Source organism: Thalassophryne amazonica, chromosome 8 (assembly GCF_902500255.1).
Source record: "Thalassophryne amazonica chromosome 8, fThaAma1.1, whole genome shotgun sequence".
In the NCBI taxonomy this organism is placed as follows: domain Eukaryota; kingdom Metazoa; phylum Chordata; class Actinopteri; order Batrachoidiformes; family Batrachoididae; genus Thalassophryne; species Thalassophryne amazonica.
Genome location: NC_047110.1, coordinates 37,967,374 through 38,025,745, shown reverse-complemented (window position 1 = coordinate 38,025,745; position 58,372 = coordinate 37,967,374). Strand labels below are relative to the sequence as shown.

The 58,372-nt window shown below is 41.2% G+C and overlaps 1 protein-coding gene across 1 annotated transcript; it reads left to right on the top strand.

The window, feature by feature from the left end:
* Window positions 1-9,025: 9,025 nt before the first annotated feature.
* On the top strand, window positions 9,026-42,788 carry LOC117514882 (forkhead box protein P2-like). Its single transcript, XM_034175458.1, has 15 exons — window positions 9,026-9,172; window positions 15,268-15,357; window positions 20,511-20,594; window positions 21,643-21,736; window positions 30,848-31,022; window positions 31,416-31,526; window positions 31,622-31,709; window positions 36,956-37,093; window positions 38,980-39,154; window positions 40,162-40,232; window positions 40,316-40,417; window positions 40,523-40,644; window positions 42,257-42,326; window positions 42,443-42,567; window positions 42,662-42,788. The coding sequence occupies exons 1-15, from the start codon at window positions 9,026-9,028 to the stop codon at window positions 42,786-42,788; spliced, it is 1,719 nt and encodes a 572-aa protein (XP_034031349.1).
* The last annotated feature ends 15,584 nt before the right edge of the window (window positions 42,789-58,372 follow it).

Genomic DNA, 58,372 nt, shown 5'->3' with positions numbered 1-58,372 from the left:
TTTTGCCTGTCTTATATCTGAGCCTTTCCAGAGGCAGAAAGCAAAGCACCTCCTTCAACCACTGTAGAAATGATGGGGGTTTCTTTGCCTTCCAGTTAAAAAGAATCAGTCTGCGGACAAGTAATGAAACCAATGACAAACTATTTGCCTGTAAGTTTGTGACCTTACAATTCAGGGGAGCTGAGCCAAAAACGGCTGTGTGGAAATCGGGAGCTATGGTCTTTTTACACAATTTGCCCTATTGACGTATCCCATAATCCCTTGCGCGCCAGAGAGCCGCTGCAGTCAAACAATATAGAGAATCCACATGATGACAATTGTAAATCAATATTATACTACAAAAATGTATTTTTTATGCTTTTCATCACGTTAATAAGAGACTGCTGCATGATACCCTGAAAACTTGCTAAAACAATTATAACAAAAATTCCATGTCTGCTACGTTTAATCTGCGTGGAATTTAATAAACGCAAACCGAATTTCAGACATATTATATATATTACTCTGGAACAAAGAGGACAAACAGTATTGTAAAGAACAATAATCAAGACATTAAAGAGCAAACTTCACTTTCTCCCAGAACGACATGATCAGGAAGCGAGCGTAGCTCACAGCAGCTCCCATTGAAAATAACAGAGAGACAGCCTGTGATTCTCGCATGTTTACATAAAACAAATGCAATAACAATGTCTATAAACCCAGAGAATATATTCACAAGAGTTTTAGGCACAATATAAAAACAGTTTACGTTGCGATGTTAATGGTGTTGTCCGTGTGCAGCGGTTAAAGTGCAGCGTGATCACAGCGTCTCAATGCAGTTCTCAATGTTACTGAGATCTCGCAGAGCGGCGACCTCTCTGAGGTTTTGCGGGATTTGAAACGTCAATAGGGTGAATAACTATTTCGAGAGGAGCAAACCCAAAACATGTGTCCCACTGAAGCTGGGCTGCATATCGAGCAGGCAGAGTTTGTTGTGAGAAAAATTCTGTCAAGTTTGTCCTTTGAGTAGTGGAGACGATGAAGTACTTTAAATTGAATGAATCCATGGCGTACACACAATGAAGAGGTGTGTACTAAAGGCTGTCCCTCCACGTCTCCTCTGACAGCACCATCCCCAAATCACTCTCTCATGCAGTTTTAGTTTTCTCTCTGGATATCTGATTTAAACCCCTGATCAAAGTGTATATCACCAAAACCTGTTTCCTCTCAAAGGGGTCGAGCTCTAAAATGTTATCTAATTTGCTTTTAGGTGGTAGGTAAGAAAATGAGGGGAACACTTTCTTAGTAAAACTACGTATTTCAAGATATCTAAAAAAAAAAAAAGAGTGGTGCATAAATTGTGGTCTTTCCTGAGTGTCTCAAATGAGGAGAATGTGTCATTTGTAAACAAGTCACTGTAAAATGTTAGTCCCTTTCCATGCAAATATTGAAATGCATTATCCAACACAGACAGGGGAACGAAGGGATTGTTTGCTACTGTAAAAAAACAACTGTCTGTTTTAATCCAAAATTTCTCCTGAACTGGAGGCAAATTTTTAGTGACTCTTTAACCACTGGATTTGTTATTTCTATCTTATGACTATATGGCAGCCCAAAATGCTTTTTTCCTCCCAGAATGAGACGTCCTGCATTCTTTTTGAATCACATTTATGCTGACGTGCACCGCAGCTGGATGAGCTCAGCTCAGAGGTATGGAGTGACATTTATATCATTAATGTCTGAAAGGAAATGCTTTTGACAAAAACTATAGATTTTGTTTATTTCTATTTATGTCCAGAGTTTAAGGATCCACTGTGTAGGGTTTATTTAAGTCTAGAGTTTAAGGATCCACCGTGTAGAGTTTATTTAAGTCCAGAGTTTAAGGATCCACCCTGTAGAGTTTATTTAAGTCCAGAGTTTAAGGATCCACCCTGTAGAGTTTATTTAAGTCCAGAGTTTAAGGATCCACTCTGTAGAGTTTATTTAAGTCCAGAGTTTAAGGATCCACCGTGTAGAGTTTATTTAAGTCCAGAGTTTAAGGATCCAGTGACCAATTTCATATTTATTTACTTTAAAACTCAATAAAATGTTGTTGACATAGAAAACCTGTAAAGCCTACTTTTAGTACACAGAAAATTCACAAGTGGTATTGATAAGGCAATTGATACGGAATCGGATCGATAAGCAAAAACGATAATGACATCGATAAAATCTTATCAATACCCATCCCTAGGCAAGATGTGAGGTGCATCCTGGACAAGCTGCCAATATATAGACAGACAAACACATTCAATTTAAATTGTCCAGTTCATCTAACTTGCAGGTCTTTGGAAATAGGATAAAGCCGGAGCACCAAGAGAGAACCCATGCAAACACAGGGTGAATGTACAAACTACAGAAACAGGACCAGGAGGAAACGGATCCTATGACCTTCTTTTTGTGGGGCAACAGTTCTAACCATTGAGTCACCATGCTGCTAGGGGGCAGATCTGTTGCTTAAATTGCTCAGGGACCATGTTTCAGCTATGCTCTTTTGAGATCCCTCCAAGAAATTTATATTTAGATAAAAACAAACAAACAAACAAACAAACAAAAAAGAAAAACAAAACTACTGAGAGATATCACATGACCTCTGTCTGCTTTCTGAGTTCACATCTGTCCTATGTCGTGTCATTGTTTAGGCTTGATAGAAGTAGTTCTGATACTGCATGGACTTCATTTATAGAGGACTCTTTTCTAATGCACTTTACAGTGATGCATCACATTCACCCTTTCACACATTCACTCAAACACACTCACATACAGACCTATGTGCCCATGCTGCCATGCAAGGCACTCAACTGCACACTGGCAGCAACATAGGTCCTTGCCCAAGGGACCTTCATGATTTTCCAGTTGAACAGGAAACTGAACCCTCTTGACTTTCGCCCGCCGCTTTGAATTAAACCATTATCTCCCTACTCACATGTTAGTAGATCACATTCTTATCATAGTATAATTAAAGCATAATGAAGCTGAGTTATACTATAATGGAGTTGATTTAACACTGATTTTGTAATAAAGCTGATTTTGAATGAGACCATTTGCACTCACTGCAGAGTCAATTTAACACTGCAGGAATGATGGGAAGATTATGTAAGAATAGATAAGATAAGAATAGTCTTTGGAATGGATGGAACCACTATGCCCTCTGCAGGAACCAAGGCGGTATCAGAAGAGTTCTGTGGATTGGTTCGAAACACACTATCAGCAGCCTTGAAATATTAATGCGGTTTGGACAGAGCTGTTCACCTGGTTGAAACAATTTTATTTGCCTGAGAGGGTGTCGGTAACATCTGGCAAACGGCTCGGCATGCAGGTCCTGATCACCACATTGTGACGATTCCAGAAGAAATCAGAACTTGGTACTTTTTTGTTGTAGTAGCTTGTACCTGTTAGTGTTTCTCCAGTCATCAAAGAGCCAGTAAAACCTTTGCCTTGGAATTGAAGCTCATAATTTCAACTCTAAATTGTACTGAAGAATTAAAAAAATAAAAGCTTTGCTTTTTCTTGTATATTATACCGTTACAGAACAAATTTATAACAGTTTTCTCACAAGGAAAAAGTGAAGATAGGTAAAATAATATCCAATAGGTGGCAGAAATTTACCTTGGAAACAATATCTACAATGCAATGATTTCCTCCTTTCAGGTTTGCTGTTGTGTGGGCCGCTGAAGAGGAGGTACTGCTGGCCCACCACCACAAGATGGCGCCCTGCTTGAAGTGCGGGCTTCAAGCACGAGAGGGCGTCGGAAGCGACCAGGAGTGACAGCTGTCACTCATCATCCGTACCAGCTGTCACTCATCCACTACTCATCACCACCACCATAAAGGCCGGACTGCAACTCCACCTCCCCGCCGAGAAATCAACTACCAATCAGGTAACTTTCTCTGCTGACTCAAAACATTGAGTAATAATCTATACTTCTTTGCAGCCGTTTTCCTGTGGTTTCCTTATCTGTGGGATTGGCATTTGGTGTGATCAGCGACGGCTTCGCTTCACACCCCACTCAGATAAGTGGTTAACTCAGGAGCTGCACGAGTGTGTGATTGGAGGTGGAGGTTCTCCCTCCTTTACTGAATACAGACTGTGGGATTACTGAGTGTGCGACCTCACACTCATCAGGACTGTCTCTGTTCTCTGCCAGCAGTACCGGGTCTGACTGCTGAAGACAGCGGCCACCTGGGGCGCAGGGCTTGGCGGCTCCGGTGTTCTTCAGCTCCGTTGGCGGTGGAAGCTGTGTGGATCCGGCTTTTCTCTCGCCAGGCGTCTTCTATCGTCGAGCCTGCCCACACGTCACCTGGTGTATGATTGACAGTCACTGTATTGTTATTGTCTGTACATCGTTGTGTGATTCACAACATTAAATTGTTACTTTTTGGCTTATCCATTGTCCATTCATTAACGCCCCCTGTTGTGGGTCCGTGACACGACACTTTCACTTTCACAACATTTGCCTTGTTAAAGTTTTCATTTATTTATTTTATTTTTGAGTGTATATTTATTGATGAGAGCAATGACAGAACCTAAAAGAATGTGTTTGCTCTTCTGCTGCTTTAAAGATAAAAAATAAATAAATTCATACATTTTCAAATGATCCTACAGTTCTTTTGGACCTTTAGAACAAATATTGTTGTTGTTGATTCCTGGGTGTTCATTTGTGTCTTCTTAAAGATGCTTAGTCTGTATGTTCCCAAGCTTGTTATATTTTTTATATAATGGAGTGTATGCTTGGTATCATGAAACATTTTGAGATAGCTAAGGAGGAACTGGACTTATGGAGATCCAAAATTTGGCTCCAGAAGCCTTGGCTTAATTCTTTACATGTAATTATTATTAATATTTTTTTTCTCTGCTGTTAAACACAAAAAGGCACTGGTTCTTCAGGTAAAAAATGTCCCAAATTAACCACACCTTATACCAGTTCCATCAATTTCTGGAATCTTTTGGAATCTTTCATGTTGTTGAAAAAGGCATTTATCTTGCTGTCTCAATGAAATTCTGACACAGTGAAGAAAAACTAAAGTAAATCTATCATGTAACAATTTTTAAAATAGTAATACAGTAGGCACTCTCACTAACAACACAGTGGAATATCTGTAGTAAGGCAAAATTAAGTCTGAAACTTTTTAAAGCAAGATTTATGGTAGCATCTTTCCACAACTGTAAATAGAGAAATAATACAGTTGTATGAATTGTTTTCTAACATCTTAGCTTAAGATGCTTTAAGCAAGCGGGAAGCTTTGATGGTCTCAGATGAAGCCCTACCGGAAGAAGAAAAAGTTGCAGTTCCTTGACTGACCACTTGAGGCTGGCTCCAAAAAGGAGCACATTCCCATAGAAGACCATGTTAAAATGTCCAACTTTAGAACAGACATAAACGTTTACAGCCTGATACAAAAATGGTTTTGGTATCTATACTACACTGGGGGAAATAATTTTTTTTTCTAACTTCTTAGTTTAACACGTTTTAAGTCCTACAGTTCTGAATAATTTTAGGAGTGGTCACTTCAAGTGACAGTGGCTGAGCCTGGTATCTCCGCCTCTCACTCTGTGATGGTAACTCAGTGTTTAATCAATACAGCTGCTAGCTGTTGTGGAGGACTGTCAGTTTTGTTTGGAGTATTTTGTTACAAACACCTGGAATAAAATGGCTTGTGCGGTGAAATGTCCTAACGGATCACTTAAGAGGCCTCTGCTGCAATATTAGCACTGAGTGAAACTGTGATAGGATTTAATGTTGTACACTAGCAGCATTAGCACTTTTAGCAGCTATTGGTAGTTTAATCTGTTAAACCCTGTTACTGCAAGATTAATTGAGAAATTAAGCAGTTCATAATTTTTTTATGTCCACACCGAAGCAAATCGTTAGGATAACCATCGTGCAGTCCACAAAGATATGATTTTATGCATTAATGAGTACAATGTCACGTAGTAGTGGTGTTATGGTTAAAAATAGTGGTTAAAGATTGATTGGACTGACTTGGTCATGAAATGTGTTACATTTCCCTGATGGTATCATGGAAAAAACAAAACAAAAACTAAACAAACAACAACATCAAAAACCGCTATCACTCGCACTCAAGACAAGCATTTATGCAGAACTCCAGCTTGCAAAAGAATGATTTTGCAAACAATAACGGACAAACACAAAGTTAAAAGTTGAAGTGCATTTAATGACCCTGGAACACAGGTGAACTGCAGCCTGGTGCACAGATGCGCACACAGGCTGGACTGTGCAGGAGTGTCTTTTTTTGGACTGCGTTTAAAAAATTTGACATCATCTTGAATATATGCTGTGAATTGAAAACCCACACTTTAAAGGGAGACATTCGCGAGGGCTGGAGGTTTGGACCAAACCCATACCTGAACTTGCATCAACATCGCGTTACATGAGCTACATGGATCATATGTGGCTTGCCATGGATCATATGCGGTGACATGAGCCATTTCAGGCTGGATGGGGCTCAAATGACAGATCAGTCATGGCTGATTAGATTCTCAGATTCAGATTCAGACAACTTTATTGATCCATAAAAGGGCAATTATGTTTACACTCCAATTACATCAGACAAGATCATGGGCGCAATTTGGTGGGGGATAGGGGGGACATGTCCCCCCCACATTTTCAACCAAGGGGGACAGAATATGGTATGTCCCCCCCCCCACCTTCTGACATATATGTGTGTACTTGAAACATGCTATGCCAGTCTTATGTGCAAACCATGTCAGTCTTATGTGCAAAACCATGTCAGAATAGTATTTTTGTTTCTGCAAGTTTGTATTTTTAGCAGCATTGACTTGTTTACAATACCTGTTTCTTGTTTGTCACATTTGGAATTTTCTGGGACTGCATTTGCATTTGAAACCAAAAATAGTTGCCTCTAGGGACTAGTGTCTACACATAAGTATCAACGGACCATATGCTAATTTACTAAATTCTGAAAGTTAGAAAAGGAAATCAGAAAAGTTATCTGGGACCTCAGAAAGCCCATCTGCAATTATTGCTTGATCTCCAAAATCAGTCTATGCAAGCAAAATTATGTTCAGTATGAGTGTTGTCATTAGTGGCACTTCGAAAATTAAATTCATGATAAGTCATTTATCCTAAACTTATGATCTGTTGTTTTTTCAAACTTTTGCAAAAACAAATCTTGAGAAAAAAAATACAGTATGCGATAGTTAATAATTATTAAGAGCCTGTTCTTTCATATTTATGAATACATTTTACCACATTGCAGTTGTTTTTTTTTAAATGAGAACACAACCTATCATTCTTTTTGAGTTCTACACATGTGGTGATACCTTATTTACACCAGGATGTTAATAAAATCAATGCTGGCTATTCTCAGAATAATGTACTTATATCCACAGTTTCAAATTGTATAAGTCAAATGGTGTCCACTTTATGGTCTTCTCAATACATTAAAATTACTGTTCTGGATGCTCAGAATGCATCTGAGCTTATCTAGAAACCGTTGGCTTCTGGTTGCCTAAAGCGGCCCCAGACCCCTGGACTATGGGCTTCAGCCCTGCGGGCCTTGTACTTTGTCCCCCCCCCCCAATTTCTAGTTCTAAATTGCGCCCTTGGACAAGATACAGCAATGAATCCACAATTATTACTTGTTTACCGTAATAATTATTTGGTGGGACCAAGGCTTTATTCTCCAATAATGACTACAGAATCTTTGATCAGAAAAACTGTTATTTGATGTTCATAAAGTATTATATTAATACATATGACTATATATTAGTATAGTTCATATAACACTTAAATGGCTGCTGTTTTGTGTGGTTGCACATGATTAAAGCTCAGCCGGAAATCACAGCAGACCACCTCAGAACATCCTGACTACACCCGTGGCCACAATCAGTTTCAGTTCGTGCTGTAAACAGAAACTATTACAAATTTGAGCTGATAAGGTAACTTTTTTCAGGTTATGAGATTCCTGTCATTATGAACTGGTATTTTTACTCTTTAATTTACTGACACTGGCTCCTCCCTCCTCAGGTAGACACATACTGTAACTCCATCATTTCTCTTCCATCCTCACTACAAACCGTGACTTGGAGACGTCAACACTGCCACCCTGTTCTCAGCCTCAGATCCACTTTAAGGTATGTGGGTTATATTCACTGCATTTTTCTTTCTTTCTTTCTTTCTTTCTTTCTTTCTTTCTTTCTTTCTTTCTTTCTTTCTTTCTTTCTTTCTTTCTTTTTCAAAATTAATACTTTGATTCAAACTAATTATGAATAATGCTCAATATTATTGGTTGTTCTCTTGCATTTGTGCATTTTTCTTTCTTCATAGCAAGTACTTAATGCCATTGTGATAATACTTCCGATGTGATTAATTATTTATGAAACTTGTCTTTCCAAAATCGTCTATACTCCATCTCCATGTCCTAAATATAAAGCTCGTGAGATGACTGTATTCTATGTCAAATCTATTTTAAACTGTGGAAATTTTAAAGTTGTGTCAGTAAATCAGCTATGACATGTCAAAAGAATTTAATGTAATATGAACAGCTTTTGTTGTAGTTTGTATTTATGCAGAGATTTGATTGATGTTCATATTCCTGTATTTTTGTGTACATATGTTTATTTATATATATATATATATATATATATACACTTATATATAATTTTGTCAAAAGCAATGGTTTGGCAACTTTACAGAGTGCGGTTCTCTAAAGTATGGTTTACACCATTTCTAGATTTGACGTGCATTCTACATTTTTATTTGCCAAAATGACAGAATATGTTTGTATTCATCACTAGTCATCCACTCAAATTACACGCTCCCTGTCCTTGAAATGTTCTGTCACTTTGTGCCAGTTATGTTTCCTGCAAAAACATATTAATTAACACTGATACAAAAATGCATACTGTTATTTTGGGTGTCTTATTATTAATATTATTATTGCTACTATTATTATCATCGTCATCATCAACATCATCATTATTATTTTGCTTTGGCTCACGTCTTGCAGATCTTGAGCTAGAATGCCTGAGTCTCGTCTGAGTCCCACGGCAGCCCGTCAAACCGCAGCCAGCAGCCTCCTCAGTCACACAGGCGACAGTGCAGGAGCTAATGGGGACTCCTGCAGTGGAGTGAGAGCTGAAAACTTACAAAGTTTGCACCATAAGCAGGTATCTTCATCCTACTCTTCCTCGTCCTCCCCCTCATCCTCATCGCCATCCTTCGTTTCTTCGTCCTCTTCATAAGTGGGAAATAGAACTGTCTTAGACAAACAGATGTCAAGAGAAATACTGAATGTCTGCTCCATATTGGACATCCCCTGACAGGACACCAAACCCAGAGCCTGCAGCTCTGTTGACAAGGGCAGCAATTTCATGAGATCTGATCTGGGTTGGGAGTCGACACACAGAACTCTGTTTGTCCTTCATTATTAGCTTGTGAGTCAGAGCCAGGGGGGTGTAATTGGCAACAGGCCTAGTCCAAACAGTTGCACATCAAAGGCAAATAAGCATGACCCAAGATAATTTTATGGTTGTCTGTTACTATTCCATTCCTGGGAATCTTCATTGTGGGGATCAAAGAACTAACCACGGTTTTATTTCCTTAATTCACTTTCATGGTGCAGTGTAAAATTTGATGTTAGTTTAATTCAAAAATTTTGAGGAAACTGATTATCTAAAACCGCTTACGTAAAGTTAAATTTTAAATATACAAGGAATAATAATTACATTATTTAAGTAAAATAAAATAGGTGGAAAGTTCTGAATGGGATTCAGTTTTTTAAGCACTTGCACTCATTCTGGTCTGTCAGCTACACTCAACAAAAATATAAACGCAACACTTTTGGTTTTGCTCCCATTTTGTACGAGATGAACTCAAAGATCTAAAATTTTTTTCACATACACAATATCACCATTTCCCTCAAATATTGTTCACAAACCAGTCTAAATCTGTGATAGTGAGCACTTCTCCTTTGCTGAGATAATCCATCCCACCTCACAGGTGTGCCATATCAAGATGCTGATTAGACACCATGATTAGTGCACAGGTCTGCCTTAGACTGCCCACAATAAAAGGCCACTCTGAAAGGTGCAGTTTTGTTTTATTGGGGGGGGGATACCAGTCAGTATCTGGTGTGACCACCAATTGCCTCATGCAGTGCAACACATCTCCTTCACATAGAGTTGATCAGGTTGTCAACTGTGGCCTGTGGAATGTTGGTTCACTCCTCTTCAATGGCTGTGCGAAGTTGCTGGATATTGGCAGGAACTGGTACACGCTGTCGTATACGCCGGTCCAGAGCATCTCAAACATGCTCAATGGGTGACATGTCCGGTGAGTATGCCGGCCATGCAAGAACTGGGACATTTTCAGCTTCCAAGAATTGTGTACAGATCCTTGCAAGATGGGGCCGTGCATTATCCTGCTGCAACATGAGGTGATGTTCTTGGATGTATGGCACAACAATGGGCCTCAGGATCTTGTCACGGTATCAATAAAATGCACCTGTGTTCTTCGTCCATAACAGACGCCTGCCCATACCATAACCCCACCGCCACCATGGGCCACTCGATCCACAACATTGACATCAGAAAACCGCTCACCCACACGACGCCACACACGCTGTCTGCCATCTGCCCTGGACAGTGTGAACCGGGATTCATCCGTGAAGAGAACACCTCTCCAACGTGCCAAACGCCAGCGAATGTGAGCATTTGCCCACTCAAGTCGGTTACGACGACGAACTGGAGTCAGGTCGAGACCCCGATGAGGACAACGAGCATGCAGATGAGCTTCCCTGAGACGGTTTCTGACAGTTTGTGCAGAAATTCTTTGGTTATGCAAACCGATTGTTTCAGCAGCTGTCCGAGTGGCTGGTCTCAGACAATCTTGGAGGTGAACATGCTGGATGTGGAGGTCCTGGGCTGGTGTGGTTACACGTGGTCTGCGGTTGTGAGGCTGGTTGGATGTACTGCCAAATTGTCTGAAACGCCTTTGGAGACGGCTTATGGTAGAGAAATGAACATTCAATACACGAGCAACAGCTCTAGTTGACATTCCTGCTGTCAGCATGCCAATTGCACGCTCCCTCAAATCTTGCGACATCTGTGGCATTGTGCTGTGTGATAAAACTGCACCTTTCAGAGTGGCCTTTTATTGTGGGCAGTCTAAGGCACACCTGTGCACTAATCATGGTGTCTAATCAGCATCTTGATATGGCACACCTGTGAAGTGGGATGGATTATCTCAGCAAAGGAGAAGTGCTCACTATCACAGATTTAGACTGGTTTGTGAACAATATTTGAGGGAAATGGTGATATTGTGTATGTGGAAAAAGTTTTAGATCTTTGAGTTCATCTCATACAAAATGAGAGCAAAACCAAAAGTGTTGCGTTTATATTTTTGTTGAGTGATTAACTCCGCCAAGTTGGAGGAGGATATGTTATTGCCCCGTTTGTTTGCTTGTTTGTCTGTTTGTGTGAACAGCCTGGAGCCCACAATTTTTCATATATCATTATGATTTTTTTTTTTTTAACTAAAAATTCATATCCTGATAGGCAAGAACTGATTTAATTTTCAAGGACAAAGTCAGGAAAAATCTTGGAATATTGGAAAAATCCCAGTCGTTAACATTGAATACATTTTCAAAAATTCATAAATGTATCAAAAAAGATCAGATTTCTTTCATATTTGACAGCTTTATGTATGATGATATCTTTTATTGACTGACAAAATTTGATCCTGATCTGATCCAGATTACAGATTTTGTGGCCATTTAAACTTAACATTAAATGTATATTTTAAATTATATCTTAATCAAACGTGCCCCAGTCACGCTTATGTTTGAAAATCAGGTGCAGACTGGCACTCACTGTCGCCTGACAAAGTTTGATCCGGATCGGATCCGGATTGTGGATTTTGTGGACATTTGAATTTAATACTGAAAAGCCCATTTGGTGTACATTTTGCATTATATCTCAATCATAAGTGCCTCAATCGCTCTCATTTGTAACAATGAGGTGCAAACTGTCACGCTCAATGAATACATTTGATTCACGTTTGATCTGTATTGCAGATTTAGCTTTGATTCTTTTTTTCATTGAAAAGCCCTTTTGATCTATATTTTGTATTATATTTTAGCTTATGAAAAGTAAGTAAGCTTTATTTATATAGCACTTTTCACAGACCAAGGTCACAAAGTGCTTCACACAATATAAATAGACAATAAAAACAACACATATAAATATAGAACAATAAAATAAATTGACACTAAAATGCCAGTTTAAAAAAACGTGTCTTTAGTTGCTGTCTAAAAACATCCACAGAATCTAGTGAGCGAAGAGAACAGGGAAGCTCATTCCAGAGGCGAGGTGCCACAGCTTTAAAAGATCTGTCCCCTCGAGTTTTAAAAGCCTCTTCTAACAGGACTTTGATCTTGAAACATTTTTACAAGGTAAAAATTTGTGGACTTGTCAACTACTGCTGGCGGAGGTTTGCACTCTGAGTGTGGTGCTCTAGTTTAAAATATAAATGTAAACCAGATTTGGACACGGTCTTTACACATGCTGTTCCTCAGCAGGATTGGGACTTGGATCACTTCAGGCATTTAGTGTCTTTATACGCACGCTGACATAAAGGAGTCTTCAAGGACTGATTCGCCAATGTTTTAGTTTTTGAGCGACATGCTCTACAATCTGCTCTATTACTCCAAAGCAGTATATGTTCTTTATAGAAATGTATGTGTCCCATGTTGTTTTATTTTCATTGTTTAATTATGTCCCACCTGAGTCTGCATTGAAACCACAAAAAGGAAGAAAAGAACATTAAATCACTTTCCTAAACAAGTGTAACTAGGGCAGTGCAGCCCATTTCCTTCTGTGTCATGTTGTAAAATGCTTAGACATTATCATTATCATGAAAGTTTAGACATTATCATGTTAATTTCAGTTGATTTAATACAGATTGACTACATTTCTTTTACTTAAAGAAAATAACATTTTGATGGTTCGGTAATTACCTAAATGTAAACAATCTGAGGTAAACTGTTTGCTCAAAATGTTTGAATAGAACTCAATTTTCAATTTTCATAGAATGTATGTGTCTATTTAGTTTAATATCCTGTTAGTTTTTTGTGTCATTTAGCTTTATATTCATTTCGCTTTCACTTTTATTCAGTTAATTTGATGTCCACTTAACTTTGTATTCAGTTAGGTTTTATATTCAGTTAGGTTTATATTCACTTAGCTTTAGCTTTTATTCAGTTCCTTTGATGTTCACTTAGCTTTATACTCACTTTGCTTTCTAGTCTTTAGCTTTGTATACAGTTAATTTCATGCTCGCTCTGTTTCATATTTAGTTAGCTTTATATTCAGTTAGCTTTCCAGTCTTTAGCTTTTATTCAGTTCCTTTGACATTCATTTAGCTTTATATTCACTTAGCTTACTAGCCTTTAGCTTTGTATACAATTACGTTCATGCTAGCTCTGCTTCATATTTAGTTAGCTTTATATTCAGTTAGCTTTCCAGTCTTTCACTTTTATTCAGTTCCTTTGATGTTCACTCAGCTTTATATTCAGCTTTCTAGCTTTAGCTTTGTATACAGTTAATTTCATGCTCGCGCTGCTTCATGTTTAGCTAGCTTTATATTCAGTTAGCTTTTATTAGCATCAGCACATACGTAGAAAACACGTGTAATTGTACCTTTTCATACTTTGCCTTTATTTGGCAATGACCAGCAATGCTTGTCAATCATTTATTACAATCATTTATAAGCAGTTATATAATAGTACTAAAGACAAATTTTGCCTGCTATTTTATCTAACCGGACCCGACTTCTTCAATTTTGCATTTTTGATGCAAATTGGGGCCAAAAATTGGCAATGGGTGACCACCATAGCACAAAATCAGCACTGTCTGTATTGAAGTGTGTGCTAGTGCTGTAATAATTTCAGTGCTTATATTTAAAAATAAATACATTTCAGATGAAATGACACATTTCTCAAATATGAAAGTATTTTTTTCCTTTCTTTTTTAATATTACCCAGAATTGAACATGTTTCATTTTGATCAGTTGTTTGAACAAAACAATCTTAAGGTGACATTTTGGGCTCCGAGAAATTTTGATGAAATTTTTAAAAAAGTGTTTTGCAAACTAAAATATTTCTTACAAAAATGCTTTTGTTGTAGCTCAGTGCAGTAATTTCTTCTTGTACAAAGATTAATAAGTGACAGTGTCACACTGTCACCACTGCCTCAGTCCAGCTGCCAGATGTGATTTCTGTCTTAAAAACATAAAAATGACTTGTGATATGAAAGGTTTTTAGCCTAAAACCAGAAATATTATTATGAAACACTATTTGCAGTTCAGGTTAAGTACTGATTTAAAAAGTGATGGCTTCCACCTATATTTCATTTACAAAATCCACATTCACATTCAGTCATCTGCACTCGGACAATGATGCCCACTGTATGTCAGCTTCTTCACTACACCCATGAAAAAACAAATTTAAAAATCCAGTGCCAGATACACAAAGTGTAAATCCAAATCATACTTGAGAAGGCAAAGCAAACCATTGCAGCAGCTTCACTAAAGTGGGAATTCTTCTTGCTTCTCCTCTGGAGTGGAAATAATGGAGGTATTATCTCAAAGGATTGATGGTAAAATTGCAAACGTGAACTCCCCGATGTTTTCTCCTTTCATTACATCCTGCAGGCTGCTAAAATATTACTCCAACACATACGTATGGTTTCACTGAAACATCAAGAACATCAGTTGCAGCATTATATCTAATAAAATATAACCTCTGAAAAATTGTGAAGTGGAACTTTAAAAAAGTCAGTAAATTGTTCAATTAGCATCATGTGATACTTTAAAATTTCAGTACTAAATGTTTCAAAATACTGTTGTGGTAAAAGCTGGTGCTTCTGCAGGACAGTCACTGTTGTTTGTCACTCAATCAGACCAGTTATTATTCTGTGAGTGTGTGGCTTCATTAATACCCATAAACTTCTATTAGGAGTCACAACAAGCGTGTAATTGTGCTGCCTAATTAACTGCTCTCCTATCTCATTTAAGGTCAATGACACAATCTAATATGTTGATGTTCACAGAAGGATGACACCACTGTTTTGTAATTGGTTTGGAAGGATTCCCATTCACTGGTTATTACTGTTTAACACTTGACACTTGCATTCTTGATCAATCACCCTCACATTCAGTCTGTGATCCACATTTGTGATTTTCTCGCTGTTCTCCTGTGCTAAAGGTCCTTCTGGCTATGATGGCTCCCCAGCAGCTTCTGTCAGCGAGTCAGCTGCAGGTTCTCATTCAGCACAAGCAGCTTCTGCTCCAGCAGGTATTAATTACCATTATACAGTAACAGTATATGCTGATGCACTGTGCGGTGCTGGAGCACAGTGGACTCTGAGCTTTTCTCATGGGTGCAGGAATGCTTTGAAAAGATGAGGGGACAACTTTGACCTGGTCTATCAATTTCAAATGAAAAATAATAAAGTGAACATTTGTAACTTTGTAAATTTTTGTAAATTTGGAAGGGCATCCGGCATAAAACCTGTGCCAATTCAACATGCAGATTCACCTTGGATTTGCTGTGGCTACCCTGAGTGCAAATTATTATTATTCCTTGCACAAGATGACTCTCAAATCACAAATCAAACCATCCATTCATTAATTTAGTATATCTGCTTATTCCAATTAAGTGTCATGGGACAGTGGCTGGACTCTACCTCAGTAGTTATTGGTGAGCTACACCCTGGACATTTTGACACATATGTGCCCTATTGACGTATCCCATAATCCCTTGCGTGCCAGAGAGTCGCTGCAGTCAAACAACATAGAGAAGGACAATTCTCTGTGTTGATGACAATTGTAAATGAATAATATACTACAAAAATAGTTTTTTTATGCTTTTGCTCACATTAATAAGAGACTGCTGCATGATACCCTGAAAACCTGCTAAAACAATTACAAATAATCTGTGTCTGCTACATTTAATCTGCGTGTAATTTAATAAACGCAAACCGAATTTCAGACATATTATATATATTAGTCTGGAACAAAGAGGACAAACAGTATTGTAAAGAACAATAATCAAGACATTAAAGAGCAAACTTCACTTTCTCCTAGAATGACATGATCAGGAAGTGAACGTAGCTCACAGCAGCTCCCATTGAAAATAACAGAGAGACAGCCTGTGATTCTCGCATGTTTACATAAAATAAACACAATAACAACATCTATAAACCCAGAGAATATATTCACGAGAGTTTTAAGCACAATATAAAAATAGTTTTACGTTGCGATGTTAATGGTGTTGTCCGTGTGCAGCGGTTAAAGTGCAGCCCGATCAGAGCATCTCAGTGCAGTTCTCAATGTTACTGAGATCTCACGGAACGGCGACCTCTTCGAAGTTTTGCGGGATTTGAAACATCAATAGGGCGAATAGACAACCACATTACCACACACTCTCACTAGTCAATTTAAAGTTCCCAATTCATCTAACCTGCATGCCGTTGAAAGTGGGAGGAGTCCCAGAGGGAGGGGCCCATAGACATTATATATGTAGATGCCTCATAACTTGCTGCAACATAATCCAGCATCGCTGCCATATTGGATGAGTCTCTTCACAATAGGCTCGCACCAGAATCAACCGGAGTCAATGGAGAGTGAGCAAATTTGCTGGTATTTTGTGCTGCTTACGGTTGCAATAAAAAGAGAAAGAGAATGGGAGAGACAGAGAGAGTGCCCCAGATAAAAAAAGATTTAAACTGACACAGAGCTGTGCTCCACTCCTGCAGAATTGTAAAAAAAAAAAAAAAAAACAACAACAACAAACAAAAACAAACAAAAAACATTAAAATTACATGCATGAGTCCAGGAGTCCTGATGTCCTGCAACTGTGGACAGGTTGGCAGCAGCAGCGGCTGTTCCTCTCCGATCATCGCTATTGTGGTGTGCTCCTCTGCAGCTCGTGCGTGCAGCCCCACTCCCCCTTGCCTTCCCTTCCACAGTTCTCTCATGAATCTCTCATGTTAGAGTCGTAGCAAGTACATTCAGAGGGTCGCAGGACAGCAGATGGCTTTGGGAGCATACTGGGAGGAGCCTTGTTGTCTTGCCAACTGTGAAAAATTCAAAAACCAGGCGCGATGCTGGTGACGCCCTGCGAGTGAAGCAAGGAAAGAGTGCCACCCACCAAACGTGTGGAATGAAGCAATTTCACTTGTAATTGTGATTTGCAATTCGGAATTGTGCATTTTAAGATTACAGTTTGAAACTTTGAGCATATAATTTTCATATTCCAAAAGTTCATTTGAAATGTGGAGGTACTTTCTGTGTGGCCTCTGGTGACAATGAAAGGTCATCACCATTAGCATGGCTTTTTCCTTAGTTTCCATCTCATCTATTTTTCTCATAATTATACAAATCTTTTCAGGTGTTTGTTTCTGGGTATAAAGGACACCTTATAAAACCCCTGATGATTAGCTGAAATGAATTCTTAATTACATTTTACCATTAGGTAACAATAAGTGTTGTTGTAAGGCTGCCATGGAAAGAGATTATGCTGAACTTGACAAACTTATAACAAGGAATGTGAGTACACTTGAGGCAAAATATCACGGCAACTGTTGGGTGCTCTACAAGAAACCAAGACAAGCTGCTTCAAAAGATCAATGCTGCTCTCGTGAGCAAGAAGATAAATTTTTGCTATTGCAGAAGTCAAAATCTGTTTTGAAAGGTTCCAAGGACTGACCAGGGCCCACTGTTGCACTTAACTTCACCATTAATTTATTATTGGCATCTTGGGAGTGTCAAAGGATTATAGCCTATTCCATATTAGGAAGCATTTGGAAGTTCTGGCACATTTCTTTCTTTTCCTTAGGGCAATAGTCTTGTGGACCTGGAAAAAAGTAATTTCCACAATTTGTGAATTTTAATAAATAATAAATAGAATTCTGGAACTCAGATTAAAACTGTGACCTGTATCTTTCTTGTGAAGCAGCTGCAGTGTTAGGGTTATAGTTTTGAGACTGTGGTTATCTTCATGAAGACAAAATATACTTATATTGTAGATATGATTATAAGGATGACTGGAGGGACACTAATCACCAAACTATTGATATTTAGGTAAATATCTACCCAAGGTCACCTGAGGTCAGATACAAAATGTCTTCACATCTGAAAAGAGTTTTGGTTGTGTTCATGAAAGTTTCATGCTTTTGTCATAAAATGCACACTATCTTTCATATATGAGCTTATCTGCCCCATTAAAGTCTTTTAGAGACTAAACAACTTAATTAAATATCTTGGCATCCACCTTGAAATGTAATTGGGTCCCCCTCAGGCTATGGCTGACCTCCCTAAATTTCAATAGTTTTTGAGTAATTCTGATGCCGTAAAGGTGCAAGAGGAAATATAACCTCCTTGATGGTAGTAGAGTAAAATGTAATAATAAATAAAATGAAGTCACTGACATGTTTATCCATCCACACTTACCAACACTGAAATAAATGGTCTGTTGATATAATATGATATAAATACCTACATCGGTTGCACATGATCAAAATACAGTAGTGTTCAGAATAATAGTAGTGCTATGTGACTAAAAGGTTAATCCAGGTTTTGAGTATATTTCTTATTGTTACATGGGAAACAAGGTACCAGTAGATTCTCACAAATCCAACAAGACCAAGCATTCATGATATGCACACTCTTAAGGCTATGAAATTGGGCTATTAGTAAAAAAAAGTAGAAAAGGGGGTGTTCACAATAATAGTAGCATCTGCTGTTGACGCAACAGACTCAAAACTATTATGTTCAAACTGCTTTTTTAGCAATCCTGTGAATCACTAAACTAGTATTTAATTGTATAACCACAGTTTTTCATGATTTCTGATCTGCGAGGCATGGAGTCAACCAACTTATGGCACCTTTCAGCTGTTATTCCACTCCAAGATTCTTTAACATTCCACAATTCATTCACATTTCTTGGTTTTGCTTCAGAAACAGCTTTTTTGATGTCACCCCTCAAGTTCTCAAATGGATTTACTGTAGGTCCGGGGATTGGGCAGGTTACTAGTGTGCTTGGGGTCATTGTCTTGTTGAAACACTCATTTCAAGGGCATGTCCTCTTCAGCATAAGGCAACATGACCTCTTCAAGTATTTTGACATATCCAAACTGATCCATGATACCTGGTATGCGATATATAGGCCCAACACCATAGTAGGAGAAACATGCCTATATCATGATGCTTGCACCACCATGCTTCACTGTCTTCACTGTGAACTGTGGCTTGAATTCAGAGTTTGGGGGTCGTCTCACAAACTGTCTGCGGCCCTTGGACCCAAAAAGAACAATTTTACTCTCATCAGTCCACAAAATATTCCTCCATTTCTCTTTAGGCCAGTTGATGTGTTCTTTGGCAAATTGTAACCTCTTTTGCACGTCTTTTATTTAACAGAGGGACTTTGCGGGGGATTCTTGCAAATAAATTAGCTTCACACAGGTGTCTTCTAACTGTCACAGCACTTACAGGTAACTCCAGACTGTCTTTGATCATCCTGGAGCTGATCAATGGGTGAGCATTTGCCATTCTGGTTATTCTTCTATCCATTTTGATGGTTGTTTTCCATTTTCTTCCACGCGTCTCTGGTTTTTTTTTGTCCATTTTAAAGCATTGGAGATCATTGTAAATGAACAGCCTATACTTTTTTGCACTTGCGTACAAGTTTTCCCCTCTCCAATCAACTTTTTAATCCAACTATGCTGTTCTTCTGAACAATGTCTTGAATGTCCCATTTTCCTCAGGCTTTCAGAGAAAAGCATGTTCAACAGGTGCTGGCTTCATCCTTAAATAGGAGACACCTGATTCACACCTGTTTGTTCCACAAAATTGACGAACTCACTGACTGAATGCCACACTACTATTATTGTGAACACCCCCTTTTCTACTTTTTTTTACTAATAGCCCAATTTCATAGCCTTAAGAGTGTGCATATCATGAATGCTTGGTCTTGTTGGATTTGTGAGAATCTACTGAATCTACTGGTACCTTGTTTCCCATGTAACAATAAGAAATATACTCAAAACCTGGATTCATCTTTTTAGTCACATAGCACTACTATTATTCTGAACATTACTGTATGACCAAATAACATAATTTTCTTGTTTGTAATTGAGCAACATAAGTGTAGATTTTAATTTAATATACAATGACAGAACCCAATTTAACAGTTTTGCTTATTGAAACAATTGTAGGAACAAATGTGCTTTTATCAGATTTTTGTTGTGATAAAAAAACTACATACAATTGTGGATGGAAACCCTTGAAACAAAGAAAGGGCAACAGGAATTTGTTTAAAATCTGTCTTAGTGCAGCCAGTTTGATGTAAAATTCTACAGTTCAATGTATTTGTTGTTTGATTAATTTTGAGTTGTTTGAGAATCAAGGAATTAACTAAACATAAATAATTTGTTATAAATCATCTAGCAACATCTGAAAGAGTTTTACAAGAAACAAGAGCAGATCCGCCTGCAGCTGCTTCAACAGCAACCCAGCAAGAACGTCAAAGAGGTAAGTTTTTAATTAATTAATGAATTAATTAATTTAATATTGACTGAGAACACTGACAAACTTTAAAACGTTTAGGCGGTCTCTGACCAACACAATAATAAAATGAATATGATGTATTTTACAGTGTTAGCAGAAATATATTTATTATTTTCTTTGTTTCTCATTCTTGTGAATTTCTGGCATTGGCTGCTAAAATATTTGATGGTGATTTTTTTTTCTTCTGAAGGCCAAGTAGTATAAGTCATAAATCACAGCACCTCTATGGCATGAAACAGAGTTACAACTACTTTTTGTTCCAGTATCGTCCAGACAGCTCAGTATTGTTAATGTTCATGATATCACTTATTTATCTGTTCTTGCTGAGTGACATATACAACGGAACAAAATCATCATATCTGGTTCTCTGAGTTTCATTCACATATCAGTATGGTACAATAAAACTTCATTTGGCCCCTTTACTAATTTGACAAATATAACTTTAATTAAATATTACTGACAGCTTCATTAATCCTGCATGATGACTTAGAGATAGTTTTATATTTTAATACATGTAAAGATTCTCTTCTATGATAGCAGGGATCAGAAACAAGAAGAGTTGGATTACATAAATGAACATTATTAAGTCACAATTAAACTGTGTTCAGGCTTTGTATCCTTACTGTCTCCATTTTTTAAATAACACATAATTAAAGCATGGTTCACTTCATATTTGAAATGCGTGTCATTCCACCTCCACTGCAGCATGAGTTGCAGCATCTCAACACATCTTTACTATAAAACCTGAACAAATTGGATCAAATCCAATTTAATCATGATCAAAATGTGACTTTGAGTGGATTGAAATCACTGATGTGGCGATGAGATTATAAAGAGGACTGATTCAAAGCCAAACACCACATATTTGGCTGTGTTATAAACTATGCTGATGCTTAAACATCAGTGTATTGTGGATCAAAGCACCTGGTGGTGGCAGCAAACATGTTAGGTGCTGATATTTTTTCACCTGTCAGAGAAAAGGCAGTAAGATGTCATTTTTCTCCCCCTGCAGGCTGCACAGAAGCTGGTGTTCCAGCAGCTCCAGCAGCAGCACCTCCTCAGCAGGGTGCAGACACCCATCCTGTCCTCACCCGTCCTCTCTCCAGGTCACTCCTCTCTCCATAATTTTATCATAAGGGGTTTATAACTCTTCTTTGTTTGTGGCAACTGTAATTATTTCCATTGCAGTGACTTAGACATCTATCTATAAAGCAAGAAACGTCTGTGCAACAAAAAGTCTAACCGCATATTTGTTCCATCTTCCTAATAAACCAGCTGATTGTAATTAGTTAAACTCTTCAAGCAGGTGGATGAGCTCATTACTGAGATCACCTGTTTTAGGTGCACAGGTAGAAGCAACACATGGGAGGGTTTTTACTTTCTGCGTCCGTGTGTGTATGTGGCTTGCATATCTCTCTGTCTCAGCTTTCAGATATGGTTTGCACATGGCATGATGATGTGCATCCTTTATTCTGAAATTTTTTGGGATTAATTTTCAAAATCTTTGACTATTTTGACATCGAAACATCAGTACTTCCAAGATGGCGCCCTCTGTGGCGTCGCTGTTCTGCAAAACCTCCGTTTGTATACTGTCAGAATTTCCGGCGAAATTTGTTTCCATTGTTCACTTTATTTTGTCATATAAAACATTATTTTGTCATATGTTGGAATATATATATATATATATATATATACTAACAAATGTACCAGCTTCCAAAAGAAAGCTTTCAAAGCATTTTGAAGTAGCAGCTATAACAGACACACTGAGCTCTTATTTAAGGAGGTTAAACATCCCTTTTAAAGTCCTAATAATTATGAAATGACTGAATCTGTAGTGTAATGAAAATGGATGTAACTTTTAATTTTTTCTGATTGTTATGAAGTTGTCAGTAAAAATTATCTATCACAAAACCAGGTGGCAGTAAAAGACATTTGCAGCAGTGACAACGCCACCTAGTGTATACTGAAGTATGATGGGTATGACAGATTATAATAAATTATGAGAATACATGAAACTCAAGGCAAGACTGGAAAGAAATTGTAATAAAACATGCTGACATTTGTTTGCAATAATTAAGAAACTATGCTTTCACAAAACTATGCTGTTTTTATGTATTTTTTTTTGTTGGGCCATGCACGAGCACTATTTTCGGCATCAAAACGGGGCCCGTAATAGCTGGTGCAAATACAATGGCAGATTTAGAATCTGTGGCTGTTTCTGCCCTAGAAAACATCTTCAGATCATTTTCAATGACCTACCTTGATGAAATACGGACGAAAAAAAAGCAGTGCTCAGTGACAACGCATTGAATGTCATACATGGAAGCTGGACGGATTCATACTCGCAAGGCAAAAACGGCATTTGGCGGTATATCACAGATCGGTGGTTCTAATTAACAGCAAAATGTGGGCAATTAAGGGGGTTTGTGAGACATGACGTGCATCCGTAACTACAGAGAATATATTATGGCTTTATTTTGACATGAAACACGCTCCTGTCATTCTGTGACCCTGTGGTAAAATGAAGCGCACCCTTTCTTCTTCTATGGCATTTAATGGCAGTCGGCATCCTTATTGTTGCATTGCTGCCGTTATAGCAGTACTAAATGTTCTCGATGAGTCCAGTGTCTTTCAAATATTTAAAAAGCCAACACTTCTCCCTTTCACTTGACCTTATGGCTAACATACTTCCTACAGAAACTTCTTTTAGGCCTTACAATTGATTTTTTTCAGTTTTTACTATTTAATACATAAACCATTCAAAAATGACGGGATATAGATTTTAAAATAAAATATTTTGGAGGGACAATTAAAGCTAAATACAGTACAGGTATATTCATTGGTTAGGATTTTTATATTTAGATTACAACTGGTGGCATTTCAAAGCGCTGCATTCTGCTGATGGCATTTCACAACACTTTATTAAGAATTCATTTGGTCTGGTGGTGGTATTTTGCATTATTATGCGGTATTGATCTGGTGATGGTCTTTTTTAATGTAGTTTTTTTAGGTACCAGTTTTCTATAGGTATACAAACTTCCTACGGGCATGGCACTAGTGTTGCAAATCTGAGGGAGAATCAGAGAGCAATCTGTCGTTAATGTATTCACGCTACAAGGAGCCCAATACACACACGTCTGCATCAATGTGCAACTGATAAGTCTGTGGCTACATTTCAAGTCTTAGTACTCAATTCCAGTTTTTGTAGGTCCAATGGCATCTTTATATCATCACAGTCTGCATTGTGTGCATGTGACTGGTATGTGACATATAACACAGTTTTCATTGCCCTCCAAATTGTGTAAATTAAAGTACCGAATTGAAAATATGTTTGTGGAAACACGTGTATAGAAAAAAATTCTAAAATATTATTAATATGTTTTTATGCTTGCATATATTGGTTTTTCAGGCGATTGATAAAAACCTTCTTTAGACTGCAATGGAATCACTTTTCCCACTGTCACATGAGGTACAGGAAGAATCACATGACATTCAATATGCATGACACAGACGAGAAAGAGAGCTTGTTAAACATAATAAGCAATGATATTTCAGCAATATTAGATAAAAAAAAAAAAACACAGAAATAGCAGTATTTAGCAGGAGGTACCCTTTTTCTGTCATTATGATTGGAATTACAGTTCTTGCGAGAGCCTCAACAATGACAGTTCCCACAAGATGACAAAATCCAGCTGTCGCATTCCATCAATCAATGGAAACATTGTCATTTCACTATTGTATTTTGTATACGTTCTGAAATTATTTCATGCAGAATAACACATCACCAGATTGCAAAACAAAAATTATGCTGTAATAATGTTCCTCAGTGTGCTGTAAAGGCAAGCCAAACAACAACAACAACAACAAAACTATTAGGATGAGAAGGGTTACCAATATACTGAATTAAGCTTGATTCTTGGTCATGCTACCTGCCTGAGTCCTTTGACAAGATACATTATGTCAGTCCACCCAGCTGTAAATGATTACCAGCCTTGGTTGGGGAAGCAACCTGCATTTCCTGCTATAGTGGGGCGGCATGGCAAAGCAATTGTGCATTTTTGGATAAAAGCATCAAATTTGTCACACATATTCTGAATTAAATAATGTTTATTTTCAGATATGGGGTCATCCTGGAGCTGACCTCTAATGAGCTACAGGGGTCAATAAAGAATAAAACAGGGGTCAAAATTTTAAAATGCTCCAATCATGTTGAAAACTATACCACATTATTTGTCCAATCATAACAATTCTAAAAAGGTATAGTTTGGACTATCTATGACTGAATGTTCTGGAGTTATGGGGTAACTCCTTCCGGTTTCGGTGTCTTTCGTGTTATGTGTGAAGGGGCCAAAAGAGATGTTCATTGTGTTGAATGCTGAATGTAGAATTATCAGCATTTCTGCATGCATTATAGCCAGGCATGCACATAACTGGTGCTCATGGTGCTGGTGAATGATAAAAATACATGATGTGCAGCAGAAAACACAAAGGCAAGTGCTTTTCTTGCAATATGTCATTGTCACTTTCATCCTGAGAAGCACTTCCTTCTGTGTTCTGTTGTGGATTATTTATTTTCCGCACGGATTAGCACCATGAGCACCAGCTATTTGCACACCTGATTATAGTGCTGAACTTTACAGTCAGGGCACAAACAGCATTGTTTCCTCCCTGGTGTGTGCCAATGGGCTTTGCAGTGTTAAAGCTCATGTATCCCAAACTTTTCAAATGTAAATTACTATCATAAATATGAGTTTTATAGATTCTGATACAGAAAAATCAATAATCAACATCAGTCGGCATCATAGACCCCAACTGAAAATATTTTTTGGTGGGTTGAATTCAAATAACCTTTAAAACTAGTTATGACATGGTTGTAAAGTGTAAAAGTAAGACACTCCCTTGTTTTTCTATTCGAGGTCACCGCAGTAGAAGGTGGATCTGCACATTGATTTGGCACAGGTTTTACGCCGGATGCCCTTCCTGACGCAACTCCACATTACCTTCATTACGTTCTGCACTGAAACCAAAAAAAGGAAAGAAAAAACAAGAGTGATATAGAAAAATTAAAAATACAATTGGGGTCCAGACAGACCCCAGCTGTACTGACGATCGCGAATGAACGGGTTCAGAAAAGGATTGATGATTTTTCTTTTTTTTCTTTTTTTTTACATGGAATATCTGTTCAGGAAAAATGTTTCATCAAACACAGACTTGGTCTTTCTGAGTGATCAAAGCACCAATTCAGCTTTCTAATTCTTGTGGTTACTGAGGTACAGTAAGGAGTTATATCACTGTGGTCCAAAGTCAACAATTACATAAAAAACTTCAAAGTGTTCCACTGGAACCTTTAGAAACTGGACATGAAACATCATGGCCACAATAATACACAGAGAGGAATAGGTGTAATATAGTGCATTATACCTATTGATTAAGGGGGTGGGAGTTGATAACCAGGTCTCCAAGTGCTGTCACTCACTTGCAGTGTTGCCACAGTTACTTTGAAAAAGTAATCCAATTACTGATTACTCCTTGAAAAAGTAACTTAGTTACTTTACTGATTACTCAATTGTAAAAGTAACTAAGTTAGATTACTAGTTACTTTTTTAGTTACTTTTCCCAGCTGCCGACAACAACCCTCTGCCACCTCAACATGACAATGATACCTGTTTTGCCAAAACTTACTTTATAGTCACCCTTTCTTGACTTCAATGAAAATAAATACTTGTTTTATAAAAAGTAAAATAAAGACCTCTTTCTTGACCTCATATTTAACTGTTGACAGCACTGTAACAGTAAAACTTGCAATTTCGAACCTACATTGTTTATAAATGTAACTATTAAATTCATTCTAGCATTTTTCTAACATTTAAATTCTCTCTAAATATTTTACTTGTTGAAATTAATATTATTTTAAGTAGTATTAGTAGTTGTAGTAAAAAAAAGGCTTCAAAACTGGACCTTTAATCTAGGGGTGTTGTGAGGGGGGCACATCCCTGCCCCACGCCCCCATTCCATCTGGATTCGCCCCTACTTTGGCGTTTGAGCACAAAGAATGGATAACATTTATTTATGCAGAAAATGTGACCAGATTTACAGGTAAGAAAGTTTTATTGTGTTTTCACATCATGTGGTCCTCAGAAAGAGAGTTTAGGTGCATTTGAGTGGAAAATAGTGTTAGTTGTTGACGCGTCGCGGAGGATCAGCTGTTTTAACGACCAGATACGGAGCGGCTCAGCTCAGCTCTAAATAAAGGAGGAAAAAAAGTATAAAAATGTCTTTGTAAAGCTCAGTGCAGGTGTGCTGATCACCCTGCTTTAAGAGGAGACGACGAGTCGAGCAGCTGCAAAAAAACGTGGATGATAAGCTCACAGCTCGCTTAAAGTGGGCAGTTCAGTCGAACCCCGACCTCCTGCCCACAGACCAAGTTTAATGCTGCTATCAACCCACAATGAAAAATAATAGTAACGCACAGTGACATGGAGAAGTAACTTTAATCTGATTACTGATTTGGAAAGATTAACGCGTTAGATTACTCGTTACTAAAAAAAGTGGTCAGATTAACCGGCATCACTGCTCACTTGACTCAACCTTTAGAGGAGGAAGAAGAAGAAGCAAAACAAAAAACAACAAACTGGTTTGCATTCCAAATGTGACACAGATCTGTCCACTTGAGCAAGTGATGTGAATGACTCCAGTCCCTAAAGAAAAATAAAAGTAAAATCCTCTTACACTGAAGTGACAACATAATAATGAAGTGCCACTGTGTCATTAATGTACAAGGTCTGTCCATAAAGTATCGTACCTTTTTATTTTTTTTAAACTATATGGATTTGATTCATGTGTTTTCACGTCAGACATGCTTGAACCCTCGTGCGCATGCGTGAGTTTTTCCACGCCTGTCAGTGACGTCATTCGCCTGTGAGCACGCCTTGTGGAAGGAGTGGTCCCGCCCCGTCGTCGGATTTTCATTGTCTGGAAATGGCAGAATGACAAAATGCCAAGCGCCATTGTGGGCCGTCCTTAAAGCTGTAGTAACACTCCTTATTCTCTGTGAAGCCCGTAAAATTTTCACCAAAAGCCAGATATATTTTTCGAATGGTTTCCAGGTGCCAGTCTCTAACAGTTTCTGAAAAAATTCTGATGGAAAAAACCCCCAAATCATTCCGCCATTTCCAGACAATGAAAATCCGACGACGGGGCGGGACCACTCCTTCCACAAGGCGTGCTCACAGGCGAATGACGTCACCGACAGGCATGGAAAACTCACGCATGCGCACGAGGGTTCAAGCTTGTCTGACGTGAAAACATATGAATCAAATCCATATAGTTAAAAAAAATAAAGGAAAAGGTACGATACTTTATGGACAGACCTCGTATAATTAGCTCCTACCAAGAAAGTAATCTTTTCATTGGCATTTGTCTGCTTGTTTGTTTCACTTACAGAAGGATAACTCAAAAAGTAATAATACATTTTTTCAAAAAGAATAAATTTCAATGAAATTTGGTGAACAGACAGATAATGTAGTAGGAAATAAGTGATTCAGTTCTGGCGACAATCTGGAATATATTCTGGAACTGAGATCCAGAACAATATTTGCCACATAGCAACATTTAACTCTAAGGGCCCCTTCACAGATAGTACAAATGTGGTCAAACTGTGCATGAAGTGCACATGAAGCAGGAATCGTATGCAATACATGTAAAATTGTAGCTGCCTCTAATGCTTCATACACCTGTTGCTACAACAACAGTTTTCACACACCAGCAGCTGAAAGACAGCGTGTGCACTGTGAGAGCCCATCAAACCCTTTCGTGGCAGGTGTCGGCCAAATTCCAGTTGACACACACGAACATCTAACACCGCTCGCATGGCACTTAGAAAATGTGTGGTCATTCGCACTATTAGCATCACAACAGTTAGTGGATGATCACTGTTGAGCTGGATGTGAAATTTGTCTAAGTGACCCATGCAGTGCTTAATTTGTAAATCATTAGGTACTGGAATGCAAAGTACATATGACAGCACGGCAATGACAAGATGGACACAGGTCCCGGAACGCACAGAAAACAACATGTGAATGGCCACTTCTAGAGCTGTGGCACTTAAAAGCCTCAATTTCAGGCAACATCCCTTTTATAAACAATTAACCAATATTTAGGTTATACTCTGCAGGGCACATGCAACTGTCCGCACCAGGAGGGACTTAACAGGTTTACGTGTAAAACATTTAAAAAAATCAGAGCTTACAAAAGGTTACACAAATCTTCCATTTTTATTTAAGGATTGGCACGGCGGCCTACGAATGCAAAGTATGCTCACCATTTAGTTGTTCAAAATACTCCACATCACCAGAACTGATCTGCTGTCCAAACAGTTGTGCATCCCATCCCTGACCTCTCGCTGCACGTCCCACACTCCTCTTCTCCACGCTCTCCTCTCCCCCTGAACCTTCCAAGCTAGCTGTCCCTGTTCCCACCTCTTGGTCCAGCTTGCTTGTTCCTTGCTCCAGGCTAGATGCTAAGGCACTAGCCTGTTGGTGAGTGATGCTGCTGCTCCCATCGCCAGTTGCTTTAAGTCGTTTTGAGGCATCTCCCTCATCCTTTTTCTTAAAAAAGGACATCAAACTCATCTGTCGTTTAGACATGTTGTTGTTTTTTTTTTGGAAATGAAACACGCTCCTCACGTGCGAATTTTCTAGGTTTCCGTTTTGTTCCTGTTGGGGCGTGGTTTGTGTGCCAAGCAACAAATCTCCGACTCTCAAATAACACTGAGTTTTAATAAACGACATGAACTTATGAAGATTTGTTATTTAAATAAAATGTATCAATCAATTATTATGTTCTGGCAGGATCCGGCTCAAATTAACCCCTGGACCCATGAGTGTGGCTTTGCAAACAGACACAGTGACACATTGGTGTGTGTGCTGAACTGACAGGGGGTGTGTCTGCTCACAGGAGTGGCTGTGGAGATCTGTGGCTCTGGATGTCACAGCTGGGGAACATATAACGTGTTTGGATGGACATGAACTAACAACTGTCCACTATGATGTGCGTGTGTCGCCTTGCTGTCCTCATGTGGACATACATAAACACATATATCACTGTTGCAATGGGCTGCAGTGAGCGCACGCCTGCCAAGCACATTGACAGGCTACCCCAGGTGAAAAGGACCGTCAGATCATAACACGCAGCGGTGCCATGTGAATGTCACGTCACCCATGTGAGCTCTGTTCCACATGATGTGTGTCTGTCCTGCAGTGTGCCGTCTACAAGACATATGTGTTGGGCCAGACACGCGTGCAGGGCCGGTTGGACACGCCGCCAGCAGATGTGGATATGATAAGAGTCCCCTGCTTCTCATTCATGTCATTTCATGACTGTATGTCTGTGACCATGGGTCATCTACTGAGGAACAGACGGATCATACTTGTATTCCCTGCTTGATAACAGGGATTCAATAAAATGCGGTGTTTATATATGGTGTGGGCTTTTATTTTTTCTTAAATATGTGCATGTCCTTCTTGATATCAGCCATTTTTCTGCACCTTTTACAGGACAACGATAGCTCAGTGGTAAAGTTTCTGACTGGCAATCAGAGCTTTTGGAAATTGCAGGTTCGAATCCCGGGGGTGGTATGTATTTTTATTTTTTCACAGCAACTGTAACCACATCACGCAGCTGCTCGCACTGTGTTCCCATGTACACAAAACCGTCACAGCAGCGCTGTTCACGCCTGCCCGTCGGCTCAATGTTTTTGTGGTTTGCTCATACGAGCTGTTCCACCGAAGTGAAGGGGCCCTAAAATTTGTCAGCGGATGTTGCTGAAATTTAGTAAGTACAGGAATAATGTCCAAGAAAAAAAAAGGAATTTTATTTTGAATTTGATCCCAAACATAATTTCAGGATCAAGGCCACATAAATGTATGTGACCTTGGTGGAGGTCTGTGCTGTGACAGCCTTATAGCTTTGCACCACAGACAGGGCACGGAAAACTTGACTAAACTTTGGAGGTGATCCAGATCTGTATCCGAACTCTTTGTCAAGATTTCACAGGCTTTTAAGGATTACGTCAAAACTACTTCACAGATTCTCATCAAATTTGCATCACAGATAGATATTAGGGCATGGAAGACTCCACTGAATTTTGGAGGTGATCTGGATGCGGATTGGCAGACATCAGAAATATATGATTGCTCTTGTTTTGTTGTGTGTTTCAGCTGGTTTTACTTCTGCAGAGCTTCAGCAGCTGTGGAAACAGCTGGCAAATGGACTAACTGGCGATAAAAGTCAGGCGAGGGGACACCGGGTCTCTGCGGTAAACGGTATAAAGGCGACGAATGTGGCAGAGAAACAATCGGGTGGCCAGCAGTCTCCTCCCTGCAGGACAGAATGGTATGATCTGTTTGTGCTGTAAACACTTTGTTAGAGTTCAGACGTTACTGCCTTTTTGTAGACATCAAACACTTGTCATCTGTTTACTTTTTTCTGTCAAAGTGTGGGTGTTTGCTTCTGCTGCAAGACTTCACTTTTAATTCCCTACGGGATGATACATCTTGTTTTGTTTGTTTACTTTGTGTTCCACCAACTCAAGCGGCTTTGGTAAAGACATGTCTACATGTCCCTAATCAAAAGTAAATAAGTTTCCGTTTATTTTCCACCACTCCCCGCCACCTTTAGCTGTCATTTTCTCCTACATGACAAACAAACAAAACAGCCTGATATCTGCTCGACTGCTCAGTAACGTTTCATCATGGCAGTGCTTCCTCTCTCCTCCTACTCATGCAGCTCTGCCAAAGCTGATCACACTGCCACGCCCACTCACGCACTCTACAGTCATGGTGTGTGTAATTGGCCTGGATGTGAGTCAGACTGCAAAAACTTCAGCCAGTTTATCCAGTAGGTTCTCAACACTTTTCTTTTTTTTTTTTTTGCCACATCCTGTGACAGCGTGGAGTTGTACGTTTGCGGTTTAATGGCCGTGTGTGTTTCAGGCACATAGGAAGTGAGCACTCTCTGGATGACAGAAGTGCAGCCCAGTGCAGAGTCCAGGTGCAGGTGGTTCAGCAACTCCAGCTTCAGGTAGATTTTTTTTTTTTCTATCTGAAAACCCACATAGCAAATGTAACGGGGCAGGTGGACCTCCAGAACAACAGATCCATGTTGTAGTGGCCCTACCAATCAACGAATTTCAATCTCAGAATTTGTAGTTTCAGAAAAAATTTGAATGGTTTGTCTGTGACATTGTGTTGGTGAATTTTAAATGACACAATAACAATATTTGGGAATGTGGTATGGTGCATCCAGAAAGTATTGACAATGCTTCATTTTTTCCACATTTTGTTATGTTACAGCCTTATTTCACAATGGAGTAAATTCATTGTTCCCCTCAAAATTCCACTCACAACCCCATAATGACAACATGCAAAAAGTTTTTTTTTCTAGAAATTTTTGCAAATTTATTACAAATAAAAATCTAAGAAATCACTTGTAAGGTGTAAGGTGTAAGGATTCACACCCTTTGCTCAATAGTAAGTAAGTAAAGTTTATTTGTAATGCATAGTCTCCTTTTGTCTTCAGTCTTGCCCTCGGTACAACCAACAGGTTCTGGTCCGACGACCTCAGAGACGTCCTTGTCACATACTGGCATCAACAAAGGTGCACCAACAAAGTATTGTTGATGCATCTTTGGCAGCAATTACAGCCTCAAGTCTTCTTAAATATGATGCCACGCACCTATCTTTTTGTGCAGTTTTACCCATTCCTCTTTGCAGCACCTCTCAAGCTCCATCAGGTTGGATGAGGAGCGTCGCGCACAGCCATTTTCAGATCTCTCCAGAGATGTTCAATTGGATTCAGGTCTGGACTATGGCTGGGCCACTCAAGGACATTCACAGAGTTGTCCTGAAGTCACACCTTTGATATCTTGGCTGTGTGCTTAGGGTCAGTGTCCTGCTGAGAGATGAACCGTCACCCCAGTCTCTGGTCAAGAGCACTCTGGAGCAGGGTTTCATCCAGGGCATCTTTGTACATTTCTGCATTCATCTTTCCCTTAATCCTGACTAGTCTCCCAGTTCCTGCTGCTGAAAAACATTCCCACAGCATGATGCTGCCACCACCATGCTTCACTGTAGGGATGGTGCCTGGTTTCCTCCAAACATGACACCTGGCATTCACGCCAATGAGTTCAATCTTTGTCTCATCAGACCAGAGAAGTTTGTTTCTGATGGTCTGAGAGGCCTTCGGGTGCCTTTTTGGCAAAGTCCAGGCAGGCTGCCATGTGCCTTTTACTAAGGAGTGGCATCTGTCTGGCCACTCTACCATACTGGCCTGATTGGTGGATTGCTGCAGGTTGTCCTTCCAGAAGGACAACTGGAAGGTTCTCCTCTCTCCACAGAGGAATGCTGGAGCTCTGACAGAGTGACCATTGGGTTCTTGGTCACCCCCTTGATGAAGGTCCTTCCTTCCCAATTGCTCAGTTTAGATGGGCAGCCAGCTCTAGGAAGAGTCCTGGTGGATCCGAACTTCTTCTATTTACGGATGATGGAGGCCACTGTGCTCATTGGGACCTTCAAAGCAGCAGAGATATTTCTGTACCCCTCCTCAGATTTGTGCCTTGAGACAATCCTATCTCGGAGGTCTACAGACAATTTCTTATATGTAGACAGGTGTGTGCCTTTCCAAACAACTGAATTTACACCAGGTGAACTCCAATTAAGCTGTAGAAACATCTCAAGAATGATCAGTGGAAATAGGATGCACCTGAGTGCAATTTTGAGCTTCATGGCAAAGATTGGGAATACTTATGTTCATGTGATTTCTTAGATTTTTTTTATTTTTAACACATTTGCAACCACCCCCCCCCCCCCCAAAAAAAAAAAGATTTTTCACAGTGTCATTTCAATTTTCAATTTCAATTTACGAGGGCTGTCAATAAAGTATAGGTCCTTTTAATTTTTTTCAAAAACTATATGGATTTCATTCATATGTTTTTACGTCAGACATGCTTGAACCCTCGTGCGCATGCGTGAGTTTTTCCACGCCTGTCGGTGACGTCATCCGCCTGTGAGCACTCCTTGTGGGAGGAGTCGTCCAGCCCGTCATCGGAATTCCTTTGTCTGAGAAGTTGCTGAGAGACTGGCGCTTTGTTTGATCAAAATTTTTTCTAAACCTGTGAGACACATTGAAGTGGACACGGTTCGAAAAATTAAGCTGGTTTTCAGTGAAAATTTTAACGGCTGATGAGAGATTTTGAGGTGATACTGTCGCTTTAAGGACTTCCCACGGTGCGAGATGTTGTGCAGCGCTCTCAGGCGCCGTCGTCAGCCTGTTTCAAGCTGAAAACCTCCACATTTCAGGCTCTATTGATCCAGGACGTCGTGAGAGAACAGAGAAGTTTCAGAAGAAGTCGGTTTCAGCATTTTATCCGGATATTCCACTGTTAAAGGAGATTTTTTTTTTATGAAAGACGTGCGGACGGGTCCGTGCGTCGGGACGCAGCCGGCGCGGTGCGGCGGCACAGGAAAAACACCTCCGTGTTGATAACCATTTGTAAAATCCAGGCAGCTTTTGATGGCTTTCAGTGGAGTGAGTATATGAGAAATTGTTTAACAGCTGGACATGTTCCAACTTGTCCTTAAGGCTTCCAACGGAGGTGTTTTTCCTGTGGCGGAGCGTCGCGGCGGCTGCAAGCCGACGTTGCAATCCGTCTGCACGACTTTCATTAAAAAAACTCCTTTAACAGTGGAATATCCGGATAAAATGCTGAAACCGACTTCTTCTGAAACTTCTCTGTTCTCTCACGACGTCCTGGATCAACAGAGCCTGAAATGTGGAGGTTTTCAGCTTGAAACAGGCTGACGACGGCGCCTGAGAGCGCTGCGCGACGTCTTGCACTGTGGGAAGTCCTTAAAGCGACAGTATCACCTCAAAATCTCTCATCAGCCGTTAAAATTTTCACTGAAAACCAGCTTAATTTTTCGAACCGTGTCCACTTCGATGTGTCTCACAGGTTTAGAAAAAATTTTGATCAAACAAAGCGCCAGTCTCTCAGCAACTTCTCAGACAAAGGAATTCCGACGAGGGGCTGGACGACTCCTCCCACAAGGAGTGGTCACAGGCGAATGACGTCACCGACAGGCGTGGAAAAACTCACGCATGCGCACGAGGGTTCAAGCATGTCTGATGTAAAAACATATGAATGAAATCCATATAGTTTTTGAAAAAAATAAAAAGGACCTATACTTTATTGACAGACCTCGTATTTTAATTTATATAGCACCATATCACAACAAAGTTGCCTCAAGGTGCTTTACACAAGTAAGATCTAACCTTACCAACTCCCAGAGCAAGCACACAGGTGACAATGGTAAGGAGAAACTCCCTATGATGAAGAAACCTCAAGCAGACCAGACTCAAAGGGGTGACCCTCTGCTTGGGCCATGCTACAAACATAAATTACAAAACAATTCACAAAACGAAAATACCGGAAATCCTGCCGGTGCACAGGACAGGAGGGTTTCAGAAACAGACACCACACCCATCTCTGGATGGAGCCACACCTCAAACATTGAGAAAAAAAAAAGACAACAGTCAGTCAACAGCACAGTTTGTCAGCATTAAGCAACAAGAAGAACAAAAGAAATACTAAGGTGATCATTGATCACTAGCCCTAAGCTTCACCAAAAGACCCAGAATTTAGATAAAGTTAAGGCCGTGGCATGCTCCATTTCCTAATAAAATAAAAAGAGCAAAAAGCATAGCAACATACTATGCCAGTATGCTAGCCATACAAAAGGGAAAATAAGTGCTTCTTAAGTCTGGACTTGAAAGTCTCTACAGAATCTGACTGTTTTATTGATGCAGGGAGATCATCAGAACAGGGGCAAGATAAGAGAAAGCTCTGTGACCCGCAGACTTTTTATTCACCCTAGTGACACAAAGTAGTCCTGCACCATGAGAACGCAAAGCCCAGGCCGGTACGTAGGGTTTGGTTAGCTAAGTAGGGAGGTGCCAGTCCATGAACAATTTTATAGATAGTAGCAGAACCTTAAAATCTGTGCTCACTGGGACAGAAAGCCAGTGAAGAGATGCCAAAATGGATGTAATGTGGTCAAATGTTCTGCTTTGTGTCAGAAGTCTGGCAGCAGGATTTTGAACCAATTGGAGAGCCCTAATGCTGGACTGCGGTAACCCAGAAAATAGAACATTGCAGTAGTGCAATCTCGAAGAGCAAACACATGAATCATGGTCTCAGCATCAGCCATAGACAGGATGGGACGAATTTTCACTATATTTCACAAGTGGAAGGAAGCAGTCCTCATAATATCTCTAATGTGGAGGTCAAAGGACAATGTAGGATCGAAACTTACCCCTCACTTGTCAGTGTGATGTATGACACACGAGCCTCGGCTAAGCGTTAACTGGTCAAATTGATGCTGATGTCTCACTGGACCAAGAAACATCATGTCAGTCTTATCAGACTTTAAAAGTAGGAAGTTGCTAGACATCCAGCTTCTCACTGATGCAAGGCAATGTTCTATCGATTTTATGTGGATGAGATTACCAGCAGTTATCAGCATGCATAACTGAGTATCATCAGCATAGCAGTGAAAGGTAATCTCAAAATGCCACAATATGTGCCCAAGGGGTGCTATATAAAGGGAGAAAAGCAGGGGGCATTATCATGGGGTATTGTGGGGTATTATGTGTGGAATTTTGAGGAAAACCATGAATTTCAATCATTTTGGATTAAGGCTGTAACATAACAAAATGTGGGAAAAGTGAAGCGCTGTGAACACTTTCCAGATGCACTGAATGTAAGAAGAAAACTCAAGTGAATGTCAAGTAGTATAGAAGTATTCCAATATAAAGTCAATGGGTCATAAATGGTAAATGGTAAGTGAACTGCATTTATATAGCACTTTTCCATCTGCAGACACTCAAAATGCTTTAACCCCACTCGGTCATATTAGTCGCTAAAAACAAAAACAAATCCTAGTCTGATGGAAGTCTGATGGAAGGCATGTGGGGTGCTACTACTGAACGAGGTACAGCCACATTGTGCAACAATACAACAGTATAAAAAAAAGCACTCTTCCAGAGGAGGCCAAAGTTGTAGGTATAAAATGCTGTTATTGGCTCACCTTTGGTAAGCCAATATGGAGTATCAGCATCCATGTCAAATAATCATAACCTACAGTGAATGCCCTATGTGGTAATAACAGAAACATAACGAAAAATTTCTAGATGTATTTCTGCTCCTAATAAATCTCTCAATCAACCCCCCCCCCCCGCCCCCCCCGCCCCCCCCGCATCTCCTCCCAAAGCTCTGCAAAGAACAGGAGCGTCTGCGAGCGATGATGGCTCACCTGCACATGCCGTCTTTAGAATCCAAGTCGCTCCACGCGCCTGGGTGCCTGCAGCTGCCACAGTGTGACAGAGCCACTGACCCACTCAGTGTGCAGGTAAGTCTGCAGGAACATCTGCACAATAGAACCAAAGCAAATAAGCTGTAACCTCAAAGACATTGTAGAGCTGTAAGCAAAACGGCACATAATGTGTGATGGAGAATGACAGAGCAGTGTGTGGTTGTGACCTCATCTTCTGCAGTGTGTGGCGCTGGATCCCAGCAGCCTGTAACTGGAGTTTAGTGCTGTGACCTGGTGAACATTTTCAGATGAATGAGCAGCATAAATATAGTGGGACTTAGTCAGAAGCAAAGTGTAGTATTTGTATTCCATCACAAGTTCAGAAAAAGTATGACATTTGAGCATGTTGTATGAGTTAGAACTTTAAAATCATAGTATATTTAAATTTATTTATAGAGGACTTAAAACTGCTTTTACAATGAGCTGTACATCTCACAAAACAACACAACTAACAATTAAGCCAAAATGGGGCTCTGTCTTGCTCAGCATAAAGCAGCACACACTGCAGTGTCACTACATGCACAACAAGAGCACTGCGCTCGTAGATCATATCCACCAGCACTAGTTTCCAATTCCCCAAATTTTTACTTTGGAAAAAATTTTCAAGGTTAAAATCCTGTTAGAAGTGACTTTTCATAAGATAAATTAGATGTGATCAAATGTCAGGAGTATGTACTTAGTTCATGCACTTGAAGTTTTTTTGTGGTGTTTTCAGTTTCTGAATTATTTTTCAGTTAATTTTCACAGAACATTGGTTACCTCTGCTATGCACAATTTGTCATTGCTTTTTACACTTGGTTTCTGACTGATAACTAGAAGGTAAACAAACAGGCATAAAATTGGAACCTCCATCGAATTTTGAGAGAAATGATAGTGACTGAAGCACTTTTGACTGAGATATAATGCAAAATGTACACCAAATGGGCTTTTTAGTATTAAATTCAAATGTCCACAAAATCTACAATCTGGATCAGATCAGGATCAAAACTTTATCAGGCGATAGTGAGTGCCAGTCTGCACCTCACTTTCAAATATGAGAGTGATTGGGATGCCTTTGATTCAGATATAATGTAAAATATACATTAAATGTTTTTTTTTTTTAATTTGCAGTACGCATTATCAAATGAAATTGTTATGCATGCTGTAGATTATGCTTCCGTTGTCTGCTTCTACAAGCATTTTTTTATTTTGCAAGATGTTATTTAATGCAACTACGTGTTTCTTGAATTAATGCAGGTTTTCTTTTAAATCTGGATTTTCTGCATTTGCTAATGGTGTTTTAATATGGATGTTTTTTTTGTTTGGTTTTTTTTTTTGGTATAGAAGTAGTCTTGGATCTTTAACTTCAACTGATGAAAGAAATGGGAGCCAAAACAAAAATGTGACATTCATATTTTTCTTCTGTAACGTGAGCCAGAGTGAGGGAATTAAAATTTGTAACATGGTGAAATAGGACTTTTTTTTTTTTTACTGATATTCACCCCACTTGAATTTATTACATTTTGGGCCAGTTCTGTCTTTATTTTGTAATATTGCAAGCTGACATGTTTTGGTGCTTAATGAAGATATGCACATAAAAGAGAAACCTTTTGATTTCTGAATGTGACTGTCGTTTCTCGCGTGTGCGGCTGTTGGCACCAGATGGCTGTTAGGATGTTTTCAGAAAACAAACATGCTCTGGTAATATGGAAACTAATCATTGATTAATCTTGTGAATATTGCACCATAATCACAACACTCACCAAATAATTTCACCCTACAATTAACAATAATTGGTTTCCTTCTCACAAAATTAGCGGGATCACCTTCTGAAGAGGCGATGCAAATCACTTTGTTATGCTCCCCCTGTGTTTTCTTTCTGTCAGAGCGTCGTTCCACATGCTGTTTTGTTAACGTGGATTGTCTCTCTATGTCAATCTCAGCTCAGCTCCGTGGCCGGCAGCATGCCCTCGCTGAGCCCTTCAGACTCAGCCCGGGTGTCGCCTCCACCTCCGGCCTCCTTCAGCACCTCATCCCAGGCAGGTGTAGAAGAGTCGGACACTCCGACACCATGCACCGCTGTTATGAGACGACAGCGTCAGTTGGCCCGGTCTTCAGGTACACTCCAGTCGCTTTTACAGTCTCACAATGCAAATTAGTGCAGCAGATAACTGAAACAATCCTTCACTTGGTGATGCAAGCATTAGATTTGACATGAATGTTCTTCATAAATCAGTGTTTGAGAAAAAAGTGCTGGCCACTTGAAAATCCAATATGGTGGCCAGGTAGGGGTCAATGAAGAATTGCACAGGGGTCAAAATCTAAAAATGCTCCAATCATATTGAAAGCTATACCACATTATGTGTCTGGTCACAACGATTGCAAAAAGGTATAGTTTGGATGATCTATGACTGAATCTTCTGGAGTTACGGGATAAAAACAGCAAGAATGGTTTCAGTTTGTATAGTTAAAGTTGCCCCAATTTTGGTAAAACGTGGTGCAAATTATTGGTTGAACTAATAGGATTAATAAATGGAATAGTTTTGACTGTGTTGAATGCTTGGTTTGCAAAGTAAATGTCAAACAATGTCGACGTCCACTGGATTCTATGGCATGTGACAGATGTTACCCTGTAATGTGACAACTGAGCATGACACATGGTGCAAACTATTTCTTTTTTAAACCTTATTAACTCAACCAATAATTTGCATCACATTTACTTTATCTTTATCTTTTGACCCCTATACAAACTGAAACTGACCTTTGTCACCATTCTTGCTGTTTTTACCCCACAACTCCATAACAGTCAGACATAGATAGTCCAAACTATACCTTTTTGGAATATTTATGATCAGACAAATAATGTGTTATACTTTTCAACATGATTGGAGCATTTTTAGAATTTGACCCCTGTGTAATTCTTCATTGACCCCTACCTGGCCACCATATTGGATTTTTAAGTGGTCAGCACTTTTTTCTCAAACACTGATTTATGAAGAACTTTCATGCCAAATTTGATGCTTGCATCACCAAGTGAGCAATTCTGGCCAGAAATCATACTTATCTGCTTCACTAAATGCACAAAAACACATTCACCTGTTAACTGCATTCACTCTTCATTTTAGAACACGAGTACGACCTCTACAAGAACTCAGACGTCAGACCGCCTTTCACCTACGCAACGCTGATAAGACAGGTCCAGACACCGATCGGAATTAGAAGTGAAACCGTCACCACTGTTGTTTCATCTCTCAGTTTTTCTTCTGTCTCCATTCACAGGCGATTATGGAAGCGTCAGATATGCAACTCACACTCAATGAGATATACAACTGGTTCACACGGACGTTTGCTTATTTCAGGCGCAACGCAGCCACTTGGAAGGTATTGCACGTGCAGTTCATTATGTCGGAATTGCAGGATGTCATACTTGATTGATTCCACATGTACGCCATAATGACTCCTTCACTCTGATTTTCTCTGGATCAGAACGCAGTGCGACACAACCTGAGCCTGCACAAGTGTTTTGTACGTGTGGAGAATGTGAAGGGCGCTGTGTGGACAGTGGATGAGGCAGAATACCAGAGGAGACGATCACAGAAGATCACAGGGTACAAGTTCGAAGCCATGAGTGAGAGGGAGCGCAAATGTACTCACATTAGTCAGTCTTTTTAAAATTTGGATGCATGTGTGAAACACGTCAATGGTTGCTTCACAGCCGTGGTTCCCAAACATTTTCATTGGAGACCCCCCTGATTGTATCTAGGAAAGCTGAACCCCCTACTCCCCACCCTATACAAATGGTTCAAATCCAAGCCTGACTGGAAAATCACTAAGGGTCCTTGGGCAAGGTCCTTAATCCCCTAGTTGCTCCTGGTGTGTAGTGAGCACCTTGTATGGCAGTACGCTGACATCGGGGTGAATATGAGGCACTGATGTGTAAAGCACTTTGAGCGTCTGATGCAGATGGAAAAGCGCTATATAAATGCAGTCCATTTAACATTTATTCCAATATTTGTTTTTTGCTTTGACCAAAAAGAACTATAATTATATTTTTCCCATGTCCTCTTTGGTTCATGCAAAAACAAACAAACAAACAAAAAACGATTTATTTAATTACTATTGGTATTCAGTAAGTGAGCCACTATGACTGAATGTACCATGTGCACTTCTAATATTGACAACTTCACAGCACGCAAAACCTTTTGCTTAACCCCAAAAGGGGTCTTGGGCCTCAGGTTGGGAACTAAGGCTTTACAGGAAGAAGGCTGTGGGTTTGGTTCCACCAGCGTTATTCACACCTATGACTTTTAAAGGCAGAATTTATAGATATTAAAATTAAATGAGGGAATTTCTTTTGGAAGAATGGTGTTCTATCCCTCCAGCAGAGTTCTACAGACTTGTAAAATGAATACCAAAACACAATAAAGTTGTTCTGGCAGCACGTGGTAGTCCAACACCAAGACACTTTTTGTTGTTTTTATGTCCACCAAGGACATAATAAAATCATCAGTGTTTATTCATTTGTCTGACTGGATCAGTATGCAATTATTGCATTATGTTGTGGAATCTGCATCCAGGTAAAGTTCGGTGTTGCAGCTCGAACGGTGCCCCCCCCAAAAAAATTGGTCTGCCCTGCCTCCACTGCGCATGTGTCATTTTGGACCACAGCAGTTCGTCTGAGAGGGACTCTCTTCACCCAAAGCGATCAAAGGGAATAATGGGATTATTAACGACCAGATGAAAAGATAAAACCTCTTAAATCATTCTAAAGACAGTTTTAAGCAGAAACAAAGCTATTTTAAGCAGAAACAAGGCGATAATTGGTGAAATACTGCCGACACTCCGAAATGACGCATGTGCAGTGGAGGCAGGGCGGACCGTTCGATCTGCGACACCAGGTCATGATGTAAATCACATATTTTTTATTTTGAGTCCTTGTCAACCGTTGGCAGATGTCAGAAATGTCAGATCGTGCTTGTTTTCCTTTAATTTGTCACCCGCCTGTAATTTTGTCTTGTCTGCTAAGCCTCATGAAATCTATTATAAACACTGAAATACTGCAGTAAATATATGCCAAAGGTTTTTGTTTCCACATTTTGCTGAATTATTTGCAGACAAAAGTGTTTTCATCTCAATCTATGACCTTTTGGCATGTTATTGACACTGTATCTCCACAAATTAGCCATTAATTTGATATTTGCTGCTTTTGTTATTTTGCAGGGGTCCGCCACTGATGAAAGGCATATCGTCCGACCTTGATTTTGGGGCTGTCCTGCAAGCCAACATACAGGTGAGAGTTTTTATCATCACTTTTAACAGTGGGAACAGCCTATGCCTCCATTTCTCCTGGTCTGAGTGAGTTGAAACATTCTTACTGTTTAATAAACTGGCTGATCTTCTGTGTAGACAACAATGACTGAGGCACCATCTGCAGGGTTCAGGAAGGAATCTGTAAGCAGAGGCTCCGAGAATCAAGAGACCAGCGCATCAGACATCCACAGTAACTCAGACTCCTTTTCACAACTCCAGCAGTGAGTTTTCTTGAGATGAAGTAAAAGTGTTGCCCAATAAAATATGCTAATTGCACGACTATACAGTAATGTGCACGATTTTCACTCCCTCCAGATGTTTCTTCATTAACAATGAAGCACGGAATCTCCATGGCCAAGAATCTGCGATGATAACAGCAAAGGCAGTGAGTCTGCAGCATGACGTCACTGATAATGAAGATCAGCTGTTCAACTTTGACTGATCTTTAACAGTGGACGTGTATCAGAATTCAAGGATAACTTCACTTTATACATTCCCAGTCATATCATTCTGAGCGTTGTGCTCACGTTTACCAATTGGTTCATATGTAAGAACTCCTTTTTTGAAAAACTGAGTGAATGGAAGCACAAAATAACACAAGCAACCTACATTGTGTGTGTGTGCCACTGAAGAATGAACAACAAATACTGTCAGCGAGTTCAATTTTACATGACAAGCACCATTCATGGGTAAATAGTCTATATAGAAAACGAACAGCATCACTACCATCATATCTTAAATGAATGAATAATTGAATTTATCTTGAACACATAAAAATAGAAAAGAAAAAATATACAATTTCATGAGAACATTTAACAAACATACAAAATAATACTACCAAAGTTAACAATTTAAATATAAAAAAAAATACATGTTTGAAAAGGCTCTGTGACCTTAAATGGAGTAAGTGGTTGAAGATGAGAGAGTGAGTTAGTGTTTGAAATGGAGCAGGAAGAAGGTTTCACTTATTTGTTCCTGCACCTTTTTCATCTAGTCACAATTCCATACCCAGCCAATATATATACTATCGCTATATACAATCCAGGCAGCATGGTGGTTTAGTGGTTAGCACTGTTGCCTCACAGCAAAAAGGTTGTGGGATTGTATCCTACTGGGGGCCTTTCTGTGTGGGGTTTGCATGTTTTCCCCATTGTTCATGTGGGTTCCCTTCGGGTGCTCCGGCTTCCTCCCACATCCAACGTCATGCAGGTTAGGTGAATTGTAAACTTAAAAAAAATGACTAGGTGCCAGTGTGAATGTGTGTGTTTGTCTATCTGTGGCTCTGTGACAGACTAGTGTCCTGTCCAGAGTGTACCCCACCTGATGCTCTATGTCTGCTGTAATAGGCTCCAGCCCCCAGTGATCCTTAATTGGAGTTAACGGTTATAGAAAATGAATGGATGGATATAAAACACATACAGTAATAATAACACATATTCCACTTCCTATACAATGCAAATGCACATTTTCCCAAACTATATACAACCCTTACAATACCTATAACAACAGTTAACACCCATTGGCTTCCACATACCTCTTTACTAATTTTTTTAAATTGTTTAAAAAGTGATTAATATTTGTTCTCTGCTTTAGCTCCAGCTCCAAATTATTTCACAAATTCAGTACACAGACTGATAATTATAAAATGCAATGATTTAATAACTACACAGTGTAATTGTACGGTTCTATAAACATGGTATGAGACCATTTCGAGCTGTACTGCAGGTTCCCTGTTGATTATTCATGTATTTCCTTTTCATCGGTTTATTAGAAAAGGGATTTCTTTCATATGGCACAATTATACAGAAGTGATTGGATCAATCAGAAGCTTTGTTGCTAACAATGTTTTAAAAATTGACAGCATTTATGTGTTCATGGTCAAACTGCTTTACAGTTATGCTGTTTGCACAAACATTCTGATGTCAGGGTGCTGCCATGTAATGCCCCCAGTCAGTATACACGCCGACCAACCTGGGGATTAAGGACCTCGCCCAAAGGCCCTTCATGATTTTCTGGTCTGGTGGGGATTTGAACTGAGGACCCTCTGGTCACAAACCCACCCCTTTAACTACTTGACTAAGATGTTAAAAACATAAGATTACCCTTTAAATAATCACCTTTGTTGATCATTAAGGAACACAAATTTGAATCTTGGATGTCATGCACCCAGACACTCAGATAGATAGATGATTACGAAAGTAGATGATTAAGAAAGCAATCATCTATCTGCCAAAACCATGTATCACATGGGTGTCTCTTGGCACTGGTATTGTTTCACCAACCCAGCTCACATTTATTTTACTGATTGGGGGATTTAGCCAAGAACCTTCCCAACATGTGGGCCACCACTTCCCAGTTTTTCACTATAAATTATCTTTGGATTTTGCATTGTTGGTCTGATAAAGCAAGATATTTGAAAATGTTAATTTGGTTGATGAAAAATTTTTTACAGGATATTTTCTGGAATTCTGTACATGTTGATGGTTTGATTCATAATAAGTTATTCTCTGATTTCTCTGAAATATATGTTTATGATAAGTGTTAAGGTACAACAAAAAAAACTATACAATATAAACAAAAAGTGATTAGAAAATGAATGAAAATGAAATAATCAAAAGCTAAGATACATAAAACATTCATTTTGCACAAAGCAAATCTAAAGATGAAATAAAACAGTAAAACCTAAGTATATAACAACAATAAAGTATGGTGTTTAACACATCTGGATTTTGAAAATGTGCAATTCACAGTTTAAAAATAAATGCATAACCTAACTGAACATTTTGTCAAAGGTCAATATCATGACAAGCACAAAACACAAAAGAAGATGGAAACTAAAACTAAAACCCGCTAACTCAATTTCTGAAACTGAATTGTTTTTATCCTGGTAAACCAGTCTACCTTTTAATATGTTGGGATTATTTCTGACTCACAGGAATAGAGGTTGTAAGTATTTGTTGCTATAATCTACAAATAAACAATAACAACTTAAACAGAGTCAATGCCGTTTCAGAGCACAAGTGTGACATGTGATTTATTTTCCATTTGTGTGTTGCAGTTCTCTATTGTCTTTGTATAGCTCACTGAAGTTGGTTTTACTTGTTTGTAGGAAAAAGTAAAATTGTTTCTTGTGTGTACAAGTATTTTGTATTCCCCTGTGTGTACCAGACGAACACCAAGCCCTGAAAAATCCTGTAATTATTCCACTTTTTTAATAAGGATTTTGAGCCTATAATAGACATTAAGTACACAGCAATGTGATTGTCATTGTACATTTAAAGTGTGTTATTACTGTGTAATAATATATGTATGTTTATTCTCATGTAATACTTTTATAATTTATTATTTTCAAACGTGTTATTAAAGACATTGAAAACCATTTGTGTCCCAACTGAAATCTTTACATGTAAATGTAGATCAATTTAATCTTGATAATTATTTATGTGTCTTTGCAGCTGCTGCAATCAACAAATAAATACATTTTCAATGATAAACTTGTGTTATGTTTATGCATACAAAAACAGGCTGTTACTGTGTAATGGAAAAATAACATTATTTCGCACTGTGAAAATTGTAAACAAACTCACAAATGTGATACGCAATCTGGGCCGATTTTCATGGTAACGGTCTGATATGGGAAATATCAGGCCGAAAATCAACCAATCAGAATTTAAATTAAAATTCTCTTTATGAATACAGCTGCTTGTCTCATGAGGCTTACTGACACTTCCTTGTGTGTTTTAGTTTACCACATCATAAAGCACAGTAAAACAGCAGTACTCATGAGAAGACATATTGTATTTCCATCAAGGGGCAACAATCCACCTTAACAAAAATCTGCCCTATACTCGTAAACCAGCCCTCATGAGATACAAGAAAAAATAGGGCTAATAAATCATACACTTGTCCTATCAATTTTACTGCCCTGGAAACTGTGGCAATAAAATCAGGGCAATACAAATCTTAAAACAGGGCGATACAAAAAAAGACATTGAAAACACCAGGCTTTGTGTCGCCCCGCTTTTCATCCAATCAGGAGCCCCCATTTCTCAGCCCCACCAATGACACACCCCCATTTTGTGTTACCCTGGTGACAGGTGCAGGATCCTGATACAGGTGTTGTGTGGGCCGCTGAAGAGGAGGTACTGCTGGCCCACCACCAGAGGGCGCCCTGCCTGAAGGGCGGGCTTCAGGCACGAGAGGGCGCTGCCGCCTCAGGAACAAGCCGTGGTGACAGCTGTCACCCATCATCCGTGACAGCTGTCACTAATCATCCACATCTGGAATAAAAGCAGGAAGACACCTCCACCACACTGCCGAGATATCATCTTCATCTAGAGGTAATATCCTCAGCCTTTGTGGTAATATTGAGAATCTGTTTATTGTGAGTGTTTGCAGGAGTTCCGGTCCTTTTGTGGAGGCTGTGCAATACGGCACTCTTTTTCCTCTGAGGACGCGCTGCAAGTATTGAGTGAGAGGTGGAGGTGGAATTCCCACCAGGATTATTGCTGGGTGTTCACACACCCACACTTGACTGTCTTTGCTTTCTGCCAGCAGTACCAGATTCGACACACTGAGACGGTGGCCACCTGGGGACTTCGGGACTTGGCGGCTCCAGTATTCCTCGGGTTCGGTGGTAGTGGAAATCGTGTGGTTCCGGTTCATTTCCAGACGGGCGTCTCCTATCATCGAGCCTGCCCACATGACACCTTTATTGATTGACTTTGCACATTCTGTAATCTGCTGTGTTTGGTTGTGTCATTCACAACAGTAAAGTGTTATAATTTGACTCCTTCGATTGTCCGTTCATTTACGCCCCCTGTTGTGGGTCCGTGTCACTACACTTTCCCAACAGGATATCTCGGCCAGCGTCATGGACTCCGAGGGGCGTCACCAGGCTGTTGAACAACCAATGGGAGAGCAGGGAGCGCAGGCGTCTGCAGGAGGCGTGATTGGTGAGCTACAGCACATTCTCACCGCCTTTACGGCTCGGATGGATCAAATAGCCGAGCAAAACATCCTCGTGAACCGCAGGGTGGAGGCTCTCTCCGTGCAAGTGGCGGCGAGCGCTCAGGGCGCTGCTGCAGCTCCTCCTCCTGCCGACCCTGTGCTGGATATAAATGTTCCAGTAGTGGTTCAACAACCCCTCCCACCATCCCCTGAAGCATACATAAGCCCTCCTGAGCCGTACGGAGGTTGTGTGGAGACATGCGCGGACTTTCTTATGCAGTGTTCGCTCGTCTTCGCACAACGTCCCGTCATGTACGCGTCAGACGCAAGCAAAATAGCTTATGTGATCACTCTGCTTCGGGGAGAGGCACGCGCTTGGGCTACGGCGCTTTGGGAGCAAAATTCACGGCTCCTTCACACGTACACTGGATTCGTGAGGGAGTTCAGAACTGTGTTTGATCACCCTCACAGAGGAGAGACCGCTTCAACAGTGCTGCTGTCAATGAGACAGGGACGCCGGAGCGCAGCCGCTTATGCAGTCGACTTCCGCATCGCGGCTGCGAGGTCCGGCTGGAATAACGCTGTGTTCCACGCCGCCTTTGTAAACGGACTGTCGTCAGTCCTAAAGGAGCACCTAGTGGCCAAGGATCAACCGCGGGAATTAGATGGGCTTATTGATCTCGTTATACGATTAGACAATCGGTTGGAGGAACGCCGTCAGGAACAAGACAAAGGACGTGGCCGGGCGCGCGCTGTCCCTCTTCCTTCCGGGTCCGAGAAAGGTCCGCCCTTCCCACGCTCCCTGGCCTCTACGTCCCGTGGGGCGACAGCTCCCCCTGCTGACGAAGCTATGGACACGAGCAGGGCCACATTTAGACCACCTAATAGACAGAGGAGGTTCCACGCGGGGCGTGTTTTGTTTGTGGCTCAATGGAGCATCAATTGAGCAATTGCCCCGAACGGTTAAACACCAACGCCCGCCCCTAGAAACTGGGCTTAGGGTGGGCCAAGAAATTCACGTGGGACACACACATATTGCCGCACGACTCCCAGTTACAATCCTTAGTGGGGATTTAACCCTTCAGGCCCCAGCACTGGTAGACACAGGGTCAGACGGTAATCTGCTAGACAGCAGATGGGCCAGGGAGGTAGGGCTCCCTCTGGTGGCACTACCTACACCATTGCAGGTGCGAGCACTAGATGGCACCCTACTCCCTTTAATCACACACAAGACACCACCAGTAACTCTGGTAGTGTCAGGGAATCATAGGGAGGAGATTGAGTTTTTTGTGACTCCTACCTCCCGTGTGATTCTGGGGTTCCCCTGGATGATGAAACACAATCCCCGGATTGATTGACCGTCCGGGGTGGTGGTACAGTGGAGCGAGACCTGCCATCGGATGTGTTTGGGATCCTCGGTTCCTCCCGGTTCCCAGGCTAAGGAGCAGGTCAAAGTTCCCCCCTATCTGTCGGCGGTGCCGGTTGAGTACCACGACCTTGCTGACGTTTTTAGCAAGGATCGGGCACTCACTCTTCCCCCGCACCGTCCGTATGATTGTGCCATCGATTTGTTGCCAGGCGTGGAGTTCCCGTCCAGCAGGCTGTACAACCTCTCCCGACCTGAGCGCGAATCAATGGAGACCTACATCCGGGACTCCTTAGCTGCTGGGCTGATCCGTAACTCCACCTCTCCGATGGGAGCAGGTTTCTTTTTTGTGGGCAAAAAAGATGGCGGTCTTCGTCCATGCATTGATTACCGGGGGCTGAACGAGATCACGGTTCGCAACCGATACCCGTTGCCTTTGTTGGATTCTGTGTTCACCCCCCTGCATGGAGCCAAAATCGTCACAAAGTTGGATCTTAGGAACGCATACCACCTAGTTCGGATCCGGAAGGGAGACGAATGGAAGATGGCATTCAACACCCCGTTAGGTCATTTTGAGTACCTGGTCACGCCGTTCGGCCTCACTAACGCCCCCGCAACGTTCCAAGCTTTGGTTAATGACGTCTTGTGGGACTTCCTGCACCGATTCGTCTTCGTATACCTGGATGATATACTCATCTTTTCTCCGGACCCTGAGACCCATGTACGGCATGTACGTCAGGTCCTGCAGCGGTTGTTGGAGAACCAGCTGTTTGTGAAGGGCGAGAAGTGTGAGTTTCACCGCACTTCTTTGTCCTTCCTGGGGTTTATCATCTCCTCCAACTCCGTCGCCCCGGATCCGGCCAACGTCGCAGTGGTGAGAGACTGGCCCCAACCTACGAGCCGTAGGAAGCTGCAACAGTTCCTCGGCTTCGCAAATTTTTACAGGAGGTTCATTAAGGGGTATAGTCAGGTAGTTAGCCCCCTGATGGCCCTGACCTCACCAAAAGTTCCCTTCACCTGGTCGGATCGGTGCGAAGCCGCGTTTAGGGAGTTGAAACGCCGGTTCTCGACTGCACCGGTCTTGGTGCAGCCCGATCCTAGTCGCCAGTTTGTGGTTGAAGTGGACGCCTCTGACTCAGGGATAGGAGCCGTGCTATCCCAGAGCGGAGAAACCGATAAGGTTCTTCACCCGTGTGCCTATTTTTCCCGCAGGTTGACCCCAGCAGAGCGGAACTATGACGTGGGCAATCGAGAGCTCCTTGCAGTGAAAGAGGCTCTTGAGGAGTGGAGACACCTGCTGGAGGGAGCGTCAGTGCCTTTCACGGTTTTTACTGACCACCGGAACCTGGAGTATATCAGGACCGCCAAGCGACTGAACCCCAGGCAAGCCCGCTGGTCACTGTTTTTCGGCCGTTTTGACTTCCGGATCACCTACCGCTCCGGGACCAAAAACCAAAGATCGGATGCCCTGTCCCGGGTGCATGAATGGGAAGTCAAGACCAAGCTGTCGGATCCACCGGAACCCATCTTACCGGAGTCCGCTATCGTGGCTACCCTAACCTGGGACGTGGAGAAGACCGTCCGGGAGGCCCTGGCACGGAGCCCGGATCCCGGAACAGGACCAAAAGACAGATTGTATGTCCCACCAGAGGCCAGAGCTGCCGTTCTGGACTTCTGTCACGGGTCCAAGCTCTCCTGCCACCCAGGGGTGCGTAGGACCGTGGCAGTGGTCCGGCAGCGCTTCTGGTGGGCGTCCCTGGAGACTGATGTCCGGGCTTACATCCAGGCCTGCACCACCTGCGCCAGGGGCAAGGCGGACCACCAGAAGGCACAGGGACTCTTACAGCCACTTCCTGTGCCTCACCGCCCCTGGTCCCACATCGGTCTGGATTTTGTCACGGGCCTCCCACCGTCCCGGGGACACACCACCTTTCTCACGATAGTGGACCGGTTCTCCAAGGCGGCCCACTTCGTGGCACTCCCGCAGCTCCCGTCGGCCCAGGAGACAGCGGATCTCCTGGTCCACCATGTCGTCCGGCTGCATGGGATACCTACAGACATCATTTCGGATCGTGGTCCCCAGTTCTCCTCGCAGGTGTGGAGAAGTTTCTGCCGGGAACTGGGGGCCACCGTAAGCCTCTCGTCTGGGTATCACCCACAGACTAACGGACAGGTCGAACGGGCCAACCAGGAGTTGGAGCAGGCCCTTCGGTGCACGATCTCCGCACACCCGACGGCTTGGAGTGAACATCTGGCCTGGATCGAGTACGCTCATAACAGCCAAGTGTCCTCTGCCACTGGCCTCTCCCCGTTCGAGGTGTGTCTGGGGTACCAACCCCCTTTGTTTCCTTTGGTGGAGGGAGAGGTCGGTGTGCCCTCGGTCCAGGCCCACCTGCGGAGATGCCGTCGGGTGTGGCGCACCACCCGTTCGGCCTTGTTGAGGGCCCGGACGAGGGCTAAAGCCCATGCAGACCGTCGACGGTCCCCGGCCCCCGCATACCAGCCCGGGCAGGAGGTATGGCTTTCCACCAAAGACATTCCATTACAGGTCGAGTCCCCCAAATTGAAAGACCGCTTCATTGGACCCTTCCCCATCCTCAAGGTCCTCAGTCCTACCGCAGTGAGGCTCCAACTCCCGGCCTCACTGCGGATCCATCCGGTCTTCCACGTCTCCAGGATCAAGCCGCATCACACCTCACCCCTCTGTGCACCCGGTCCGGCGCCGCCTCCTGCCCGTATTATCGATGGGGAGCCGGCTTGGACAGTTCGCCGGCTCTTGGACATCCGTCGAATGGGCCGGGGCTTTCAGTATTTGGTGGACTGGGAGGGGTATGGACCCGAAGAACGCTCCTGGATGAAGAGGAGCTTCATCCTGGACCCGGCCCCCCTGGCCGATTTCTATCATCGCCACCCGAACAAGCCTGGTCGGGCGCCAGGAGGCGCCCGTTGAGGGGGAGGTCCTGTTGTGTGGGCCGCTGAAGAGGAGGTACTGCTGGCAGACCACCAAAGGGCGCCCTGCCTGAAGTGCGGGCTTCAGGCACGAGAGGGCGCTGCCACCTCAGGAACAAGCCGTGGTGACAGCTGTCACCCATCATCCGTGACAGCTGTCACTAATCATCCACATCTGGAATAAAAGCAGGAAGACACCTCCACCACACTGCCGAGATATCATCTTCATCTAGAGGTAATATCCTCAGCCTTTGTGGTAATATTGAGAATCTGTTTATTGTGAGTGTTTGCAGGAGTTCCGGTCCTTTTGTGGAGGCTGTGCAATACGGCACTCTTTTTCCTCTGAGGACGCGCTGCAAGTATTGAGTGAGAGGTGGAGGTGGAATTCCCACCAGGATTATTGCTGGGTGTTCACACACCCACACTTGACTGTCTTTGCTTTCTGCCAGCAGTACCAGATCCGACACGCTGAGACGGTGGCCACCTGGGGACTTCGGGACTTGGCGGCTCCAGTATTCCTCGGATTCGGTGGTAGTGGAAATCGTGTGGTTCCAGTTCGTTTCCAGATGGGCGTCTCCTATCGTCGAGCCTGCCCACACGACACCTTTATTGATTGACTTTGCACATTCTGTAATCTGCTGTGTTTGGTTGTGTCATTCACAACAGTAAAGTGTTATAATTTGACTCCTTCCATTGTCCGTTCATTTACGCCCCCTGTTGTGGGTCCGTGTCACTACACTTTCCCAACAACAGGATCTTGATCATTTCATTCAACCAAGATGTCTCCCTAGCCTCCCTAGCAGGAAGAATTCTACAACTTGAGTCTCACACTGAAGTTGTGAAGAAGTTAGTGAAGAGGACACTCATGACTTTATAGAGAGACATAGGAACATTCCATAATTTACATATTTACATGATTTACCTGTATTATTCATTCTACATGATTCATGTGTATGATTATTTTTCTTTATTTTTGTTGTAATATGTGATAAATAACTTATCACATGTCTGTTTATGTATCATGCCCTGATGTATCTGTATCAGCCCTTGTCCTTTGGACTCGGGCTGACACAGATACAATATATGTAGAAATGATTCTTGTACAAAAGCTTCAGATATCTGTCACTGAGATAGATGACTGGACTGCAGTTTTAAGCAGAAACAAGGTGATAATTGGTGAACTGAGGCTGATGAGGCATGCGCAGTGAAGGCAGGGCAGATTGATTTTTAAGGGGGACTGTTTGGTCTGTGACACTGGCAGAATGGAGCAGGAATATGCTGCATGGGGGGGGGGGGGGGGGGGCATGAGGACAGGACGAGCACTGTGGCTCCCCTTGCAGGATCTCAAATGACATCCAACCTATGACATGATCACTTCAACCAGGGCTCCCTGATGAACGCATAACTATAGTGGATGTGATTGCGTGTGATCATATGGACAGCACATTGCCGATGTGCACACCCACAGCTGTCATGAACGGTAATAGGCACCAGTCTGTGGTGGTTCACATACACCTTTCTTTCACTTGCTCTCCCTCAGCCTCTAGGAGATCAGCTGGCCAGTGGTCAGTGACACACACCCTTGTACACACCAGCAAGGCGATCACATGAATAGCTCACAGCTTTACCCTCACCAGGATGTGGGGCTCATGACCTGGCCACACTGTGTTCCACGCATGTCCTGGCTGTCAGTTAATGCTCCACATGATGGACGGACTGTGTGGATGTTGTCGTCGCATGTCACATGGCGTGACGCAGAGTGGGCTGTCGCGCTGTCCAGTCAGATGGTGCGCTGGCCACAGAACACAGCATCATATGGGGTTTATATGGGATCAATATAGGATTCATATGGGATGATGCTTTTGTGAGCTGATGGTGGGACCTGTCAGCAGGAAGGGATGTACAGCACAGGGTGCTGCATAGTTGGTGTCTGCCCAGTGCTGTGACATGCACCTGGAGCCATTCCACAGCTGAGTTTTTATTTTGATCTCTGCCCATGCTGTAGTATAACCAGCAGGAGACCACTGATGTGGTCAGTGAATTTGGTGGCACCGCACCTGACTTTATTGAATATTTTTCTTTTGTCTGTTTTTGTTTTTGCACTTTGTAGACGGTCCCTATGCTTCTGTTTTTCAGCCGCCTACTCGCTCAGATCAATGTTATTTTCCCAGCTCACAGGACGGCTCATATGGATACAAATAAGGTTGTAGCTCGTTGTCTACCTTCATCAATATTCATCAATATTTCTCTTAAGATTATTGAGCCATGAACTCCAAATCTGTGAATATCTTTCTAAGTTTTCTGGAGTCTCCAGGAGAGGTTTCTGTGCTCCCTGAGATTGACACCTGCATTACTGTTTGACAGGTGTACCGTCCCAGTCAAAATCCACATGAATGGCTAGTGAATGAATGATATTCACTAGCCATGTGACTCTCATTACTGACAATGATTCAATACGCACCTTGATACACTACCAGGGATACGATACCTGACAATACTGATGATATGATGCAATATGATTCACCCTTGTTCCAGATTTGATGCGATTTGACTTGTATTTGATGGCAATTCTTTTCCTCACAATATGATTTGATGTGATATGATTAGGGATGGGTATTGATAATATTTTATATATATCAATGCCATTATCGATTCCGCTTATCGGCCTGATTCTTTATCGATTCCCTTATCAATACCTCTTGTGAATTTTCTGTGTACTAAAAGTGGGCTTTACAGGTTTTCTATGTCAACAACATTTTACTGAGTCTTAATAAATAGTAAATAAATATGAAATTGGTCACTGGATCCTTGATCTCTGGACATAAATAAAAATCAATAAAATCTGTATATGGTCACTGGATCCTTGATGTACATGGTGGATCCTAGATCTCTGGACATAAATAGAAATAAACAAATCTGTAGTTGTTGTCAAAAGCAATTCCTTTCAGATATTAATGACTCAAATGCAACCCCATAGACTCTGAGCTGAGGTCTTCAGCCGGCTGCACATCTGGTTTTCGTTGGTTGTAGTTTATTGTTTGTATTATAACATTTGGAAAGAGATGTCATTTGATTTAAAACAGCGATTCACTCTGAAGTTATTAATTCCATTGGAAATCTGTGCGGCTATTTGGAGCTGTGCACTTAGTGCCACTAAACAGAGAATATTGTTATATTATTATTATATCATCATCATCATTATTATATTATTTCCTTTACCTGATGGACAAGTTCAGTTTATGCACCGGCCTGGTGCTCACACCAGTGGACCTGCCGCTTCTGAAAACCAGAGAAGACAGAAGAACCAGTGAACTGCAGCCTGCAATCAACGTAGAGAAATAATCATTTTCTTGATAAACGCCCTCAAAAACAACAACCGCTGCGGTGTCCCAAAGTGTCCATGGTGCATTCACTGTGCTTCAGAAAAAAATCTATGCAAGCAGGCAGCAACACAATTTCACCCGTCAATTGAATCGATGTACACTGAATGAATCGATGAAAAAAAATATGTGTTTTATGTTTTTGTGTGAATTTAGGTCCATTGTGTTAATTCAGTATCTCAGAATGAATGAAAAACTGTAAAGTCACACAAGTGAGGTTGTGCTGAAAAAAATGATACCAAACAAGGCAAAGTAAACTTTTTTAAGGTCAATTATGAAGGTAAAACCAAAAGTAGTCAAAAACAGCTAATTATACCCTGGATCCCAGAAGATTAATCTTGAGCTGCACCAAACTTTAATCATCTTTGGCACTTGCCAATAAATGTAACTGAACTTGGATGATGTATTTTTGAGATATCCTGCGACAAACAAAAAGCAAAAAATGACGATGAAAACATAACCTCCTCTACAGAGGTTATAATTGCACAGACCTTGACCTGATTATTCTTCTGGGCTCATGCACTTGAAGCACATCTCAAACGCATTTAGTGAGATATCGGAAGAGTGAGTAATCAGTTAAGGATGTCATTATTTACATTTGGTAGGAAATAACCAAAGCTCACATCGTGAGATTCAACATAGCATCATCACTGATTTGGGACCGGTGGTTGAAATAAACATTTCAAACAGGTTTGATAAATACTTTTTTTTCTTTTCGATTTCGTGCAGAGATATCCAGGCAAGTTAAAACAGAGACAAAAGGCTGCCTGGTGGAGGAAGTACATTTGATGGCTAAACAGTCTTTAACAGTCCTCTCTGATGATCACCGTAAAGTAAACTGCCATAGAATTTACAAAATAAAGAACAAAGACCTGAGATTTTTCAGCTCTCTGAGTTTGAGCTGTTTGACTAATGCAGTAATTGTCTCAGCTGATAACGACTTAGCATTGTGCTGTTGTCTCTCACGGCTTCCTTTGATACACTGTCAACCCACTCGATGACATTTTCCTCTGATTGCCTCTGCATGCGCTGCGTTCACTGACTGGAAAGTTAGCGTGCTCCAGACAACTTCACAGCTTCACTTACGTGTGGCTTTGATGTGCCACGTACTCGCTGTGAGGCGACGAGCTGACATGTTTTCAACACAACACTTTTGACAAACACTTAGTCAATAGCTCCCCAAAAACACTGCTCTCTGTCAGTGTCTCATCATGATAAAATTGTGTCACCCGTGACTCCAATTCGTTCATCAATGCATCTGCGTGAAATGTAAATGTTAATTTGCTTACAAATACCAACATTGTTATTTATTTATTTTTTTAAGGTGGTGGATGTTTGATATGCATCACATTGCAACAGACGTAATGTCAGATTAATTGAAAAGCCTAACAGCACTCATTAGAGGACATTCTTACACCAGCAGCCAACAGTACACAAGATTGTATCTTGACTGAGAGCCAGACTAAGTGTGTTGTTTCTGTCAGAGGACAAGGTGAATAAGTACTGTATTTTTGGACATAATGTGAAATAACTTTCAATATATTTATAGCTGCTACCGAGTTCACACTCACACCTATGGCCAATTTTTAAAGTTTCATTTCACCTAACCTGATCTTCGGAAGTGCCAGCTGAGCACCCAGAGGGAAGGCCACACAAACATGGGAGAACAGGCAAACCATCCAGAAAAAGACCACGTAGGAAGTGATCCCAGGATCTTCTTTCTGTGAGGCAACAGTGCTAACCATGAAGCAAATGTGCTGCCCTATCATGCAGGCCTGCATTTTGAATGGACTTTGCCGCGGGAACAGGCCCACTGATGGCACTGCCGAGACCTTCAATCAATGCTGACCCTGCACCCCAAGGCGCCAGACTGACCTCAGGATGCCCTGCCTGTTGCTCCAATGACTGGAGACACTGCCTGTGTTGGAAGCCTCATGTGTTGTGGAATTGGATGCACTAAGATTAAAGATCCAAAATGAACTGCTTTTTAATTTCAGTGAAAGACTGTTTTTTGTTGATCCTCTGTTTTTTTTTTTTTTTTCTATTTTCTGACTCTTCTGTCTGTTAAGAAATTCAGGTAAAATTTGTAAAAAACTTGCAACTGTTAGAATGGCTTAAGCAGTGGGTCACCCCTCTGGGTCTGGTCTGCTTGAGGTTTCTTCCTCATTATCATCAGAGGGAGTTTTTCCTTACCACTGTTACCTGTGTTCTTTCTCAAATGGGTTGGTAAGGTTAGACCTTACTCATGTGAAGCACCTTGAGGCAGCATTGTTGTGATTTGGCTCTATACAAATAAAATAAATTGAAATAAATTGAAATTGAAAAAAAGGTAGTGTAAGACATACTGACACTATCTCTCTTTGTGGAACAACTATAAAATGGTAGTTACATCCAGTTAGAGATAAAGCTACTCTAAAAACTTGGTCTTAGCATCAACTGGTCTTAGACTGAGCTCATGCATATTGGAAATGGCCTGTATCCTCCACTCTTCTATTTTTACAACACCACTGCAAACATATTTGTTCACCTTCAAATACCTTGTCTCAACATTCTCCAAAACAGGTGACCTAAAGTCAAAGATTGATTGGAAATGAGTACTGGAATCTGTAGTCATGCACTCACCATGCGGACATCAAGACAGCTCCAAAATTATAAAATTTCACATTTATAGTGCCTCATTGGTGTCAGTTCTCCTGTATGGATCTGAGACGTGGCTGCTAAACAACACTTTGTGTTGTGTGGGCCGCTGAAGAGGAGTTACTGCTGGCCCACCACCAGATGGCGCCCTGCCAGGATGGCAGCGTTTGGGCCTCTAGAGGGGGCACTGGCCTTTTTGGTGCCACCAGGTGTGCACCGTTAGGCTGTCATCAGCTGTTTTCCATCATTCATCACTTCATCCATAAAAGCCTGGGGGACACACCATAACTCTGCCGAGTTATCAGCTTACCAAACAGGTAAACTTAGCCTTTTGTGCCGTTCGCACATTCATTGTCACTGAAGTCTTTGCAGTTGTGATTATATACTTGCAGCTTGGAGCCGAGTTTGTGGGAAGTTTGGAGGAGTTGGCGTCTCCACTCCTCACTTCTTACTTACTAAGTATAACAATTGACACTGCACGTTTTCCAATTTTCCTCTGCACTCTGGGAGTATCTGGATTTATTCCTTCAGGAGGATTACTGAGTTTTTGCTGACTGTTTGCTGGGTGTTCACACACCCATCTAATCTGTTTTTGCTCCTGCCAGCAGTACCGGTCCGACAGCCTCGAGCGGTGGCCACCTGGGGGTACCAAGACTTGGCGGCTCTGGTGTGGTGGAGGCCTCCGGCTGGCGGTGGAACTCCATGGGTCCCGGCTCTTCTCTGGATAGGCGTCTCCTACCCTCG

Bases quoted from the DNA above. Each gene is read 5' to 3' on its own strand.
- LOC117514882 (XM_034175458.1), top strand. From the start codon at position 9,026: ATGCCTGAGTCTCGTCTGAGTCCCACGGCAGCCCGTCAAACCGCAGCC. The intron at 20,595-21,642 runs GTAAGTTTTTAA...CTCCCCCTGCAG, and splicing joins CCAGCAAGAACGTCAAAGAG to GCTGCACAGAAGCTGGTGTT. The intron at 21,737-30,847 runs GTCACTCCTCTC...TGTGTGTTTCAG, and splicing joins CTCACCCGTCCTCTCTCCAG to CTGGTTTTACTTCTGCAGAG.